Source organism: Dromiciops gliroides, chromosome 1 (assembly GCF_019393635.1).
Source record: "Dromiciops gliroides isolate mDroGli1 chromosome 1, mDroGli1.pri, whole genome shotgun sequence".
Taxonomy (NCBI): Eukaryota; Metazoa; Chordata; class Mammalia; order Microbiotheria; family Microbiotheriidae; genus Dromiciops; species Dromiciops gliroides.
Genome location: NC_057861.1, coordinates 29,223,715 through 29,295,803, shown reverse-complemented (window position 1 = coordinate 29,295,803; position 72,089 = coordinate 29,223,715). Strand labels below are relative to the sequence as shown.

General features: G+C 42.8%; 2 protein-coding genes across 2 annotated transcripts in view; one reads left to right on the top strand and one right to left on the bottom strand.

The window, feature by feature from the left end:
* Nucleotides 1–15,706: 15,706 nt before the first annotated feature.
* CCDC63 (coiled-coil domain containing 63) lies at nt 15,707–56,550 on the top strand. The gene is made up of 10 exons (XM_043977818.1): nt 15,707–15,780; nt 19,682–19,871; nt 34,994–35,113; nt 38,040–38,221; nt 43,299–43,480; nt 44,944–45,164; nt 48,449–48,523; nt 51,212–51,404; nt 52,049–52,249; nt 56,300–56,550. The coding sequence occupies exons 1-10, from the start codon at nt 15,722–15,724 to the stop codon at nt 56,419–56,421; spliced, it is 1,545 nt and encodes a 514-aa protein (XP_043833753.1). The 5' UTR covers nt 15,707–15,721; the 3' UTR covers nt 56,422–56,550.
* Nucleotides 56,551–64,734: 8,184 nt separating this feature from the next.
* The window catches only part of MYL2 (myosin light chain 2), a 16,858-nt gene continuing 9,503 nt past the window's right edge, over nt 64,735–72,089 (bottom strand). Inside the window, exons 4-7 of the mRNA XM_043976058.1 lie at nt 71,306–71,410; nt 70,332–70,410; nt 67,928–67,976; nt 64,735–65,120 (exon numbers count right to left, since the gene is read on the bottom strand). Coding sequence (XP_043831993.1) covers nt 65,022–65,120; nt 67,928–67,976; nt 70,332–70,410; nt 71,306–71,410 — 332 coding nt within the window. The 3' untranslated portion in view covers nt 64,735–65,021. The remainder of the gene's footprint in view (nt 65,121–67,927; nt 67,977–70,331; nt 70,411–71,305; nt 71,411–72,089) is intronic.

The window sequence follows — 72,089 nt, the reverse complement described above, 5'->3', positions numbered from 1 at the left end:
TGGATAGATATAGTTTGTGTGAACCTTTAAAGAGGAGAGGTCATACAGTTATTTTTTTAAATTTGTTTTGTTTTTGCTTTGTTTTTTTGAGGGGCAATGAGGGTTAAGTGACTTGCCCAGGGTCACAAAGCTAGTAAGTGTCAAGTGTCTGAGGCTGGATTTGAACTCAGGTACTCCTGAATCCTGGGCTGGTACTTTATCCACTGCGCCACCTAGCTGCCCCCATGAGGCTGAATCTTAACTCACAAAGATGTGAGTGATTCCAAGCCAAGGGCTCTATCTACTTTGCCACCTAGCTGACCCTCTGGGGTCCTTTGGTCTCCCACAAAAAATGAAAGGGAAGGCTAAAGGATCAGAACAAAAAATACAGATGGAGCTTCAAGGCATCGTCCTCTCACTCAATCTCTTGCTTTAGATTTCAGACTTTATTATGGATGTGTGGTCAGCAATAAGTCCCTGAGGTTTGAAGTAGCCCCTTTGGGGGTTATACTTGTTCTTTCTGGTTCCAGAGGGCAGGAACAGTGGGTTGGTGAGTGGGTGATGGGGGTGGGGAGCAGGGTTGCAAAGAAGCCAGGAAAGAGATCAGGAAAAACTAACAATTGGAGCTATCAAAAAGTAGAACCACTAGTGGATCCCCTCCCCAGAATTCTTCAACCAAAGACTGGGTGACCCTTTGTCTGGTTTATTGTAGAGAGGTCATAGATTTGAAACTTGAAGGGACCTTAAGAGGTCACTGAGTCCAACCCCCTGATTATACAAATGAGGAAATAGAGACTGGAGACAGTGAAGAGACTTATCCAGGGTCACGTAGCTAATAAGTATCTGAGGCAGGATTCTAACATGAGTCTTTTTGACTGTGAATACAACACCCCAATGCACTCTTTCAGGCTGGGCCAGCTCTGTTATTTTGCTGTTCTCTGGATCTAAGATGTTCCTGCTAAACATGATTTGTGATGTCAGCGAGATATTTAAAGGGAAGATATATCAGTCGGTTCCATACTTAGCCCAATGACTCATAGGTTTCAAATGTCAATGTCTGAAAAATGATTAAGTACAATTATGCTCCAGACTCCTTATAAATAGGAATCCAATAGCAAGAATTTATTAACTTTGCATCAGAGGCGGCAGACCTCTGTGGCCTCTTAGCAGTGAGGGGCAGTCATTTTAATTAAACAACACAGCAATCCTTTTTGTTAAATGGTTCTTCAGTTATCTATCAGCTCTGGGCACATGGAGCCTTGTGAAGCATCAGTGTGCCAAGCCAGTGAGGAACCCTAAGACTCTGGGTAGCTGACGCTAGAGAAATATGGGCAGGAATCCTAAATGGGCCCCCAGGAAGATTGGACAAAGTTCTTAGGCATAACAGGGTCTCGGCTAATATTTTTTTTTCGGCTAATATTTTATAGCTAACATTCACATAGCACCTCCTATGTATGTGTCTGACACTGTGCTAAGCACTTTATTTTATTTTTCTTTACTTTTTTTTTTTTTTGCGGGGCAATGAAGGTCCCGCCCAGGGTCACACAGCTAGTAAGTGTCAAGTGTCTGAATCCAGATTTGAACTCAAGTCCTCCTAAATCCAGGGCAGTTGCTTTATCCACTGTGCCACCTAGCTGCCCCCGATAAGCACTTTATAAATATGATTTCTTTTTATCCTCACAACAACCACAGGGGTGGGGGGGGTAGGAGGTATTAGTATTCTTATTTTACAAAAATTGAAGTAGGTAGAGTTGAAGTGATTTGCTCAGGCAGAGTCACACAGTCAGTAAGTAATAGAGACAGTATGGCATTGTAGTTAGAGCACTGGATCTGGAATAGGGAAGGCCCAAATTACAATCTTGCCTTACAAGCTTAGTGGTTCGGCAACTCTAAGCAAATCACTTAAACTCAATGAGTTTCGGTTTCCTTATCTAAAAAGTGGGGATAATAACACCTTGTGGTTGTTCAGTTTCTACTCTTTGCCACACCATTTGGGGTTTTCTTGGCAGAGATACTGGAGTGGTTTTGCCATTTCCTTCTCCAGCTTGTTTGACAGATGAGGAAATTGGAGGCAATCATGGTGAAGTGACTTGCCCAGGGCCATACAGCTAGTAAGTGTCTGAGGCCAGATTTGAACTCTGGAAGATTTATAGATTTATCTTCCTGACTCCAGTCCTGGCACTCTCTGCCCTATGGTGCCACTTAGCTGGCCCCCCCCACCCCCCGAATTGTTGTAAGGATAAAGTGAGATAATATTTCGTAAGATGATTTGCTAAAGCTTGAAGAGCTATATGAATGCTAGCTATTATTATAGAGGTTTTTTTTTTTTTTTGGTGAGGCAATTGGGGTTAAGTGACTTGCCCAGGGTCACACAGCTAGTAAGTGTTAAGTGTCTGAGGCTGAATTTGAACTCACGTCCTCCTGAATCCAGGGCTGGTGCTCTATCCACTGTGCCACCTAACTGCCCCTATTACAGAGTTTTTTCAGGTTTGCAAAATTTTTTGCATACATTAACTCATTTGATCCTTATAACAACCCAGTGAGGTAGGTGTTATTATTCCAATTTAAGCAATGGGGAAACTGAAGCTTGGGAAGGACAGCTAGGTGACCCAGCAAAGGAGTCAGGAAGACCTGAGTTCAAATCTAGCCTCAGACACTTACTAACAGTGGTATTCTGGGAAAGTCATTTAACCTCTGCCTGTCTCAGTTTCCTCATCTCTAAAATGGGAATAATAATAGCACCTACATCCCAGGTTTGATTTGAGGATCAACTGAGAAAATAATTGTAAAGTGCTTGCCACAGTGTCTGACATGTAGTGGGTGCTATATGAATATTAACTATTTTTATTATCTACAAAATGGGGATAACAATAGAACCCACATCCCAGTTGTTGTGAGGATCGAATGAGATAATATTTGTAAAGCTCTTAGCACAGTGCCTGGCACATAGTAGGTGCTATATAAATGCTATCTATGATTAGTAAATGACTTGTTCAGCATCACAAAGCTGCCCTCCAGAAGCTTATATTCAAATCCAGAAGACAAGGTGCAAATAATGAGGTGCATGCAAAATTCATAAAGAGTGGGTGGAAGGGGGCAACTAGGTGGCACAGTGGAGAAAGCACCTGCCTTGTATTCAGGAGGACCTGAGTTCAAATCCAGACTCAGACACTTGACACTTACTAGCTGTGTGACCCTGGGCAAGTCACTTAACCCTCATTGCCCAGCCAAAAAAAAAAAAAGAGTAGATGAAAGGGAGCTCATGGGCTTCCAGGTTTAGAGCTGGGAAGGGACTTTGGAACCATCTGGTCCTATCCTCTCATCTTCCAAAGGTAGAAGCTGAGGCCTATGGAGGCTAATTGCCCTGAAGTTTCATAAGTAGCATTAGAGACAGGATTTGAACCCGGGTCCTCTGATGCTAGAACCTAGTGTGCCACTGGAATCTTTGGCTCCAAAATCCAGCATTATCATTTTTTTTTTTTACACTGCAACACACTACCTTCCTGACGCCCATTTTCCAGATGAGCAAACTGAGGCTCCCAAACATCTCATTTTATTTGCCCCATGTCACAGGACTAGGAAGTGTGAAAGCTGAGATTTGAGCCTCCCCGGTCCAATTTTATCTAGTGTCTCTTCTATCCCCTTCCTCCTCCTCTCTGGACTGGGTAGAAGGCTACCAAGTCTCCCATTGAAGTTAGCAGGGGACCTCTCAGGCTGAGGGTTGGAGGGGTCTCCCTCTTTTGCCCACGGCCCAGAGGCGGGGAATGTCCCGCGTAGGTCACAAAGGCAGCCCGTTCCAGCCCCACCCCAGAGAACGTCCCGGATTCCAGGAGAGATAGGGCTAGTGCCCACCATCGCAGCGAAGAAGGGGCTCCTCCCCCGAGCCGGTATCCCAGATCCAGACCGGCAGTCCAGCCACCCCCTCCCCACGTTCCCGAGTAAGCGCAGCCCCCAGCTTCCCCGCCCACCTGCTCCCCAGCGTCCAGAGGTGCCCCCTCTGGCGTCCAGAGGTGGTTGTCCCCATCGCCGCATGCTGATGCTCAGGACCGGACGGGTCGTCCCCAGTCAAATCTCCTTCCCAGATTCTAGGATCACATTGACCACTACTCTAGATTTGGAAAGGATTTTGGAGGGCGTTCGATCGACCTCGGAAATGGGAAACTGGTTCCAAGATGTAAACATTTGGGGCAGACGCTGCATCCTCTTTGGAACGGACAAGTGCCATTTTCCTGGCTTAGCTGCTTGCTTTCTCCTTCCCCCCGCCCCCCCTCCAAGAAGCAAAATGGTGTAATGGAAAGAGAGTTGGCTCTGTAGTCAGAGGAAGCCGGTTCAAATCCTACCTCAGATGCATAATTATTGGTCAAGTCATTTAATCGAATAGCTTGGCTTTACATAGGCGATGTTTTGCATGTTATATCATTTGATCCTCACAGCAATCTTCTGAACTAGGCACTAGTATTAGACCCATTTTAGGGATATAACTGAGGCAGACAGAAGTTAAGTGACTTATCCAGGACCCCACAGCTAGTAGGTGTCTGAGGCAGGATATGAACTCAGGACTCCCTGGTTCTTAAGTCCAGTACTCTAGCCAATGTGGTACTTAGCTGCCTACTGTTAACCTATCTGTGCTGCAGCTCCCTCAGTGGTAAAATGAGGGGCATCAACAAGATGGATTCTGAGGTCCTTTCCAGATGTTCTATGACTAAGATTCCAACTCTTGTCTCTGCCCCTGCCTAGGTGATCTTGGGGAAATGAATTAATTTCTCCAACCTCAGTTTCTTCTTCTGTAAAATCAGGATTAGATGACCTCTGAGGTCTCTTTCAGCCTAAATCTGTTACCTTGACTCTGCCTTCTGAAAGACCTGGGCTTATGGGGTCCAAATATATCTTAGGTTCCTCCTGTGTGGTGAGCACTGGTGGGTAGACAGGATATATATAAGATATGGTCTTGTTTAGTTCACTGTGTGTTAGGGGGAGAAAGACCCTGTGCAGACAAGAAAAAACATGGGGAAGCAGGGCTAGTGCCATATAAGGATGGATTAAAGAAAATGGGAAAGTTTAACTTGGAGGAAAAAATAACTTGGTATTTGGGTAGTGTGGAGGAGGTGAGGAGGGGGCAAGATATCTGTCTTCAAGTACTTAAAAGATTTTCCTATAGAACACAAATTAGACATCTTCAGCTTGGCCTTCCGGGGCAGAACTAGGAGCAGTGGGTGGAAGGTGTACGAAGGAAGATTTAAGCTTGATGGATTTAAGTTCTCCCGAACTTCCTATCAATGAGGGCTATCAATGTGGAATGAGAGGTCTACACCATCAGAGGTTGCACGATCCCTCATGAGCAGAGCTTTTGGGGGGTTCAGGTTGGACTAGATGACCTCTGTGGACCCTCCTAATTTGGGGCTTCTTGCAATCTGTGATGATCTATGTGAGATCTGAGGGGATCAGTAAAGGCTTCAGGTAGGATGGGGCATTTGGGCTAAGCATCAAAAGAATTCCACTGGTGAAGAGAGGAAAAGAGAGTGCTTATAAGCTCAAAGGCCTTAGAGATGGAAGGGACTTAGATGCCATCCAGCCCAACTCCCTAATTTTACAGATGAGGAAACTGAGGCAGGAGAGGTCAAGTCATTCTCCCCAGGTCACATACATTGCAGGCATAGGAAAGATTGTAAACAGAGACACAAAGGTGGGAAAACACAGGATATACTTGGGAGGATAGTCCAATTGGACTCTATAGTAGCTTGTGTGGAGAGGAGACATATGACATAACTAGAAGGTGGGGTGATGGCAGATGGCAGAAGGCCTTGAATGCCAGCTCAAGGAGTTGAAATGTCACTAATCTTTAATTTTACTTTACTTAATATAATCAAATTCTCTTGCTGACTGCATGCATTTGTCAACTGCTTGGTCTTTTCTTGTACATGAAATAGCTGTTAAAATTAGCAGACAAGGGATAAGACACAACCAACATCTTCAAACATCTGAAGGGTTGTCACATAGATGAGGAATTCTACATAGCTGTAGAGAACAAAAGTAACACAGATAGGCTAGATATTACAAAGAAGCTATGGGTTTCTACTTGCTTTGAAGTTTTCTGACTCTTGTCCAACAATAGAACAACCTGAGCTGTCCTGTTATGTGGTGAGCTCTCTGTCATTGGGGAGTATCCTTGAAGAGGCTAGATGATTCACATATAAAGGAGACTACTGCTTGGGGTCCCTGTCCAGTTCTAATATTGGGTAGGAGATTGAATTAGGTATTGTCAGAGGCAGTATGGTGCAATGGATGGGCCACTTGACTCAGTGCTGGGAAGACCTAGGTTCCAAGCCTGTCTCTGACACTGGACTTAAAACACTTCACCATTTGGCCCAACTACAAAATGAGAGGGTTGGACTAGATGGCTCCTAAGATCCCTTCCAGCTCTAGAGCCGGGATCTCATCACTTAGAATTCTAGAATGTCTCCCTAAGGCTTCTTCTATGACTCCCTAGAACGTCTCCCTAAGGCTACGTTCTATAACTCTGTGACATCACTAAGAACTCTACTCTTGACTGAAAACATTCTTTCCACAGGTGAGTAGACTCTTCCCCCATAGCAAGTTAGATATTCTAGGTTTTCCTTTTTCCTTTGGTCCCCAACCTGGTGGAGGATTGGCCTGTGGCAACGATAGAGGGCTGGAGAAGTAGGGTGTTTTCTGCCAGTGAAAAACTTGGTGACTTTGGGTTCCTGGGTCCTCATCCTCAAGAGAAACAGTGGAACTTAGAAAGTTTCAGAAGAGCCTAGACAAAAGGGAAAGTCATGAGTTTGCTTGAGAATGCTAGAATATGCAATATGGTACCTGCATGGATTGGATTAACAAAAGGACAACTCCTTCTGGCTTGCTTTGGGGGAATCTGTGATCTCATTGAAGTGGGCAAGCGCCCACTTCCAATAGTGAAGATGGCAGCCTATGAGGCCTTGTTACCCTGTGTGACTTTTAACCATGCCCTTTCATAAGTCCTCCAGAAAGGATCTACTCAACATGCTGAACACCTTCCTTTAGGGCTTTTAAAGGGCAGCTAGTTGGCACAGTGAATAGAGCATAGGGCTTGGAATCAGGAAGACTCATCTTCATGAGTTCAAATCTGGCCTCAGACACTTACTAGCTATGTTAGCCTGGGCAAGTCACTTTACCCCATCTGCCTCAGTTTCTTCATCTGTCAAATGAGCTGGAGAAAGAAATAGCAGATCACTCCAGCATCTTTGCCAAGAAGACCCTAAATGGGGTAACAAAGAGTTGGACATGACTGAAAAACGACTGAGCAACAGGTCTGTTAATATTCCATGAATTAGCAGAGTAGCACTGATAGATAACACTGTGATCTTTCAATGTCTCTAGCCCATCTCCTTTTCTGGTCTCCAGTGTCTTTCATAATAGCTGTCTCACCACTTCTTGGATCCAAGTAATACACTATTCATCCCTGGTAATATACTGAGGTCAACTTACATCCACAAGATATTTTTCCATTTCCTTTTGGATGCATCTGACATTGTGATACTCTGGTGTCCCACAGTTTGTCATCCCATAACATCACTAGAAAAGCAGGTGCCCAAGAGCTGAGTTTTGATATCAATGAGTGGCTTGGGATCCCTTAAAATGCTACATGATCTCCCTCGTATCATTCAGAAGGCTCTCTTCTTCATAAGTAATTCTGGGCCCAGCTGCAGCTGCAGTGTTTGTCCAGTATGTCCAAAATGAAACTCATTATCTTCCTCCTCAGAGAGGCAGTGTGGTGGCTAGAGAGCTGGTATCAATGTCAGAGAGACCTAGGTTCAAGTCTTGCTTCTGATCTAAACCGACTGGGTCATCCAGGGCAAGTCACTTAACCTTGTAGTGCCCCAAGCCACCCCCTAAGACTTTAAGCAGCAGAACAGGGGCCTATCTGTCTTGATAGAGGGCATTTCCTCATCAGGGGTTCCCTACACAGATGTAATTCATTTATTTATTTTTTGGTGGGGTAATGAGGGTTAAGTGACTTGCCCAGGGTCACACAGCTAGTAAGTGTCAAATGTCTGAGGTCGGATTTGAACTCAGGCCCTCCTGAATCCAGGGCCGGTGCTTTGTCCACTGTGCCACCTAGCTGCCCCCCACGGTTGTAATTTAATGGTTTGATTAACTCTCCCAACCCAGATCTCTTCCTAACTTTCCTATTTCTTTTGAGGACACCACAATCCTCCTGGTTACCCAGGCTTGCAACCTTGGAATTATCCTTGACTTTTCCCTTAGCCCTCCCCATAGTCAGTCATTGCCAATCCATTCCACCTTCACAAATCTCTTGAATTCATCCCCTTCTCTTAACTAGCATGGAAGTCCACTCTAGTTCATACAGATTCAGAGGCCACAGTCTCCTAATTGATCTCCTTGCCTCAAGTCTTCTCCACTTCAACCCATCCTCCATCCAATCTTCCTTAATGCTGATGCCTTCCCTTTGTTAATTATCTTAAATTTATCATTTATCTATGCTCTCTCTCTCTCTCTCTCTCTCTCTCTCTCTCTCTCTCTCTCTCTTCTCTTCTCCCCTTCCCAATATGGGGAAGCTAGGTTGGAGTCACAGTGCATAGAGCAACTGAGCAACAAGCCTGTAGTAAGGAAGACTCATCTTCCAGTCTCAGACATTTACTAGCTGTGTGACCCTTGGCAAGTCACTTCACCCTGTTTACCTCAGTTTCCTCATCTGTCAAATGAGCTGGAGATGAAAATGGCAAACCACTTCAGGATCTCTGCCAAGAAAACCCCAAATGGGGTCATGAAGAGTCAGACACAACTGAAAACAACTGAACAAAAACTATACACACACACACACAAATTGTTTATACATAGTTGTGTCAATCCCTCTAAGCAAAGCCAAATTAGGATAATATAGATTTACATAATTTTTTTGGGGGGGTTTGATTATGTCTCAATTTCCAAAAGGAATTCTAATAGAATTTTTAAAAACTGTAAGCACTTAAAATGATTCCACTTATAAAAATTCTATTTACATATAACTCTTATCTCAAACAAAACTAGTCCATATAAAGTGGGGTCTGCTTATTTTGCTTAGCATTTCTCTGCTAAACCACACACAGCTGCCCCCTGTCTTTAGAATGATTTACAATTAATGATCTCTTCCCTGTAGGGAATGGACCAGACATCAGTTCCTGTGTAAAGGCAGCATTTGGCCTGATGCATCATCTATATTCCACCATCTGAGCAAAGGGAGAAAGAATCCTATATTCTGGGTGGGTGGTGTCAGGGGGACATCTGTCCTATTTTGAATTTCTCCACCTCTTCTTACCTTCACTTTTTGTTAAATTGGCTCAAGGTCTCAATTCAGAAGAGGTATGGCACCCAGTCCAATGGAAACTTGCCATCTGGAGTGTTCAGAGAAGGTAACCAGGATGGGGAAGAGTCTCAAGTTCATGCCATATAAATACTGGTTGGTGGGGAATATGTAACCTGGAGAAGACTTAGGAGACACATGATAGCCATCTTCAAGTATTCAAAGAACAATGAAATGACAGAGGAATTACACTTGCTCTATTTGACCCCACAACTTATGTGTGGGAGAAGGGAAGATTCAGCTTTAGCATCATGTAGGAGATAGAGCATTATACCTAGGGGCAGGAAGACCTGAATTCAAGTGTTACCTGCCTGTGTGGCCCTAGGCAAGTCATTTCATTTTTTTGTGTCTCAGTTTCCTAATCTATAAAATGAGAGGGTTGGACTCATTGGCCTTTAAAGTCACTTGCAGATCTAAATTTACAATCCTATGAAACAATCCTAATGATGAGAGCTGATCTAAAGTGGAATGGGGTACTTCAGGAGGAAGTAGAATGAAGGTCTTTCTGATGAGTCATGAGGACCACTTGTCTGGTATGTGAGATTTAAAATTGGATACTAGAGCATTAATCTCCCCTCTTTAACCTTTCCCTTAATTTATCTCCCAGACTAGTAAATGGAAGAAGCTTCTGGTCTCTAGTTAGAGCTTTTATTGTTTGGTAGTTACAAGGTGATGTTGATTAGAGGGTTAGGAAAGTAGAAATACAAAACAAATAGTCTTAAGTCTAAGCTTAGTCTATATTCCATATAAAACTCACCAAAAGCCCAAGGCCACCTTTGGGGGGAGAGAGCCGAGTCAAGCATGTGCTGCTAACGGCAAGCCGGGCCGAGTCGAACTCCAGTCAGCGTCTGTTTGTGCAGCGCCAGTCATCAGACCAGGAGAGCAGGAAAGACCTCCCACTTCCATTCTCTCCTTGCCTTTTAAGTTCGCACCCCGGAAGTTGAGTGCTTAGCAGCTGGGCTGGCGTGCGTAGCCCATGCACGACCGTCGGTCTCCTCCCCGAAAGGGTGGTCCTTCAAAAACTGGTGTCTCTCCATTATCGCCAACTGACTGTTAAAACTTTTTACCACAGGTATGTTGGAAAGGGGATTCTCCATCAGGTATGGGCTGGTGTAGATGATCACTGAGGCCCTTCTAGTTTTGACATTCTGTGATTCTGTAACTTGGGAGGATGAGATTTACATACATGGGACAACTGGAAGATGGAGCAGGATGGGATTAAGTGACAAATGAAGAGGGAACAGACAAGAACTAAGTCTTCTGTAGCTATTTCAGAAGATTTCTGAGCATGGCAAGAGTTGGCAATGCTTGTCACTGCTGGAGAAGTGGCTTCAGCAATGTAGAGACTGGGAAATGTTTCATCTTCCATGTGGGACTTGCCCAGAGAGAAGTGACTTACCCAAGGTCATGTAGGGAATAAATGGCAGATGTGGGATTTGAACCTCTCTCTTCTGACTCTGAATCCATTTTTATTTGTTTTGTTTTGTTTTTGGTGTATCACTGAACAGGGGGTAAAACCTCCAGACTTGACCTTACTAGGATAGAGTACAAGGTCAATTGGACTCGGGAGTCAGGATTGGCCATACAAGTTCATTGGGATTCATCTTTGGGAGCCTCAGTTCTCTCATCTTTAAAATGGGAATGGTTATATTTGTCCCACCTAATCCACAGGGTTGGTGTGAGATTCTTTTTCTTTGTCAGGCTGAGGAGTCTCCATTTCTGATTAGTAGGTAAGAACTGAAAATTTTTGATCTGAGGAATAATATAGTTAGGCCTATTTCTTTTTTGTTTTGTTACATATACATATATTTATTCCCCCCCAAAACTACATATTAAAACAATGTTTAACATTTTAAAAAAAGTTTCAAGTTCCAAATTCTATCCCTTCCTCCCTCCTTCCTTTCGCTCCTCCCTCCATGAGACAGTATGCAATCAGATATAGGCTATCCATGTGTAATCATGTAAAATATTTTCATATTAGTTGTTTTGTACAAGAAGACTCAAATAAAAGAAAAAAGAATGAAAAAAAAGAGTGAAAATTAGCATGCTTCAGTCTGTATTCAAACAATATCAGTTCTTTCTCTGGAGGCAGATAATATGCTTCATCATTAGTCCTTTGGCATTGTTTTGGATCATGGGATCTCTGAGAATAGCTAAGTCATTCACAGTTCTTCATCAAACAATATTGCTGTTCCTATGAAAAATGTTCTTCTGGTTCTGGTCATTTCACTATACATCAGTTCCTGTAAGTCTTTCCAGGTTTTTCTGAAATCATACTTCTTGTTATTTCTTATAGCACAATAATATTCCATCACCATCATATACTGCAGCTTGTTCAACCATTTCCCAATTGATGGGCATCCTTTCTATTTCCAATTCTTAGCCACCATAGAAAGAGCTGCTATAGATATTTTTTGTATAAATAGGTCCTTTGCCCTTTTCTGATGTCTTTGGGATACACACCTAGCAGTGGTATTGCTGGATCAAAAGGTATGTACAGTTTGATTGCCCTTCGGGCATAGTTCCAAATTGCTCTCCAGAATGGTTGGATCAGTTCACAACTGGTGTGAGGTTCTAATGAGATGTCATTTGTGACTTTGGAAAGTGAGGCATAGAAGAAACACAGGTATTATCAGAACCATGCTGGTAAGCAACTGAGCAGACCACCTTTACCTTTTGGAACCTTGGTTTCCTCATCTTTAAAATGAGAATAGTGATACTTATCCCACCTATTCCACAAGGTTGGTATGAAGTTCTAATGAGTTAGGTCTAGGACTTAGGGAAGTCTGAGGTGTAGTAGTACCAACTGGGCTGACCCTATACAAAGGGTCATCACCCTCACCTTTCAGGTACACAGGGAAGCAACAGTCACTAGAGATGCTCCTCTCATAGAAAATGCATTCCTGAAATTTCTATAGCATTTTAAAGTTTTTGAGATGCTTTGTATGCATCATCTTGTCCAAGCTGCATAACAGCCACATCAAATGTTATTATCTTCATTTCACAAGTGAGGAAATAGAAGCTGAGAGAAAGTTTTATGACTTGTCCATTGGGGTCACCCAGCTGGTAAGAATCAGAGGTGGGGGTCTGAACACAGAAATTCCAAACTCCAAGTCATCTTTTGACCATGTCTCTCTAAGGGTCATTGAGTCTAACTCCCTTGTTTTACAGATGAGGAAACTGAGGCCCCAGAGAACTGAAGCAACTTGCCTGATGTCACACAGCCAAGAAGAATTTGAGACAGTCTTTCTGAGTCCAAGCCAAGGACTCAGTACATGCTTGACTCTATACTGTCCTCCTTTCCATAGAATCATAGGATGCCATATTGGAAGGAACCACAGAAGGGGGGCAGTGGGAAGTTTAGTGGAAAGGATGCTCATCTAGGTTTGAGTTCCAGCTCTCTTACTAACTTGTGGCATGAGCTCAGATATAACCTTAATCTTCTCATCTGTAAAATGAAAAGGTGAGACCAGGTTATCTCAAAGGTCTCTTCTAACTCCTCCCCCCCCATCCTCTGATATTAGGGTGACTAGTTGACTAGTGTCTCTAGGACAAAAACAAGGTCTCTTCTTCTCTCATTTTCTCAAGTTCTACCACAAGGCTAGACACAAGGGAGGTATCCAGTAGTATAGGGAGAGGGGACCAGACCTGTGATTGGTAATGGGGAACTCCTGGGTGAGAAAATTACATCTACCAATGTAAATTAGCACCTTCTCTATAATTTATTAACTTAGAGCATCTAGAGGAGAAGTGACTCACCCAGGGTCATGTAGCCAGTATATGTTGGAGATAGGACTTGAAACATGATCCTCTTGGCTCTGAAGCTCTATTCAAGCCACATAGGTGGTACTATAGTACATAGAGTGTAGGGCCTATAGTCAGGAAGATCCGAGTTCAAATTTGACCTCAGGTTAAGTGACTTGCTCAGGGTCACACAGTTAGCAAATATCTGAAGCTGGATCTGAACCAAGGTCTTCCTGATTTCCCCATCCAGCACTCTAGGTCCTACTTCTTGTTGCTTTTTGGATATGTTGTAGAAGAATGAGTTTCCTTGGAGATGGGAGACTTTCCATCCCTAGATGGCTTCAAGAAAAAGTGGAATTACCTCTTATTATAAATGCTATTGCCTGAAGGGATCCTTGGCCAGGTACAAATTGGGCCCCTTGGCCTCTGATGTGCCTTTCAAACTCTGAGATTCTGAGAGCTTTTTGCTATTCTGTCAAAGTCAGAATTTGAAGGTCAGAGTTTCACAGAATCATGAGAAATGAATGCATTAATACTGCTTTGAGCAGTATTAGATTATATAAGGGCAAAATGTGACCCAAATGCAGATTTTTGTAACAATGATGATCTGGGTTTGTCGGCAGCAGATTTAAATAAAGGAAAAATTAACACCCACGGAAGAACATTCGGCTGGCAGCAGAGAAGAGTTTCACGTTAACCCCTTCAGTGTTTGGCCTGCCTGGGATGTGTCTCATGGGTCTTGTCCCAGTGACATATGAACATTCCTTTTTTTGTGGGATCCTTGGTACTAGGAGGGTTAGAAGCAGGCCAGAACCATCTGCCTTCTCTCTAATAATAAGCTTGGTAAGATGAGCAGATCTCATCCTAACATTGATAAAAATGTGCCTCTTCTATATGCCCAGGGAATCATGGAGGATGCCATGAGCCAATCAGCACCAGGAGGAGAGAGAGTGGGCAAGGGCTAAACCCTAGGCAAGGACCTCAACAGGTTTCTAACCGCTGACTGCTCTCCCATTCTGGACAGGACATTGCTGAGAGGAATTTGCTGGACTTTGTCTGGTCACGTTCTCTGTGCAGAAGGAAAGTGAAATATCTTCAAAATGTCACAGGTAAACAGGAGGAGGAAAGCCCCAGTAATAAGGATAATTATGTAGGAAAATACAGTTGGTGCCATCTTTGTTTTTGGAACCAAAGAGGGAGGAGCTATTTGGGAATTAAAGAGGGAGTTTAGGAGGGGCAGCTAGATGGTGCAGTAGATAAAGCACCAGCCCTGGATTCAGGAGTACCTGAGTTCAAATCCGGCCTCAGACACTTGGCACTTACTAGCTGTGTGACCCAGGGCAAGTCACTTAACCCCCATTGCCCTACAAAAAAAAAAAAAGAGGGAGTTTAGGTTTCAATTAATGAACAGAGACATAATTGAGTAAGTAAATAACTATGCTTTTTATCCCTTTACCCCCTTTCTATCTCAGTAACCACGGGTCCAGTCTCTAAGTCATGGGTTCATAATCTAGCTATCCATGTATAGATTTTAGAGGGGTTGTCAACTTAGATGGAGAAAAATGACATCTTTATTTTCCTAAACTTCTAACAGAAATTGAGTATTTCGTTCGATTATTTACTGAGAAAAAATTACATCTTTATTTTTTTCTAAACCTCTAACTGAAATTGGACATCCCTTCAGCTATTTACAAATATGATTCTGACAAGAGGTCCATGGACAGTCCAGATTGTCAAGGGGTCCACAGCACCAAAAATGTTAAGAACAAATCGCTGCTCTAAGTGTCTGGTAGCCATGGGTTAAAGGTGGCAGAGTTGTAACCTTAGCATGGCCTTCAAGGCTCTCAGCGAGGGCCTGAGATGGAGCAGGATGAGGGAGAGTCTTCCTTAGACTTTCTTTCCTTTTTTTGGGGGGGGGGGAATAAGAGTTAAGTGACTTGCCCAGGGTCACACAGCTAGTAAGTGTCAAGTGTCTGAGGCCAGATTTAAACTCAGGTCCTCCTGAATCCAGGTCTGGTGCTTTATCCACTGTGCTACCTAGCTGTCCCTTCCTTAGACTTTCTATGGATAGTCAATATCAGTTATCTTATTTATCTACTCAAATATGTGTGTGATGTCTTCCCTTGTAGAGTATAGGTTCCTTGAGGCCAGGGATGGCTGCATTTTTGTCTCTTTATCCCTAGTCCCTAGCACAGTGCCTGGCACATAATAATCCCTTAACAAATGTTTGTTGATTGGTTGCTTCTACCAAACACCCAACTTGGCCCCTTTGTTTGGTTTCCTTCTCAGCTTTGTCTGTTCTCCTCTTCCCCACCCTCTGACCTCTCCACCCCCACTTTCCCCTGTTCCTCCCTTTATTAGAGGTAATAAGTGGAGGGAGAAAAGAGGAAGGGATAAGATAAAAGGAAATTATCTTCTCACCTCAACCTCTTTGAGTCCCATTAAAAGTGAAAATTCTGGTGGGGATTTTTTTTCTCATTCCCATCATTGGGGAAGGGTCATTCATTAGTTTCTTTTGCCTTTCAGAAGTCAAAACAACGCAGGAGAAAGCACTCCCATGAAAACCTAGACCTTTCAGAGAAAGAAAAGCAGCAGACAGCTGAAGCAGAGTTACGGAAACTCCGGCAGCAGTTCAGGAAGATGGTGGAACAGCGCAAATCTTTTAATTCCAAGTCTCAGCAGCAGATAATGAATCAGTAGTAAGTTAGTTTGGGGGTTTTTGGCCAATGGGCCAATGGGTGCTCAGATGTGGCCTTAAGATGATGATCTAATGAAGAGCAAGTGGTGGAATCAGGGATGTTTTGTTTGGAGAATATTTGGAGTGGGAATGATAGCTTGAGCTGGAACTAGGGTGAGGTAACTGGAACTTAGCTCCAGGGCACCAAAATGAAGGAGGCACTGAAAATATTCACATTTCTTCAGCAAACATAAACAACTGAACTTAGTACCCAAAATGTGTTCCCTTCTGGTAGAGCTCCAGCCTTCTCCCAAGCAAAGACCTTACTCAAATCTCTGTTTTTCCCTCATGGGGTGTTTCTTCCATCGCTCTCACAATTGAATTTGTCTTAGAAATTGATTCTGATATATATCTATATCTATATCTATATAACCTATATCAGATTACCTGCTGTCTAGGGGAGGGAGGAGGGAGGGGAGAGAGGGAGAAAAATCTGAAATTGTAAAGCTTGTATAAACAAAAGTTGAGAACTATCTTTACATGTAACAGAAAAAAAATAAAATACTTTATTAATTTGAAAAAAAAGAAATTGATTCTGTTTGTATTCTGAACATGGAATTATAGAACAATGGGGGAAACACCCTTTTCAATTTAAAGAACATTTCTCCAGCATCCTTTCCTTCCTTAATTCCTTATAAAGGAATGCAAGAATTGCTTTTTATAGTTTTGATGGGAGCTGTCTTCAAGCATTTGAAGGACTGACATAGGGAAGAGGGATTAGCATTATTATTCTTGTCTATAAAGAGCAGAACTGGGGAAGGAGGGGTGGGGGGAGTCACAGAGGCCAGTTGAACTGAGGTCAGAAAACGTACCCTAACCTAAGGATGGGAGCTGTCCAAGGTGGAATAGGCTTCTTTGGGGAAGAAGCAGGTTTCCTTTTCACTGGGGGTCTTTAAGTAAAGGTAGATAAGTAATTATCAGAGAATGGATTCTTGTTCAGGTCTGGATTGGACTAGACAGCTGCTGACACCCCTTCCCAATCTGAAACTGTGATAATCACCAGAGTTTGATTTCAGCCCAGAGGGACCTACTCACTCTTAGAGTCTTGGACAGACCCCACATGGTCAGACTCCCTTGGGGTGGAAAGGGAACTATTCCATGGAATGTCCTTTTTGCTTTTTCTTTTAGCCTTGTTTTGTTTTGGTGAGGCAATTGGGGTTAAGTGACTTGCCCAGGGTCACGCAGCTAGTAAGTGTCAAGTGTCTGAGACTGGATTTGAATTCAGGTCCTCCTGAATCCAGGGCCGGTGCTCTATCCACTGCACCACCTAGCTGCCCCCAGAATGTCCTTTTTGTTATGAAAAATCCAGCAAGTGGAATTTGTAGGCAAAGGGTTTAAGAGCTGGAAGGGAACTTAGAGATCATTTGACCCAACTCCATTTTATAGTTGAGGAAACAGTTTTCCTAGAAAGGTGAAGGCACCCAGGTAGTAATAAGCAGCAATCCAATGATGTTTGAAAGTGGGACGTTAATAATTGAGTTGGGACTCGAATCCGGAATTTCTGCCCCTAAGATTCAGGTACCTTCTCCCATATGTCAAGCTAGACAGTCTATATACATTTAAATTAGAAGAGAGAAGACTGTTCAAGATTGGTGCCTGAGGTACTGGGTGGTCTAGGTGTTCTGAGAAATTCTCAGAATGTGAAAAATGAATGACATGGATATAAATATATAAATACACACACACATGTACACATGTGTGTGTGCATGTGCATGTGTGTGTGTCCAACTCTCAATTACCCAATGGGGAGGGATTACTCAGCCTTGAAGTCTTTCCCCACCCCCTCCTTTCATTTCAATCCAATAAGCATTTATTGAGCTACTATAGTAGGCCAAACACTTCACTTTTGTTGTTGTTCAGTCATGTTCAACTCTTCCTGACCCCATCTGGGGTTTTCTCGACAAAGATACCCAAGTGGTTTTGCCATTTCCTTCTCCAGCTCTTTTTACAGATGAGGAAACTGAGGCAAACAAGATTAAGTGATTTGCCCAGGGTCAACACAACTAGTAAGTGTCTGTGACTGGACTTGAACTCAGATCTTTCTGATTTCAGGGCTGGCACTCTACCCAATGCACCACCTATCTGCCCTAGTTTTCATTGTATTGGATTCTTTCTGAATCCTCTTTTATTTATTTGCTATTCCTCAAAGAAGACACTCCATCTCTGAGTCTATGCATTTTCACTGGCTGTCCTCCATGCCTGGAATTCTCTCCCTCCTCTTCACCTCTTGGTTACTCTGGCTTCCTTTCAAGTCCTGACAAAAATCATACCTTCTATAGGAAGTCTTTCCTCCTCCCCCCACACCCCCTAAATGCTAATGCCTTCCCTCTGGGATTCTTTCCAATTCTCCCTGGTTAAATCTTGTTTGTTATACAGTTGTTGGCATGTTGTCTCCCCCATTAAACTGTGAATTCCTTGAAGAGTAAGGGATATATTTTGCCTTTCTTTGTATCCCAGCATTTAGTACTGTGCTTGGCACATAATAGGTGCTTAATAAATGCTTGTTGACCTGACTTTACTACTACCCATGTGCATCTCCCAACACAGTGCATGTGGGTGAGGAAAAGAAGGGGAGAGGGATTAGATAGGGAAGAAAATAAAGTGAAATAGAGACAATTTGGTAAGTGGTTAGTAGCCGAAGTAGATGATGGGTGGTGGTTTACATGTAATTTTTGTCTATATGTTTATAAATTTACTCCGAAACCTAAATTGAAGCATTTGTGAGGAAGAGGGAGAGGTTAAGCTGTGTAACATCATTAGAACAATGCTTGGCATATAATAGGTGGCATAGTGCATAGAGATCTGAACCTGGAGTCAGGAAGACTCATCTTCATGAATTCAAGTCTGGCCTTAGACACTTACAGGCTGTGTGACCCTGGCAAGTTACTTACCCCTGTTTGCCTCAGTTTCCTCATCTGTGAAAGGAGCTAGAGAAGGAAATAGCAAACCACTCTGGGGTCTTCACCACGAAAACCCCAAATGGGGTCGCGAAGAGTCGGACATGACTGAAAATGACCAAACAACAGCAACAAGTAGCACACAGTAGGCACTTAAATGCTTGTTGACATGACACAGAGGAAGAATTTGGGATCAATGGACCCAATCCTGGGTCACTTACTTGCTACCTGTGTGATACTGAGCAAGTCCCTTAGTCTCTGGTCCTCCTGTAACTCCCTTAGTTGCTAAGTCATGGATGGGTAACCAGGTGGTGTTGGTGGAGGGAATTCCTACTGGCACAAATCACAGATCCTTGATGTTTTCACAATCTGTTCCATGTTTGGAATCAAATAACCTGGGTTTGGATTCAGGTTCTGTGGTTCATTGCCAGTGTGATCCCCCTTCTTTGGGGAAGTGATAGTCTATTAAATGAGGAGGCTGGAGTAGAAGATCTTTATAGTCCCTTCCAGCTCAGACCGGGGATAGACACGAACCTATGAATTCCTGGATGAGAATCTCCCTCTACCAAAGCAGGTCAGCCCCTTCCCTGAAACTTGTATCTCTAGAGTTTGTTTGTTTGTTTTTGTGGGGCAATGAGGGTTAAGTGACTTGCCCAGGGTCTCACAGCTAGTGTCAAGTGTCTGAGGCTGGATTTGAACTCAGGTCCTCACGAATCCAGGGCCAGTGCTTTATCCACTGTGCCACCTAGCTGCCCCCCCCCCCCCCGCTAGAGTTTTACCTAAGCAGTAAGAGGTGAGGTGCCTCTCAAACAGTCCATATGGTATCAGAGGCAGCATAGGAACCTATGTCTTTCCCAGTTCTGAGGCCAGCTCTCTAATCATTCTGTCACACTGCTACTGAGATCTATGATAAAGAAAAACCAATGTACCTAAGATTGGTCACATGTTTTTTTTTTTTTTAAACAGTAAAGAGATAAATGTCTTACAAGAGGAGCAAGATGAGATTGCACTGCTTTTGAGTCTTGTGAGATCACCTAAGAACTTGGAGCTGGATGATAAAAATTACACCGAACTCAAATTTTTGCTACAAACCAAGGATGAATATGATGCTTTAATTAAGGCAATGAAATCCCTATTAACAGAACTGGATGAGAAGGTGCAGTCTTTTTCTTAACAGCTAATCAGGATCTGTTGGTAGGGATGGGGGAGCAGGGGAGGTGCGGGGTGGGGGGAGAAAGAAACTGGGGATGATTTGGGAAAGACCTGTTTCCAGAAATATAACCAGGGCAGGGTCACAGGTGCTTTGTCCCTGGGTAAAAAATTTGAAATGCTTCACATGTAGTTAGCAAGAATAATTAGTTAAAATAAGAAACTATAAGATTAATAAAGGGCAAAGTTCTTCTCATTCCAACTTCCCATTCCTTCCCCTTAACCAAGGGCATACTTTGTGGTGGTTACCCTGGACACAAAAATTCCTAGTTTCCGATACCCACTTTGTATGATATGTTCACCCCCTCTCCCATTTCTTTCACTGAATCTTCTCAATCAACTCTCATGTGTCTGCAATTGACCATAGTTTCCACCATTATCACATGTCAACCAGGGAGATAAGAAGCAAGAGAGATGACTAAGAGAAGATGGAAAAGAATGCCATCACAGGATGCCATAGACCAGTTAGCATGTGACAGGAGGCATTAGGACTTCCTGAAAATGAAAAGCAGTGGAGTCAGTGGAGTTTTTGAGATCAGAGACTGTTTGATTTTTGTCTTTGCAGGCCCAGTAACTAGCACAGTGCCTGGCACACAGTAGGACTTCAATTCTGGTTTGTTGATTGATTGCAGAGGAAAGAGCACTGTCAGAGCACCTCAGCCACACTTAACCTTTCTAGACCCCAGTTTCCTTCCCTGTCAAATGAAAGGGTTGAGCAGGCTTGCATAGTGGAAACAGCCCTAGATTTAGAGTTGGCAAACCTGGGTTCAAATTCTGACTGGGCCACTTACTGGATCCAGCATATTACAGTAGAGAGAGCTTTGGCTCAGGAGCCCAAAGAGCTGGGATCAAATTCCTCCTTTGGTATTTACTTTCTGGCGTAAGACACTTCATTTCCCTGAGTCTCAGTTTCCTCATCTGTAAACCTGGCAAAGTTACAGGAGTGATTTGCCATTTCCTCCTCCAGCTCATTTGACTGATGAGAAAACTGAGGCAAGCAGAGTTAAGTGACTTGACCAGGGTCACACAGATAGTAAGTATCTGAGCCAGGATTTGAACTCATGATGATTTAAGTCAGAAAGATCTGAGTTCAAATCTGAACTCAGAAAAATAATAGCTATAAGGGCAAGTCATGTAACCTCTGTCTGCCTCAGTTTCCTCACCTGCAAAACAGGGATAATAATAGCCCCTGCCTCTCAGGCTTATTGTGAAGGATCCAGTGAGATTATAATTGTAAAGCACTTAGCACAGTGCCTGACACATAGTAAGTGTTATATAGATGTTAGCTATGGTTATCATCTTACAGAAGAAATAATAAGCTGGTTGGGGAACCACAGCTGGCTCAGGGTGGAAAAAAACCTCAACGCTCTCCTTTTGCTGCAGTCTTTGCCAGCATCTCTCATTGGCTGACACTGTAATTACTCAGAGGATCCCAGGAGCAGTGCAAAAACCTTGAGCTGCCCCAGGGGATAAACTTCAGAATTTCATCGCAGGCGTCTTCAGAAAAATTGCTGACTGCAGTTTTCCTGGGTGAGGAACCTGGGCTTGGCCAGTCTGAGGATACACAGTATGAGATGCTGCCATTGCCTTCTTATTCAAAAGTACGGCAGGCTGAAGACCTCTCCTTAGGGATGGACGGGGCAAGGGCAGAGCAGAGGAGACTACAGAACATCTGTCTCCTGGCTACAAAATAAAGTGGAGACTCTGTTTTACATAATGATATAATCTGGAGACAACTTGGAGACCATCTAGGCTGCCCCCTGCCCCTAGTTTTACAGCTGGGGAAACTGGGTTGGGGAGTTGAGTGACTTGCCTGAGGTTCCATAGCTAGTAAGGTTAAAGGTGAAATTTAAACTCAGATCTCTCATTCCAAATACTGGATTCTTTCTCCTGTACCATACTGCATCTGGTTCAGTGGTTCTTTTTTTTTTTTAATTTATTAAATTTTTTTTTTTTGGTGAGGCAATTAGGGTTAAGTGACTTTCCCAGGGTCCCACAGCTAGTAAGTGTTAAGTGTCTGAGTCTGGATTTGAACTCAGGTCCTCCTGACTCCAGGGCCGGTGCTCTATCCACTGCACCACCTAGCTGCCCCTGGTTCAGTGGTTCTTAACCTGGGATCTGTAAACTTTGCTTTAAAAAGGTTTTGTTTTGTTTTTGTTTTTGTTTTGCAGGGCAATGAGGGTTGTGACTTGCCCAGGGTCACACAGCTAGTAAGTGTCAAGTGTCTGAGGCCAGATTTGAACTCAGATCCTCCTGAATCCAGGGCCGGCACTTTATCCACTGCACCACCTGGCTGCCCAAAAAGTTTTTTTTTAAACTATATTTCAATATAATTTTTTTCTTCTTTATATTAAATATTTTATTTTAAACATTTAAAAACATGATTCTGAAAAGGATTCACCAGACCTCCAATAAAATAAAGACAACTAGGGGGTGCCATACTGCACAGAGCACTGGGCCTAGAGTCAGGAAGAACTGAGTGCAAATCCAGCCTCAAACATGTTCTGGCTGTGTGACCTTGGACAATTCACTTAACTGCTGTTTGCCTCATTTTCCTCATCTATAAAATGAGGATAATAATAGCACCTATCTCACAGAGTTGTTGTGAGGATCAGATGAGATAATATTTATTAAGTGCTTAGCACAGTGACTGGTACATATTAGGCCTTATAGAAATGCTAGTATTTTTTTCCTTCAGGGCAATGAGGGTTAAGTGACTTGCCCAGGGTCACACAGCTATTTAGTGTCAAGTGTCTGAGACCACATTTGAACTCAGGTCCTCTTGAATCCAGGGCCAGTGCTTTATTCACTGAGCCACCCAGCTGCTCTCCAGTAATTCTTCTTTTTTTTTTCTTTTGTTTTCTTTCTTTCCTTTCTTTCTTTCTTTCTTTCTTTCTTTCTTTCTTTCTTTCTTTCTTTCTTTCTTTCTTTCTTTCTTTCTTTCTTTCTTTTTGGTGAGGCAATTGGGGTTAAGTGACTTGCCCAGGGTCACACAGCTATTAAGTGTCAAGTGTCTGAGGCAGGATTTGAACTCATGTCCTCCTGAATCCAGTGCTGGTGCTCTATCCACTGCGCCACCTAGCTGCCCCATTCCCAGTAATTCTTATTAAGAACCTCTGATTTAGTCCAACACTCTCATTTCCCATATGAGGAAAATGAGACTGAGGGAGTCTTAGTCACTGACTTCCCTGAAGTCACACAGACAATAAACATAAGTGGTAGGATTTGAATGCAGGCTGTCTGACTCCAAAGCCAGTGAGTACTCTTTCCCATCCTAAATTGTATCTAGTCTAATCCATTCATTTTGCAGATAATGAAATTTAGGCCCAAAGAGTAGAATATCAGTAGGAAGTTTTGAACCCAAAGCCAATTCACCTTCCCCTGTATCACATGGCATCTAATCCAACCCCTTCCTTTTACAAATGAGACCGAGGAGAAAACACAGAAGGGAAACAACATGTCCAAGGTCACACAGATTGTAAATAAGAGATAGAATTTGAACCCGGGACCTCAGAGTCCAAAGCATCAATGGTCTTTCTACTGCTCCCCCACCCACCACCTTCAGCTAATTTGGAAGATTTCATGTTAAATATGTCATGATAGCAGATACAAAAAGAAAAAGCAGAAACACATAGGATTATAAAATTATAATTTTGGAGTTAGAGTTGTGTGAATCAACAGCCTGTTAAGAATTTTGAAGACTCTTCAAATTCATCATAGATATCACCTAAGTATATGGTCCTGATTTAATGACAACCAAGGGCACCATTTAATGACAACCAAGGGTAATGTAGAATAGTGGGGTCAAACACAAATAGAAACTGGGGCCACTCAATCATACATAAAGATCCCTATAGCCTAGAGAGTGACTTAGAAAACCACATATTAATATTATCTATGTCCTATGGCATTTTCATTTTGTTAAATACTTCCCAGCCACATTACAATCTGGTTCAGAGTGTTATGAGCCAAAGGAGCCCATGGCTGCCATCTTGGACACTTGTGTTGGAGTGGAAAGAATACTGGACTGGGAGCCAAGAACTCTGGGTTGGAATCCTAGCTCTAAGGTTTGCTAACTGTGTGTCTGTGAGCAAGTCATGATATTTTTCTATAGACTCTGTGAAATGGAACCAATGATACTTTCCCCATTTGCTTTTCCAGTGTGGAGAGGGAAATACTTCATAAATTTCAGTCGTTCTGTGGGATCCTATCATGGCCGTGAGCAAGTTTCATTGCTGGAAAAAGTTTAAATGAGGAAGGATTTCATCCGTAGTACTTACCATCAGGAGAATTAATTCTTCCTCCAGAGTGTTGGACCCTGAATCTAAGATTCAGCTCATGGCCTCCCTCCCTTTAGAGAGGGTCAGGGTCACAGGTTAATGGAGCGTTCATATTCTTATAGCATTTTACAGTTTAAAAGTGATTTTAATAACTAACATTTATACAGCCTTTTAAAGCTCGCTAAGTATTTTTATACACATTAATTCACTTGATCCTTAAAACAGCCTGGTAGGTAGGTAGGCAGGCAGGCAGGCAGGCAGGCAGGCACTATTATTATTCCTATTTCACAGATGAGGAAATTGAGGCTGCGAGTTTCAGTGACTTGCCCAGGGCCACACAGTGATGAAACAGTTGAGGCAGGATTTAAACTCAGCTCTTCCTGATTCCAAGGTCTGTGCTCTATCAGCTGTGCCATCTCACTGCCTGGTTAAGATAACCTTGAAAGATGGGTAGGATTCTAGATTGAGAGCTGGAAGGATCTGGAAAGATATCATTGAGTCTTACCTCTTTACAGATGAGGAAACTGAGGCCCCTAGAGGTGAGGCAACATAGCGTCTGGAAGGACAATCAGAACCTGAGTTTTCCTGATTCTGAGTCCAATGCCCTAGCTATGATACTATGATGCCTTGAATGGAGATGGACCTTTCCCAGGATGCTTGGAAGCATTGTTCTATTTTATATTAATTAATTAATTAGTTTGTTTGTTTGCTTATTTATTTACAGTTTTGAATCCCAAATTCTATCCCTCTCTCATTCCCTCCCTTCCTAACCTCCCCCTTCCCCAAGGTTATAAGCAGTCAGTATAGGTTTTACAATGTGCAATTATGTAAAACATTACCCTATTAGTAATTTTGCATAAAAAGATTCAAGTAAAAAAAAAGAGAAAGCACAAAATAGCATGCTTCAGTCTGTGTTTAATATCAGTTCTTTCTTTGGAGTTGGAGAGTATGCTACATCATTAGTCCTTTGGGATTATCTTGGATCATCGTATTGCTGAGAATAGTTGTCATTCACAGTTCTTCATCAAACAATATTGCTTCTCTGTGCACAATGCTCTCTTGGTTCTGTTCCCTTCACTATACATCAGTTCATACAAGTCTTTCCAGGCCTTTTTGAAGTCATCCTGCTTGTCATTTCCTATAGCACAATGATATTCCATCACCATCATACACCACAGTTTGTTTAGCCATTCCCCAATGGATGGGCATTCCTTTGATTTCCAATTCTTAGCCACCACAAAAAGAAATGCTAGAAATATTTTTTGTACAAATAGGTCTTTTTCTCTTTTTGGAGATGTCACATAGGAAGATTTAGAATGAATCAGGCACTTCTGACCCACATGAATTTTATCCAGATAATGTCAACATTAGGCGGTGTGGGAATGCTTTTGGGGACTCTTGTTCAGATACCAGTCAGACAAGATGGCCCAGAGGGCCCTTTCAACAATGTGATTCCATGACTCACACAGGACCCTCCATCTCTAGGCTCCTGGGCACTTTCTCTGACCACCTGCCATGCCTGGAATGTTCTCTCCCTTCATTCTTGCCTCCTGGTTTCCCTGACTTCAAGTTCCAGCTAAAATCCTACCTTCTACAGAAAAGCCTTTCCTGATCACTTTTATTTATTTTTTTTGGAGGCAAACAAGGTTAAGTGACTTACCCAGGACTTGCTTAGGATCACACAGCTAGTACCTGAAGTCAGATTTGAACTTAGGTTCTTCTGACTCCAGGGCCAGTGCACCACCTAGCTGCCCTTCCTGATCACTCTAAATGCAAGTGCCTCCCTTCTGAAATTACTTCCCATGTACCTTGTGTGTGTATATGTATGTATTTATGTATGTATATGTGCACACATGGGTATATTTGTGTGTATGTACACATATATCCAAACACACACACACACACACACACACACACACACACACACACACACACACACACACACACACGGGACTAATAAGGGTTGCTTCCAAATCTAGATTTATCAAGCAGGCTTTACCAGAAGATTATTAAGAATGCACATGTCAAGTATCTGCATTTGTGATTCACACAATAGACAAAACAAGCAAAGCAATTAAGAGGTATTTGCGAGGAGGTGTCCGGAAAAAGCTTTGATGACTCAGGAATGTTGAGAGAAGCACTAGAATTATTTACTACAGGCAGGTCTTTGTTTCCCCTAATTGTTTTGAGTGGCTACCCTTTGTCTGTAGGATTGATTCAAATGTGCAGCCCACTTCCAGGGCCATTTTTGGCACTGCCTGCAAATGAGCTAGTTTGGACCTATGAGCCATCAGATACATAACACAAAAATAAATCCCAAGTTGCATAGATTCCTTCCATTTTAACAATCCATCTGGAGAATTCAGAACCCAATTCTTTCCACTGATAAAAGCATTGGGGGTTCTGGCTTGAATCCTACTTCTGCTATGTTTCTTTTATCTTATTTCTTGTGGGTCATAGAGACTAAATCAAAAGAGCAAAAATGATTTAAAATTTCTATAACTTATGTCCCCTCATTGCTGGTAGATGAAGGGCTAGACTTGGAAGACCTAGGTTCCAGTCCTTTCTCTGACATTTGCTCTATGCTCTTGAACAAAATGACTTCTCTTAGCCTTGGTTTCTTCACCTACATTAAAGGAGGTGATACCACAGCACCTAGCTTCTGGGTTTGTTGTGAGCTCCAATGATGCATAAGGGACTTTTGCCAACTTTAAAATACTAAAGAAATTTGAGTTTAGAGGAATCAGTGAATATAAAAGGCATTTATTAGAGGTCACCATGTGCCAAAACTGTTCCTTGCTGGGGATAGGAATTCAAAATGGCGACAAATCCTGCCCTCAAGTAATTTGCCTTCAAATAGGGGAAACACATAAAAGAATGTACAGCTCTCTCCTACGGAGGTGGTGGGTTCCTGTAATCCCTGTTACCAGGGAGGTTGAGGCTGGTCAGCTTCTCGATCTTGTATACACATTAAGTCTAAGGCCAATATGGCAAACCCCCTTCCCCAGGAGGGTGGGGGAGGAGGACATCGTGCCTCTTAAAGATAAGCCCCACAGATGGAGTCAGTCAAAGCTCAATTGTCAATCAGCAGCAGGGTCTGGCTTATAAGTGCACTTCCAGCCTGGATCATTTGAGGATATCTAGCCTCAAAAAAAGATATGGGGTGGAAATAGTAATGGTAAGTGGAGCCATTAGGGAGTAGACTCACATGTCCTTTCCAGGAACAAAGATGGAGTTGATTTGATTACGGTTCCAGAATGGGAAGGGGAAGGGGGCAGCATAAAGGCATTGCAAATGGTTGTCAGGTGGCATGCCCTGATATGGTGGATGGCTCAGGAATACCCTCCCCCTCCCCCTCCTCCCAATCAGGATGTCAGGGCAGGAGGTCCAGGGATGCAAAGGCTAACCCTTTCAGGTCTAGTGGATGGAGCTGGCTCCAGAGTTAGGAATCCAGGGACACCATGGACAAAGATTCTTAACCTTTAGCAGTGACCCCAGCTAATTCTCTGAGACTATAAATTGCAGAGAAGGTGCCTATCTAAATTAAGAAAAGGAACTTCATTTAGAAGTTACCTGGAGCAGCAAAATCATAGGTCTGGAGCTCGTTGCCCCCCCCCCAACCCCCAACAACCCAGTTATTATTAATATTTGTGATGCCTTGAAAAGAAATCTTGTCAGAATTAAGTAGCAAATTTAAGTTAAAATGGGTCAACTATTTCTGTCCATAGATATTGATACAATGGTCAGTGTCTGCCTATGGATAGCGAAGGATAAAGGGAAAAAGGGAGGGGTTTGGATTTTGGAGTTTTAGTGTGATTTCCTCCTCTGCCTTGTCACCTAAAAACTTTCCCACAGTTCCATTCATCTCCCCTCCTTTCCTCCTATTTTGGAGGAATGTTAGGGGCAGTGGAGGAGTAATGGAAAGAGTACAGAACTGATACAGTCAAAAGGTCTGGGTTCTTGGTCTGATCCTCTCACTAACTAACTGTGTGACCTTGTGCAAGTCATGTTAAACAGTGACTTTCCCAGCCACTGCTTCCTCAATTGCAAGATGAGATTGGACTAGATCAGGGCTTCTTAACCTTGGGTCCAGGAACTTGGTTTTAAATATACTTTGATGACTATATTTCTTCTTCTTCTTCTTCTTCTTCTTCTTCTTCTTCTTCTTCTTCTTCTTCTTCTTCTCCTTCTCCTTCTCCTCCTCTTTCTCCTCCTCCTTCTTCTTCTCTTTTTCCTTCTCCTCCTCCTTCTCCTTCTCCTCCTCTTCCTCCTCCTCCTCTCCCTCCTTCTCTTTCTTCTATCCAGAGATCTGAGGGGTCATTTTTTCCATGTTTCTCTAATTTGTTTATGATGTGACCATTTGGTCACATGTCTATTTGGAGCTTATCTTGGTATATGTAGGGAGGTATTTGTTTAAATCTATTTTTTTTTTAATATCACTTCAATTTTCCCAGCAGGTTTTTGTCTTGTTTTATTTTGTTTTTATCAGATAGTGAATCCTGGTCCCGTTTTATAGTTGAGGACAGGAAGGAATTAGCTAATTGACAGAGATGGAGGAGCACTAACTCTGGTGTCCAAGGGCTTGGGTTTAAATCCTTCCTCTGACGTGTACTACTGATACTTATGTAACCATGGGCAAGTCACTTAACCTCCTTAGGCCTAAGTTTTCTCATCTGTAAAATGAGGGGGTTGGACTAGAAGATTTCTGAGGTTCTTTGCAGCTCTAGATCTATGATTCTATGATGAGACAGAGAGAGACAGAGACAGAGAGACAGAAGGGAGAGAGAGACACACAGAGAGACAGAGAAGGGAGAGAGAGAGAGAAGGGAGAGAGAGACACAGAGAGACACACAGAGGGAGACACAGAGAGAGACAGAGAATGGAGAGAGACAGAAGGGAAGGAGAGAGAGAGAGAACAAGAAAGAAGGAGAAGAGGTGGAAGTAAGGTGATAGGCTCTCATTCTGGTGGAGGAATGCACATTTTGAAGTTTGCATTGTTTTCATCCTTTAAGGTTCCACTCAGGGGCCATCTCTCTAATACATTTCCTCATCATCTCTAAAGCCATCTATCCTCAAACATCCCCAAAGCACTCTGGGTGTCTTCACCCCTCCCCCATATTTTTTTTTGCCGGGCAATGGGGGTTAAGTGACTTGCCCAGGCTCACACAGCTAGTAAGTGTCAAGTGTCTGAGGCCGGATTTGAACTCAGGTACTCCCGACTCCAGGGCCGGTGCTTTATCCACTGTGCCACCCAGCTGCCCCATAGAATTCTTACTATAGTATTTTATATTGCCTATCACACCTTCCCCAAACCCAACCCTGGGTGACTGCTGCCATCTGCCTCCTTTGCCTTTGTTTGCTGTTGAATAAAGTGGTAAGAACTGTGCTTACTGGGTCCATCCAAAAGTATGTTACACATTATCAGCTCAGGCTTCACTGTTACTCCTTCCAAGGCAATTCACTCTTCCAGTCACCACAGAGTCTATTCCAAACCTTTTTGTCTCTCCTCAAGTATTCCACCCACCCTCCACCCTCTAGGCTGAAGACTTCACCTTATATTTCACTGAGGAAAGTGCCGTCTTTCACTGAGCTAGCTCGCTCTCTCCTCCTACTCACCTCTAATCTCTCAGACATCTGTCACCATCTCTTTCAGTCCTGGCTACCCCAAAGACGTGACTTTTCTCCTTGCCAAGGAAAACTCCTTCACATGTGACATGATCCCACTCCTTCCCATTTTCTTCAACAAATCACTCCCTCAATCATTCCCACTCTCTCTCTGTTCTTCAGTCTCTCCCTATCTACTGTCTTCTTTCCCTCTAGCTATAGGCAAGTCTAGGGCACCTAGGCAGCACAGTGGTTAGAGCACTGGCCCTAGAGTCAAGAGGACCTGAGTTCAAATCTCACCTCAGACACTTGGTAGCTGTGTGACCTTTGGCAAGTCATTTAACTCCAATTGCCTTAAGCATCTGGTTTCATCTCCAATTGTCCTGATATCTTGCCACTGAACCCAGATGACTCTGGAGGATAGAGTGAAGTTGGTGACTTTGCACAGTCCTCCCTCACTTAAATTCAATTCACTGAGAGTTATGACATAACCTCTTCATGTCATAGTCCTCTTCAAGAATGAAGGAAAAATAACAACAAGGCAAGTCTATATCTCCACCAGCTTTTAAAAACTCTCTTGAAGGGGCAGCTAGATGGCGCAGTAGATAGAGCACTGGCCTTGGAGTCAGGAGTACCTGAGTTCAAATCTGACCTCAGACACTTAACACTTACTAGCTGTGTGACCCTGGGCAAGTCACTTAACCCCAATTGCCTCACAAAAAACAAAAAACAAAACAAAACAAAACTCTCTTGATCTGTTCAGTCCCCCAGGGCTATTGTCTTATATACATTCTCCCCTTTGAGGCTAAACTCTTTTTTAAATTGTAATTTAATTTAATTTTTTATTTAAAAGTTTATTTTTTCCCAAGTTACATGTAAAAACAAATTTTAACATAGATTTTTAAAATTTGTGTTCCAAATTCTCTTTCTCCCTCCCTGTCCACCCCCCACTTAAGAACTCAAGCAATTCAATATATATTCAATATATTCAATAGTAGTTATATACGTGTGGTCATGAGAAACATTTCCACATTAGTCAGGCTGTGAAAGAAAACAGACAAAAATGCTTTAGAAAAAGGAACTAAAAAATTATGCTTCAATCTGTATTCAGACAGCATTAGTTCTTTCTCTGGAGATGGATTGCATTTTTCATAAGTCCTTCAGAGTTGTCTTGGATCATTGTATTGCTGAAAATAACTAAGCCTATCATCTTACAATACTGCTGTTATTTTGTATACAGTACATTTCACTTTGCATCAGCTTATGTAGGTCTTAACAGGTTTTTCGGATAGCATCCTGCTCATTATTTTTTGTTTTTTTTGTTTTTTTGTTTTTTGCAAGGCAACGAGGGGTTAAGTGACTTGCCCAGGGTCACACAGCTAGTAAGTGTCAAGTGTCTGAGGCTGGATTTGAACTCAGGTACTCCTGAATTCAGGGCTGGTGCTTTATCCGCTGTACCACCTAGCTGCCCCTTTCATTATTTCTTATAGCAGAATAGTGTTCCATCATAATCTCATCCCACAATTTGTTCAGCAATTCCCCAATTGATGGGCATCTCCTCAATTTCGAATTCAACTTTTAAAAATTTCTTTTTGGATATCACCAGCCTAGTAGTGGCATTAGTAGTTCAAGGAATATGCATGGTTTTATAGCCCTTTTTATAGCCATAGTTTCAAATTTCTCTACAGAATGTTTGAATCAGTTTACAAATTTACCAAGAGTGTATTAATGTCTCATTTTCCCCATATCCCATACAACATTTGTCATTTTCCTCTGCTGTCCTATTATCCAATCCAATAGGTATGAGGTAGTACCCCAGAATTGTTTTGAGGCTGAACTCTTTTTTTTTCTTTTTCTTTTTTGCAGGGCAATGAGGGTTAAGTGACTTGCCCAGGGTCACACAGCTAGTAAGTGTCAAGTGTCTGAGGCCGCATTTGAACTCATGTCCTCCTGAATCCAGGGCCTGTATTTTATCCACTGTGCCACCTAGCTGCCCCAAGGCTAGCCTCTTTAAGAAGGTTGTTTATAATCAATGCTTCCACTTCCTTTCTTCTCACCCTCTTCCAAACCCTCTGTAATCTGGCTTCCACCTTCAATGGTCTTTTCATTGCCAAATCTATTGGCCTTCTTCTCAATCTTCTGGATTTTTTGGTAGCTTTTGACACTATTCATAGTGATTTCTTTCTAGATCTTTCTCCTCTCTCAGTTTTCACAGTTCCTCTCCTGATTCTCCTACCTGTCTAACCACTTCTCATTCTCCTTTGTTGGATCTTCATTCAGATTTGTCCTGCTAACTGTAGATGTTGCACAAGGTGCTGTCCTGGACCCTTTCTCTCTTTTCTCTCTATTATCTTGCTTGGTGATCTCTTCACCCCCCGCCCCCTTATTGCCTGCATTTAGTTATCATCTCTAGGCAGATGATTCCCCAATCTATATATCCAGCCTTAGTCTCTCTCCTGAGCTCTAATCCCTCATCACCAACTGCCTTTTTGACATCTTGAACTGGATGCCGCACAGGCATCTCATAATCTAAAACAGAACTCATTATCTAGCCCCTAATAATTTCCTGCTTCCCAGCCCCCAACTTTCCATCTCCCTAACTTTTCTATGACTGTCAAGGTACAGCCATCCTCTTAGTTGCTCAGGCTTGCAATCTTGGTGTTATTTTTGCCTCCTCACTCACATGCACACCACATTTCTAATTTGTTGCTAAATTTTATCATTTCTATCTTGAACACATCTCTCATAAATACTCCTTTCTCTCCCCTGGCAGTGTCAAAGGTGGTAACAATTTTACTATCCTGCTGCAGGCTCTCATCACCACATTCTTTGACTATTGCAATAGCCTGCTGACTCATCTCCTTGCCTCAACTCCTTTCTTACTCTAATCCATCTTTCACTTCAACATAATTTTCCCAAACCAAGGTCTGACCATGTCACTGCCCTACTCAGCTCCAGAGGCTTCTATTACCTATAGGACTAAATATAATCCTTTTTTTTTTTTTTTGCATTTTTTTCATTACCTGGTCCCTTCCTATCTTTCCCATTTTTTTGAGGTAATCTGGGTTAAGTGACTTGCCCAGGGTCACACAGCTAGTAAGTGTCTGAGGCCAAATTTGAACTCAGGTTCACCTGTCTCTATTCACTATGGTACCACCTGGCTGCCCCATTTCCCATCTGTTTACATGTTACTCCCATGTACACACTCTGTGATCAGTTATTCTGGACTTCTTGATATTCCTCCAGTAGGACCTTCCATCTTCTGACTCCATGTTTTTCCACTGACTGTGCCCCCTTCCTGGAATAATCTCTTCCCTTCCCTCCCCTCCCCTCCCTGGCTTTCTTTAATACTCAGCTCAAACCCCACCTTGTGCAGGAAGCCTTTCCCCCCTCCCCTGCTACTGCCGCTGTCTTCCCTCTGAAATTACCTTCTATCTACTTCACACATATCTTGTATATATCTAATGATTCACATTTTGTCTGCCCACTGGAATTATAAGCTCCTTGAGGGCAGGGATTATCTTTTGCCTTTCATTGAATTCAAATTTGGAGGTGGCTAGGTGGCACAGAGGACAGAAAGCTGGGCCTGAGTTCAAATCCACTCTCAGACACTTACTAGCTGTATGACCCTGGGCAAGTCACATCACTCCTGCCTCAGTTTCCTCATCTGTAAAGTGGGCATGATGATAACACCCACCTCACATGGTTGTTATGAGAGTCGAAAGAGATATTTATTAAATGCTTAGCATAGTTCCTGATACATAGTAAGGCTATATAAATCCTAAATATTATTAATAATAATTATAATTGATTAGAGGAAATAAGATATAGGCAATAAGATTCATTAACTCCAATTGATCTGTAATTTCATCAATTTGGGAGTTTTCTCCAATGACCCATGAAGATCATGCCTCCCAGAAATTCTCCACAGGACGGGTCTGCCTGATGCTGGAGGCCTCCTGCTAGTTTCCTTGATATGGCATAGATGCCAATGGAGCCCACAGGCTGTCCATTGGTTTTCCTGAACTCTCAGTACATGAGCAACCCATCATTTTTCTCATCATTGTTTTCTCATTTGGCATCTTTTTGGTAAAATACTCATATGTAATTCCTTGTTTGCAATGTGATGTGGTCTATGCAATTTCCTCAATGAGAGGAATCCTTTCCTTTCCTTTCCTTCCCCTTCCCTTTCCTTTCTTCCTCCCTTTCCTCCCTCACTCCCTTCCTCCCCTCCCTCCCTCTATCCCTCCCTTCTTCCTTCCTTTCTTCTTTCCTTTTCTATTTTATTAGTTCAGGGAGCTCCCCAATTGAGACTCCTTCTACTATGGCAGATCAGCAACTGCTCTGGATGGGAGAGTCTTATACTAGAGTTTCCTGGAGGCCCTGAGGGGTTAACATGACTCACCAGGATGTGTCAGAGACCCAACTTGAATGTAGGTCTTCCTAACTCCCAGTCCAGCTCTCCATCTGCCAGTGCCATGTCTGGAACTAATCAAATGCTCAGAAGCAGCTCAGTGGCACCAGGGATAGTGTTGGACTCAGAGTCAAGAAGACCTGAGTTCAAATCCCACCTCAGACACCTACTAGCTATATAATCCTGGGCAAGTCAGTTTACTTGTTCACAGCCTCAGTTTCCTCATCTGTAAAATGTAGATCTATATGTAAATCTCAATCTTTAAAATCTCTGGGGGAAAAAATGTAAAATGACCCTCAGAGGTTTGAGGAATAACTTTCACAGAGTTGTTGTTAGGGTCCAATGAGATAACATATGAAAAGTACTTTATAAAAATATCAAAGCATTATGGAAATGTCAGATATTACTACTATTATTATTATTACTGTCCATGGCTTGATTGTTGATTGACTCTATGTGTATTAGTTGTCCAAGGACCAGGCCACCAAGGCTCATTGCAGAGGCTCATTGCCAGGTTTTCTGGGTGCTGGAGGGTGACATGGTATATTTTTTCTGCCATAGCAGCTCTTACAAGCCAACTCCTCGTCATAGAAGTTTGGGGATCTGCATTGGTGCAAGAGGAGTCCCTCCTTCATGCATCACTATCATGGGAAACAAATCATGGGTCGCTAAGTATCAAAGGAAAATGTGGGCAAAATTTGCGTGGGCATCAACACAGCTGAATTTCTTTTCTTCCTCTTCCCTCCCCCCCATCCTCAACCCCACTCCAAGATAATGGACATAGAAAACAAAATATTGAGACAAAAACGGATCTTGGTGAAAATACAAGAAACTCAAAACCCCCGGAAGTTACAAAAGCAAATTTCTATTTTGGAGACCCATTTGAATCTGGTAAGAGACCCTCATTGGCCTTGCTACCCAAACCACCCCTTTCCCTTGCAATGGGCATGAGGGGATGTAATAGGAAAAGAGATGCACTTGGGCAATGGGGGGATCTGAGTTCAAATCCAACCTCTGACAATTATTAACTCTGCTACCTTGGTCGAGTTCTTGTGTCTATGTGGGCCTTAGGTTCCTCTTCTATAAAAGTGAGGGGATTAGAATTTCTGGCTTTTGGAGTCCCAGCTCTAGGCCTGGGATCCTATGATCTTATGGCCTCATTTTCTTTTTTTTTTTCTCTTTTCTTTCTTTTTCTTTTTTTTAATTGTTTTTAGCGAGACAATTGGGGTTAAGTGACTTGCCCAGGGTCACACAGCTAGTAAGTGTTAAGTGTCTAAGGCTGGATTTGAACTCAGGTCCTCCTGACTCCAGGGCTGGTGCTCTATCCACTGCGCCACCTAGCTGCCCCTGGCCTCATTTTCTTAATTTGTAAAATGGGGGTGATCATACACTCCCCACTTACAGGGTTGTGAAGAGGGTAAAACATTGTGTACTTTACCTTGCTTAGGAAAGCCAAGTTATTGGCACCCAGAGGACTTCTGGGGAAGAGGGAGGGGCTCAGGGAAATATTCAATGGGCTATTAACTTTTGGGAGGCCTAGAGGTGAGGCCTACTTCTCTGGGGGGAAATGACCTTCTCTGTGGCCTTTTATTCCAAATTGGTTGTTTCCTGCCCAGGGAAGGATGATAAGTAAAGAGCATAATCTCAGGGTCCCTGGAATTGCCCTGAGTTTCCCCTAAATAATGCTCCCACCATCTCCATGAAACCTGAAATATAACCATCTCTCTCCTGGGGAATGATATCTTTTATCTCCCAGTGATCCATGAGGCTTAAAATGCAACTCCCCTTTGGAGAAGGAAGACACCGGAAAATGCCAACTGAGGATTAAGTGACTTGTATGGTGAAGCAAGGTGGTGCCATGGTGCATAAAGTGGCGTTCCTGGAGTCAGGAAGACTCATCTTGAGTTCTAATCTGACCTCATACACTTATTAGCTGTGTGACTCTGGGCAAGTCACTTAACCCTGTTTGCCTCAGTTTCCTCATCTGTAAAGTGAGCTGGGCAAGGAAATGGCAAAACCACTCCAGTATCTTTGCCAAGAAAATCCCATACAGGGTCACATAGAGTTAGATGTGACCAAACAACAAAAACCCTGTCTTTTCCTGAGACCCCAGTTTAGCAGAGGGAAAAGAGAGTGAGTTGGGGTTCCTTATGTATCTAAAGAAGGTATACTATGATCCTTAGCGCATTTTTGGGGGGTGGGGCAATGAGGGTTAAGTGACTTGCCCAGGGTCACACAGCTAGTAAGTGTCAAGTGTCTGAGGCCAGATTTGAACTCAGATCCTCCTGAATCCAGGGCTGGTGCTTTATCCACTGCACCACCTAGCTGCCCCTAAGTGCATTTTAAAGTGCACCTCAGGTGGGACCTTCCATTTTCCAGTTATCATTTTCCCCACCTCACCCCTTGACATCACATGGCACCTATTTTGTATAGATATTGTTGTTTCCTCTCCTCCCCATAGAATGTACGTTGTTAGTGAGGAGAACCCAGATCTGGTCTCTCACTCTTCCATGCAGTACTGTCTTTAACCTATCTCCTAGATGTGTGTTGTGAGGAACAAATGAATTGTTCTCTGGGAAAACCTTTTGAAAAGTATCAAGTATCAGTCATAGGCTATCTTTAGTGATGGAGCGTCTTTTGAAGCCAAGCAAAAATTGGTTTTTAAAGCTGTTATCCACTGTCTAGAGACACATAGTAGAGAGAAAGTTCTGGCTGAGCAATGCAGGGCAAATAATTTAAATACTCAATGCCTCAGGCAACTCTCTAAGCCTTTGAGCTTCTGAATAGGGGCCAGTCTGCAGTGGTTGAAGGAACTTTCTTCCTGAGGATGACCTATACTGATTTAATCATGGTTCTGGTCCCTAAAAATAAAGCCACAGGCTTATCTGAGCTGGACCCCTTCCACTGGTACAGGGATTGAGCTAACTGGCACCACACTGGAGGAAAGCACATTGATAAACTCTGGAGCTCTGGAGATGTCCAGAGGAGAGCAGTGAGGATGGGGAGTAGACTCATGATCACTCCACCATGAGGGCATGTACAAAGAAGTAGTGTTGTTTAGCTTAGAAAATAGAAGTCTGGGGGTTGGTGGATGGGGGCATGAGAGCTCTCTTTAAGGACTTGAAGAGTCCTAAAGGTTAGCATGTAAAAGAAGGGAATAAACTAATTCTGCTTCCTCCCTTCCACCAAGTTAAAACTAGCAGTGATGGGTGAAAGTTACCATGAGGCCAGCTTAAGAGTGAGAATAAGAAACACTTCCCAGCCATGAGAGCTGTCACAAAGTGGACTGGCCTGCCTGGATGGGTGGGTAGGGTAATCGGCTACCCCCTCACTGTAATCTCTAAGCAAATGCCGGGTGACCACATGCTGGGTGGGATAGAAAGGAGATTCTTTTTAGTTCAGGGGTGGACAGCCACTGGGAGATTCTGGGCTTCTAAGAATAGAGCTATGGGTATGATCGAAAAGACTGGCACACTTCTCAGGACACAGTGATTAATCACAGCTTCCAAAGGGGAAGAAAGGGAGTCTCTTTAAACTTCTTGCATGAGAAGCAGCCTGATATAGGGGAAAGAGCCCTAGGCTGGGAGCCAGAGACAAGCTATGCTGCTTACTTCCAGCTGACTTTGGGAAAGTCACTTTCTTTCTTTGATCTTCAATTTCTCCCTCTGTAAAATGAATGAGTTGGACCAAATGGGCTTTGAGATCTCTTCCAGCTCTAAATTCTTTTTCTTGGTACTTGAGAGCCACACACCACATTTCCATGCAGAGCTGTTTCTCCCTTTTCCCACTAAACCCTGACAAGTGGTCTCTTGGGTAGGTGACTGTCCACTTTGACACGATGCTAACCACCAATTCCAAACTCCGGCATGACATAGAGGATCTGCGGTTTGAGAAGGCAGCATATGACCATGTCTACCAGCAGCTCCATCGTCGGCTTGTGATGCAGAAGAGAACAATGCATGTGGCCATTGAGCAGTCTACGCAAGCTTACAACCAGCGGTAGGCAGGATAAGAAAAAAGGCGGGTTGGGAGAGGACCTTTGTGGGTCTTGGATGAGAATCTGGCATCCCCCTTTGGACTTAGAGGGAAAAAAAATCCACTTCCGTTTTGATTATACAGAGGTTTTGTCTCTTCGCTGTGGAAAGATATGTGTCACTTATAAATCAAGGTTTAATTTTTGAGAGGCAAAGCTGGCTTTACGACAAAGTATTTCTGTAAAGTAAACCCTGTAGAGTTCCATGGAAAAATTAGAGATGTGTTTGCATAGGGGAAAAAATTCCCCCATATACTTCCAGTGCCCAAAATGATAATTTATGATCCTATCTACCTATCCATTTGTTCACTCACTCACCCACCCACTCATCCATCCATCTGTCCATCTTTCTGTGTATCTATCCATCTATCTATGCTAGAAACATTCAGTGCAGAAGAGGGTGAATGTGGTGGCCAAGTCAGTGGGGTCCTGGCTTTTATAGTTCTGGGAATACTTTATTTAGGAACCTCAGAATACTCTCTTCTACAGTTCTAGGCTCCAATTCATGTTCTGCTGCTACCTGTGTAACCTTGGGCAGACCAGCTAACCATTCTAGGTCTCAGTTTTTTCATCTGTAAAATGAGGACGGTGGATTAGATTTCCTCTGAGATTCCTTCTAGCTCTAAGTAATGATATTATGAACCTATTTTTAGTACTTTGGAGACTCTTGGGCTCCGGGCATCCATAGCACCTAGCACAATGACTTGCTGCTATTCCTATATGGAGAAGGGCTGTGATTATGTCGGCCTGAAGCACTGAGGGATTAGTGACTTGGCTAGGGTCATACAACTAGTTAGTGTCAGAGGAAGGATTTGAAATCAGATCTTCCTGATTTCAAGTTTCCTGCTGTACCATACTACCTTTTATGTATGTGATCTGTACATGATGGATACTTAATACATGTTTAATGTGTTCAATTGAATGTTTAGGGATCCTTTGACTCCTCTGGGTTCACAGTTTCTGGGGCTTGGTTCCCCCGACTTGAACCTTTTTTTTTTTTTGAGTTTAGGACTAGAGTGATTCAGTGGAAAAGGCACCTGTAATGTTCACATCCCACCTCTAAGGGTGACTGCCTGTGTGACCTTGAACAAGTCACTTGAAATCCTCATTTAGTCCAACTCCCTCATTTTACTGATAAGGAAACTGAGGGCCAAGGAGGTCAAGTGATTTACTCAAGGTCACATGGGTAGTTAGAGGCTAACTAATGGAAGATTATATCTATTACCTCAAAATTCAGACCTCAAGTTTAATGAATAAGGGATTCGGGGGCAGCTAGGTGGTGCAGTGGATAGAGCACTGGCCCTGGATTCAGGAGGACCTGAGTTCAAATCCGGTCTCAGACACTTAACACTTACTAGCTCTGTGACCCCGGGCAAGTCACTTAATCCCAGTTGCCTCACCAGAAAAAAAATGAATAAGGGATTCATAAGTTTATTAACTTATTATAAATATATTAGGTCCAAATTCTGTCCAATGGACCTTACTTAAAATGAAGAAATACTTAATAACCACTGTTCCCTGTCTACTTCTCCAGCTGGAAGTGAGGTCAAATTCAGAAAATTGTTGCAGCCACCTTGAATGAGAGACACTGTCCTCATCAATAGCTATCTCATCTATGTCAAAACTCCTGTCTTTGTTTTCTCATAAAAAGAGGCAGGCTATAATCTTGGGAGGTTAGGAACACTCCATTTTTCTGCCAAGTCCGGATAATTTGAAGTATTTTGGATTTAGGATAGAGAAACTATGTAGAAGAGCCTTGTCTTGTAAGTGGTTTGGTGTTATGACAGACATAATCTGACTGAATTCTCCCTTAGGAGGGGCAGATGCTACCTTGTTACCAGAGTAACAAAGAGCCTTGTTACTCTTAGATCTGAAGCCTCACTGAGAAACTATTCTGGATACTGGAAGAAGAGATAGCGTCCTCCATTTCAGACATGAGGTCTAGAAAGTAGCATCTTCTTCCACAAAAGAAAAGTTTGTAGGCTACTGGGAAGGGACATTTCATAAGGTCCGAGTCTGCAACTGATTGATCTTAATTGGTTTGGCCTGAAGACAAATAGAATTAATTCTATCTCCTTATTTTCACTGTGTGTCTATGTTTTAAATGTCTTTTTTTGTCTGCTGTACATGGTTAGGGTTTTTTTTTTTATCCATTCCATCACTTTTCTTTAAATTGGGGGATTTAATCCATTTACATTTAGATTCATAGTTGTTAAGTCTATATTTTTCCCCATTAAACATTTTAGGTTGTTTTTCCTTCCCTCTTTTCTGCTAGCACTTTGCTCCTGTGTTTTAGTTTGATTACACATATCTGATCCAGGTTTTCTCCCAATAACCATGGGAAGAGACCCAATTGCCTTCCCATTATCTTGCCAACCTCAAGTTCTTTGAGTTACTTTTATTATTCTCTCATTTTATCCTTTCTCTTTCCTAGTTAAAAGAAGTGTGACATCTTCCCATTTCCCATCCACCACCCTCCTGCCTCTCCTGCTTCTGTCTTCTCTTCATTTCAGTGATATTAATTTGTAACATCCCTTTCTAAACAATAGTTTTTATTCCACCTACCTTTCTCAAGTCCTTTCCCCTTCTAGGATATGATCAACTGATTTCGGATACTTGACATAGTCAGAGAGATGGAAAGGCTTATTGATCTGTGTATGTGTTTTTCCCTCCTCCTTAAGGGAAGAGACTATATCACTTTGTATTGCCAAAACCTAGAAGAGAGTGCCTAGCCCATAGTACTTACTTAATAAATGCTTATTGAATTAAATCAGCTACCACCTAATAGTCTGCTGAGCAGGAATTATTCATGTTTTCAAATTCTGAGCAAATCTCTGTTTTCAGGGAGTAGCTTTGGGAGTAACCAATTCTATTACTTATCTGTTAAGATCTAATAATATCAAGATTTATTTGGAAAGGTCTAGCTCAAATGAGAGACAGTTAAGTTCTAGGGGCCCTTGGTTCTAAGTTAACTCTGTCGCCTTAGGGAAGGTCTCTGCAACTCCCCAGGTCCCAGTTTCCTCATGTATAAAGCAGGATGGTGAGGATTAATCAGAGATTCTACTCTAATATTTTTTTATTCTATTCTTGGACCCTCTAAGACTGATGGGGCATTGAAGGAAATGTTTTTCTGGTGGGAATAAGAGCTCATTGTCTTCTCATGTACCTTTGTCAACCACACCATGTTTGTTTTTGTTTTTTGCGGGGCAATGGGGGTTAAGTGACTTACCCAGGGTCACAGAGCTAGTAAGCTCAACCACACCATGAGTAGCTAAGAAACAACAGATTCCAGAGAACTACAATTCAAAACAAAACAATTCAATCTAATTCAATTTAACCATTTTTGAGGCCTCCTATGTGACATGCACTATACCTGGGCACTGAGGATACAAAGACAAAAATGGAGTTCTTGCCTTCAAGAAGCTTACATTCCACTAGGAAGATCCAACATAATGATAGTGAAAATATAGCCCTTTATGGTTTGCAAAGTACTTTACACAGATTATCTTTATTTGATCCTCACAACAATTCTTCGAAGTAGGTGCTATTATCTCCATTTTGCAGATGAGGAAACTGAGCATGAAAGTGATTAAGGAAGTGACTTGTCAATGGTCATATAGCTAGTAAAAGTCTGGGGCAGAATCCCAACCCAGGTTTTTCCTAACTTTATCCTTTACACCATCTATCTAGAAAGTTAAGTTAATATGGAATTTATGATAAGATAGGGACTGGTGGGGCAGCTAAGTGGTGCAGCAGATAGAGTACCAGCCCTGGAGTCAGGAGGACCTGAGTTCAAATTCGGCCTCAGGCACTTAACACTTACTAGCTATGTGACCCTGGGCAAGTCACTTAACCCCAATTGCCTCACTAAAAAAAAAAAAAAGATAGGGACTGGATCTGTAATTTCATTGGCAAAAGGAATTGTTTTTAAGGAAATCCCCTCTATCAAAATTGGTTCTTTCTCTGTAGTTAGGGTCATATATGATGCCCTAGATATAAAAGGTAATTTTCCTGGGTAGATATAGATAGGACTAACAATTTAGCAGGGGTTTGAAGAGAGAAATCAGCAATGGTTTCATGTATAAGCTGGTGGCACCTGAATTTGAACCTTTATGGAGACCTAGGCGGTACAATGGATAGAGTGCAAGATTTGGGAGTTATTAAAACTTGTGTTGAGGGGCAGCTAGGTGGTGCAGTGGATAAAGCACCGGCCCTGGATTCAGGAGGACCTGAATTCAAATCTGGCCACAGACACTTGCCACTTCCTAGCTGTGTGACCCTGGGCAAGTCACTTAACCCCAATTGCCTCACCAAAAAACCCCAAAACAAAACAAAACAAAAAAACAAACAAAAACTTGTGTTGGAATCCTGTGTCAGATATTTGCTAGCTATGTGATCCCCAGGAAGCCATTTCATGAAGCACTTTCAGCTTAGGTTTCCTTATCTACAAAATGAAAGTATCTCACTGGGTTGTTATGTAAGGATCAAATGAGTTAACATATACAAACCACTTTGAAAACCCTTTTAAAGGGCCATATAAATGCTGGCTATTATTAACTATAAACACAGAATTTAAAGAGGTACATTGTGGGGAGAGGTCCAAATAAGAGACAAGCAGATCAATTCATCATGGATTCCAGGCAGGAGGCTTAGTCTGGACAAAGGCATGGAACTGAGAGATGGAACATCACATATGGGGAATAGCAAGTAAGTCTGTTTGGCTGAAACCCAGAGTATATGAGATGGAGATAAAATCAGTCTGCAAAGATAGCTTGGAGCCAGACTGTGAAGGGCTTTTAAGTGGTCAAACAAAGGAGTTGGCATTTTATCTAAGAGGCAGTAGGGAGTTTCTGAAGCTTCTTGACTTTCTGGGTTAGAAGGGCCAGCATTCACCTGGGACAAAGTTGAGTCTCTCTGATCAGTGGGAAGGACAGCTTGTTCTTCCAGGGTAAGAGGGATGAGGAGAACTGTTCTAGTCGCCAATGGAGATAGGGGTGGAGGAAAGCTGCTGAGGTCCTCAGATTTGTGTCTCTCCCTGCCTAGGCTGGAAGCCATGGCCCGAATGGCTGCAATGAGGGATCGACGGCAAAAAGACATCTCCCAGTACAACATGGAGATCAGGGAGCTGGAACGCATTTATGATCATGAGACAAAGCTGAAGTCCTTCTTACTCATCAAACTTATGGATCGGGTTGAATTTGAGGAACAGGCCAAAAAGGAAGAAGGTACAGTTACCCCTCAGTGAGTGAGTCCCCTGTAGATTACTGCCAGTCTCTTGTCTCATGCTAATGTAGTGTGGCATAATGGAACATCAGCCCTGGGTGGATGAAGGGAAGAGTTGGGAGGCTTGGGTTCTCCCATCCCAGCTCTGCCGTTGCTATTGCTAAGAGGCAGCGGTGACTAGAGAGCTGCTCTTGAGTTCAAATCCAGCGTCAGACACTTACTAGCTGTATGAACCTGGGCAAGTCACTTAACTTCTCTCTGCCTCGGTTTCCTCACCTATAAAATGAATATGATAACAACACCAATCTTCCAGCATTGTTGTGAGGAGAAAAATGAGACAATATTCATAAAGTGCCTTGTAACCTTAAAGTATTATATAAACGCTAGTCATCATCATAATTATCACTGGCAATAACAGTAATGGTGCTGGCCCTAGAGGAGGTCTGAGCAACTTATCATTCTTACCTGGGTCATATTAGTGGCGGTGATGACAGAATGATAAAGAAATAAGAACTCTACTCCAGCCCTTTGTACCAGGTTCTAGGCTTTATATGCCTCTCCTCAAGAATCCTTCTCCCCAGCCCTCCTACTGTTTTTTAGCCAATCTCTGCCCAAATAATCTAATTCACTCTACAAACAAATTTAAGTGCCTGCTGATGCCCTGGAAGCAGGAGGGAGATATAAAGTTGAGAGAAGATGTGGTCCCTGCCTTTATGGAGTAAAGGGGTGGTGATGGATGGTGATCAGAGACTACTGTGTGGTATGAGTGGATACATGGGTGGATAGAGAGTTGGCCTCCAATCCTGGAAGACCTGGGTTCAAGTCCCACTTAGGACACACCCCAGCTCTGGGACCCTGGGCAAGACACCTAACCTCTCGATGCTCTAGGCAACTCTCTAAGACTATTGAAGTTGCTGAGGAAAGAGCTGACCTGCATTGGTGGAGGGAGTTCCTCATCCGGGAGTTCCCTATATTTATGAAATCACAGGAGCAGTCCCTATCTCTGTGTATAATATATAACATTACATGGTAAGTGCATAGATTTCACTTAAGCTAGTTTCCTCCACTGTCCAGGTTCTCCCTGGGTAGAGAAGGGAAGAGAGCCCTCTAAGTCTAGGGATTCTAAACTTTGGGTTCTGGGGATTTTATATATGTATGTATGTATGTATGTATGTATGTATGTATGTATGTATGTATGTATGTATGTATGTATATACGTATGCATGCATGCATGTATGCATGTATGTACGTATGCGTGCATGCATGTATGTATGTATGTATGCATGTTCTCAGGGGAGAATGAAGACACTCTTCTCCCCAAGGTGGAGGGTTCGCGCTCAGGGCAAGTGTTCCCTTAAGACCATAGATTCTCCCTTGGGAGAATGGAAGACATTTCCCCACGCCGTGAGCTGGCTCTCCTTCAGGAGAAAATGTCAGCAAGGGGTGGGCTCACTGTCTTGTCCAGTCCTCAAGGCCAGCAAGCCCCACAAGAAGCTCAAGGGAGAGAGCTTCCAGAGCTACGAGGTAGCCCACATGCGCCTGCTCAAGCTGTCCGAGCATGGGGACCTGGAAAAACTGGTGACTGACTTCCTGTCGGAGGAGGAGAAGAATTTTGCTCGGTTCAACTACGTCACAGAGCTAAACAATGACATGGAGATGCTGAACAAGAAAATCCAGAGTATCCAGGTCTCTATTTCCTCTCAGATCCCTTTCCCACCCCCAGGGGGCTTCCGAGGTTCAGAGCTAAGCAGTCCATGCTAGGGGATGGAGGTGGAGGGGATCCATCCAGGCAAGACCTGTGGTGGTTGGTAAAGGGAAGCAATTCTCTCTAGCCACTCGCCTATATCAAGTCCCCAGAGAGGCAGGTTGCATCTTGGCTAGCATTGTATTTTGAGTCAGGAAGACCTGAATTCAAATTCTATCTTTGATACCTGGCTTAGATAAAATCTCATCACCTCTCTGATCCTCAGCCTCCCTATCTAAAAAAGGGGGTTGGACTCTAAGGTCCCTTTCAGCTCTGCGATCCTGGCAGTGCCATCTGCTGGCCAACACAGGAGAGGTTTCTCCACTTGAAAGAAGCTTCGGCTATTACCGACTCGTTGGGCTGGAAGGGATCCCAGAGGGGTCAGAATATTTTCCCATCATACAAATGGGCTGGGTACATTTTTGCCCATGTTAAAGGGAAATGGTAGCCCTTGGTCCCAAATTTTTACTTGGCCACATTGAGCAGAGAAATGTTCTTGGAGGTCTGTGACAGAGCTTTGATTGTGGACTTAGGAAGTTAGGAAGACCTGGGTGTGAACTTTGCCCCTTATACTGGGTGATGCTGACCAAGTAGTGTTCTCTCTCTCTCTGAACCTTAGGCAATCTCTCTGAGATCATAAGGGACAGATGGATTGGTACAGCAAGGAAATCACAGGTCCTTCTGGGATGACACATCTTCCTTGATGAGGCTACCTAATCCAACCCCTTCATTTTACAGAGAGGGGAAACTGAGGCCCAGTGAGTTGAAGTGCCTTGTGCTCAATATCACATCGTTAGTGACAGTATTTGAACCCAAGTTCTGTGAGTCTAGAGTTAATACTCTTTCAAAGTAAGCTATCACCTGCTTGAGATATTGACATAATGTTGGGCAAGAGATGTAATCATTCCGTTGGTCCCTAAATACCCCAGCTGGGTAGCTAGGTAGCTCAGTGGATAGAGCTCTGGACCTAGGGTAAAGAAGAGGACCTGAATTCAAATCTGACCTCAGACACTTACTAGCTGTATTATCCTGGTCAAGTCACTTCACCTTGTGTCAGTTTCCTCATCTGTAAAACGAGCTGAAGAAAATGGCAAACCACTCCAGTATCTTTGCAAAGAAAACCCCAAATGGGGTCATGAAGAGTCAGGCATGATTGATCAACAACAAGAACATATAAGTAGAATCTCAGAACAGTGGGGATTAGAGGGGAACTGTTGGTCTTTTTGTACTCAAGGTCAGGAATTCCACTGATGAAAAAAAATTATTTTAAAATTTTACTTATGACTTCTGTTTTTATATCACTGTCATTTCCGAATGTATTCCTCCTTCAGCCCTACCCCTACCCCCAGCCTTCATGGGGTAGTACCAAAAACAACCAAGCAAAACAAAACAAATAGCAATCACACCTGATACCAAATGCCACATTCTCTTCCCATAGGCCCCCCCCACTCTCTAGCAAAAGGAAGTAGTTAAAGGGAAGATTAGAATGATTTAAAAACTATCTATCTATCTATCTATCTATCTATCTATCTATCTATCTATCTATCTATCTATCTATCTATCTATCTATCTATCTATCTCCATTCATCCATCCATCATTTATATCTATATCCATCCATCCATTCATCCATCTATCCATCCATCCATTTATCTATCTACCATATATCATTAATATCTATCTATATCCATCCATTCATCCAACCATCTATCCATCATCTATATCTATCTATACCCATCCATCATCTATATCTATATCCATTTATTCATCTATCCATCCATCCACTCATCCATCTATTCATTCATCCATCTATCCATCCATCCACCCACCCACCTATATCTATCTATCTATCTATCTATCTATCTATCTATCTATCTATCTATCTATCTATCTATCTATCTACCTATCATCTATCTATCTATCTATCTATCTATCTATCTATCTATCTATCTATCTATCTATCTATCATCTATCACAAAAAACCAGTCTCATTTGGGAAGGTCAGCTCCTTCTTATGAAAGTGGAAACTGGATTCAGAGTAAGAGAGATCTGGATCCAAACCCTACCTTTGACTCTTATTCCCTTTGTGACCTTAGGTAAATCACTTTTATTTCCCTGGACCTCTGTTGCTCATCTATAAAATGAAGGGGCTATACTAGATGACCTCTGCGGTCCCTTTCAACTCTGCTCTGGGCTGACTCAGTTTCCTCTTCAATGATATCTACTATTTATCGTTGTCATCATCATAGCTATCATTTAAATAATGGTTTTAGGTTTGCAAAGCACTTTTCAAATATTATCTCATTTGATCTTTACAATAACCCTGCTATTATTACCCCTTTTTTATATTTGGGGAAGATGAGGCAGACAGAAGTGAAATGACTGCCCCAGTATCACATAACTAGTAAAGTGTCTGAGGCTACATTTGAATTCAGTCCTGCTGACTCCAGGCTTAGCACTATGCCCCCCTCGCTGCCTCTATCTAGTGGCTTCTGGGTTTTGCACAAATCATTTCCTTCACTTAAACCTGGGGAGGGATGTTCTTGTAGGGCAAGTTTATTATATATAGTAGAGACAGTTGGTGGTGAATTGGATAGCATATTAGGCTTGACATCAGCAAGTTCTCAGTTCAAATCTATCCCCAGATATTTACTAGCTGTGTGATATTGAGAAAGTCACTTCACCTCTGTCTGTCTCGGTTTTCTCATCTCCAAAATGAAGATAATAATAGCCCTTACCTCCCCAAGTGGTAAGGATCAAGCAGGAATCACATATGTACAATGCTTTGCAAACCTTCAAGTGCTATATAAAACCCAGCTCAGAAACAACTTGCGTGAGGTCACAAGAGCTAGTAAGTGTCAGAGGTGGAATCCAAATCTAAGTATACAAAATTAAGGACCACAACTCTTTCTCTAGGGTGGGTTTCCCCTCTAGAAAATGAGGGCATTGGACTCGATGCTTCCTCAAGTCTCAACTTCAGAGCCCATGAAAAGAAGAGTAGGTGTCCCTCTCCACCAGTGACAAAGGAAGCTGCCTCAATGTAAACAAACTGTTTCAGGAGGCATCACTATCTCCTGGTTTTGCTTCCGTGCCTAGAGAAACTAATAATTATATGGTATAAAATCCACAATCATACTTGAGTTTATTTTTAGGAGGAAGTTGAGGTGCTGGTGTGGGGAGAGGGAATGTGCTATAATTACCCTTCCTCGATGGTTCTCTTTGGTGTAGGATGAAATCTACCTGTTGAAATCTCAGCAGCAAGCTTGTGATGATGAAGGTCAACAGACTGTGAGGGAATTGGAGGTAAGAACAGTTGTGGGTAACCTGAGCGGTCAAGCAGTCAGTCCCTTGGCCAGTAGACATTAAACTCTCACTCTGCTGTTGGCCAATTCTGTGACCTTGGGCAATTTATGTCATTTCCTTGGGTCTCAGTTTCCTCATCTGTAAAATTAAGGTGGAGTTTGGATTAGCTGGTCTCTGAGCTATTGTCCTATGTCCTTTGGGAGCTGAGATTATTTTATTCTATGGTGAGACTGGGGCAGCTAGATGGTCCAGTAGACAGAGTGCGGGACCTGGAGTCAGGAAGACACTTACTAACTGCATGACCTTGGACAAGTCACTTAACCCTGTTTGCCTCAATTTCTCCATCTGTGAAATGAGCTGGAAAAGGAAATGGCAAACCACTCTAGTTTGCCAAGGAAACCCCAAATGGTGTCACAAAAGAGTCAGACACAACTGAAAAAAAACCCAAACCTAACAACAATATGGCAACTGTCTTGTTAATCTGGGACATGACACTAGGGGGCACCAAAGTACCAGTTTCCTCCATCTCCTACCCACTATATCTATGGCAGCGTAGAAAGATTGACAGACCCTTCAGCCATCAAAGAAGCACGAACTTTGGAAGTTGGAATGTCAGCCCAATATTCCAAGGAGAATTTGTCTCTGGGCGAAACACCCGGAAATCCGTGAACCCACGCTTGGCCGACCCAAACTTTCAATTAGCAATAGTCAGAACTCATGCCCCGCTAATGAGTCTTTGGAGGTTGAGAGGGCCCCTCTTCCCTGACAAAAAACGCTGAGGTTCCCTGAAACCCCAGATGGGGCTTCTCTGGCCATCCAGTCTACTTTGTACTGCTTGGTTGGATAAGTCACTCAACGAGCATTTATCATGTGCTTGCTTTGTAGAAATACTACATAGGCTCTCAGTAGTACACAGTTAGTGCTTAATGAATGTTTATTCATTATTATTATTCAGGCACTGAGCTAGGCACTGGAGATTAAAAAAAAAAAGACAAAAACAGCCCCTGCCCTCAAAGAGCTTACATTGTAATTGAGGAGACAACATGCAAACAACAAGGTATCAGTGAGATACAGACAGGATAATAAATTGAAGGTAATTTCAGAGGGAAGGTGCTTTGCAGTTTCCACCTGACCTAGGCTTCTACATTTTCAGTAATAGCATTTTTCTGCTCAAGAAGCTTTGATGGCTCCCAATGACCCTGAGGAATAAAATACATACACTTCTAATCAATCATTTAAAGCTTATCAAACTCTGGCTCCAATGTTTTCCTTTCCAGACTCATTATACTTTACTCCTCTTCATCTACTCTCTCTCTCTCTCTCTCTCTCTCTCTCTCTCTCTCTCTCTCTTTGCAGGGCAGTGAGGGTTAAGTGACTTGCCCAAGGTCAAACAGCTAGTAAATGTCTGAGTCAGGATTTGAACTCAGGCCCTCCTGAATCCAGGGCCAGTGCTTTTTCCACTGCACCACTTAGCTGCCCCCCTCTTCAAGTACTCTTCACAGGCTTGCTAGCAGTTTCCACATTTCCCATCTCTACTCCTTTTGCATGGGCTGTCTGCCAAAACTGGAATGCCCTATTTTCTTTACCTCACTGCCCTTAGAATACCTATCCTAGAATTCACTTGACAACAGACAGGGCATCCAGTCTATGCTTGAAGATTTCCCCAAAGGGGCAGGGCTGGGGGGGGAGTGGGGAAATGGGGGCTCCATTATCTGGTATAGGGATAGAGCTATTATTGCTTGCTCTAGAGTTAAAGCAGCTGCTTTCCTTTCCCACCTTTGGTTATAAACAGTGTGACTTTAGGCAAGTCATTTGACTTGTCTAAGTCTCAGTTTCTTCATGTGTAAAATGAGCCTGAAAATCCCTGCTATTAGTGCCTTAGTACTAACTTGAATGCCTCCCCTCTGTTAATTCTTTCCCATTTGTTCTGTCAATGGTTTGTTCTTGTTTTGCTTGTTTTCTTCCTCATTAGACTGTGAGCTCCTTGAGGACAGGGATTATCTTTTGCCTTCCTTTGCATCTCTGGTGCATAGCATAGTGACTGCCTCATAGTAGGGGCTTAATGACTGTTTATTAACTGACTATCATAGGATAGTGAGAGATCTGGAGTGATAGTCATATGTCTCAACCACCTAGGGAGATATTATCCCCATTTTTCAGATGAAGAAACGAAGTCAAGTGGGATGGCAGCATGTGGGTGGGGTGACAGCCTTTGAGCATCTGCTGACTAAGCTGAATGACCTTGGATAAGCCCCTTAAGTTCTTGGGGCCTCCGTTTCCCTTTTTGTCAAATATTTTGTCTCTATCTGCTGTATCTATGATTGATCCTTATATATTAGGCTGGGTTCCTTCCCAGCATCAGCCTTCTGGCATCCCAGGATGCAAAGCTGATTTCAAGGCACATTTCTTGCCTTGGGACATGTTTGTGCCAGCCCAGGGGCAACAATGGCCAATTACAGGCTCCAAAGGATAGGGCCGCTTTTGGCTGTTGCAGGAGGCCTTTGGTGCCAGTAGGGAGCCTTTTCTAATCAACAGTCATTGATTGCCTCCTATTCCTGAGGCCCCCTAGCAGACTCTCTCTTACTGGAAAGGGGTCCTCAGCCTAGTTTTCTTCCTCTGTTCTCTGGGAGCTAGGACCCAAGAGTGGAGGGAAGAGTGTTCTTATTGGGAATTATTGTGTCCTGACAGGAAAAACTAAAAAAAACCACGGAAGATGCCAACCGGATTGAGAACAACAACAAAGAGATAAACAAGACTCTTGACCAGCTCAAATCTTCTGTGGAGTTTCTGTTTAAGAAGATCAACTGTGATGCCACCAAGATTTTGGAACACTTGGGAGAGACAGGGTCCATTACGGACATCAATTTGACACAGTACTTTGGTAGATGGAGATCCCAGGCTCTGCTTGCTTTAAAAAATATATTTTTTATCTATGATCTTTTGTTTTTACACAATGCTGGCTAACATTTGGGGCAGGTGGGTGGTGCATTCAATAGAGTGTGGTCTTGGAGTCAAGAGGACCTGAATTCAAATCATAAAAAGAAAAGAATGCAAATCTAAATAAAGATTATGTTCTGAATGATTTTGGGGGGATGGGGCAATGAGGGTTAAGTGACTTGCCCAGGGTCACACAGCTAGTAAGTGTCAAGTGTCTGAGGCTGGATTTGAACTCAGGCCCTCCTGACTCCAAGGCCAGTGCTTTATCCACTGCATCACCTAGCTGCCCCTTGCCCAATGATTTTTTAAAATTATGATAACCAATAGTTCTGCTGTCTCAGTGGAGTAAGAAAGAACTGGGTTCAAATCCCAACACTTAGCATTTCCTAGCTGTGTGACTGTGGGCAAGTCACTTCAGCCTCAGTTTCTGTAAAATGAAAGGGGGTGAATGGATCACATGTCCTTCGAGGTCCCTTCCAATTCTAGATCTATGGCCCCATCCCTCTCAGACAGCTTGTTGGGAATTTCTCAGAATTCAATGTGTCTTGGTAGGCACATCTTAGTGCCTGTCGTTTTGTCCCTCCCCAGCGATCATCGAGCAGAAGACGAATGACCTCCTGTTGTTGGAGTCCTGCATACGCTTCATGGAAGCAGAAGGTGACATGGAATCCCCTGGGCCTTTGACAAACCCTTTCTGGGGTGGGACATCGCTCCTGAGGTCAGCAGAACACGCCAAAATCTTTGCTCCAGCCATCAGTGCGGAGACCATAAGTGAGAAGTTGGAGGAATGTGAGTTGGGCTCCCCTCAACCCCCACCCCTTCCCTTAATTGGGATGATGCTCTGGGCTTCAAAGATGGGCAGGGCATGGGGGCCTGGAAGCCTGGGTGGGAAGGCACAGCCTGGTCAAGCATGGGGACTCATTTCTAGGGTGAGTACCAGGGGATGAAGCATTTGCCCATTATGGTAGGCAAGAAAAAAATGTATTTCAAAAGGATTATTTTTCCTGTTTGTTTTTCTCAGTGGAAACACCAATACTTGGTCCTTACCTTGTGTGGCAACTTCATTGTATCCCACAGGCAATTTTGTTGCTGTTATTTCGATTCAATTCAGTTCAGTTCATCTCAATTCAGAAAGCATTTATTTATTCAGAGTTAACTCCTACAAGTCCTGAGCTATAGTGGGTGAATTTCAAAGAGGAAACAGAGGCAGCAGGGCCCACAGGAAAGAATATTGGCTTTAGAGTCAGAGGTCCTGGGTTAAAATCCTACCATTGTTACTATTTCTGTGACCTTGGACAAGTCACTTCCTTCCCTCAGCCTCGGTTTCCCCATCTCTAAAATAAAAGGGTTGCCCTAGATGGCTTCTAAGATCCCTTCCAGCCCTACATCTATGACTTCTTTACAACAAATCACTTCCCCTCCCTGGGTCTCAGCTTCCTCATTTGTAAAATGGGCAGGTTGCCTGAGTTGGCTTTCAAGGTGCCTTCTCAGTTTTAGATCATTGATCCCTTAATCTTATGCAGAACCAATAGTCTCTGCCCTCAAGATATTTGTAATCTAACATGGATGACGGGGGACCTAGGGTGGGGGGCTGGGGTGGCGGGGGATGTGTAACTGTTCAGCTTTACAGTCACATAGTTCTGGAAAGTCAACGTGATTTAGCTGGGAGACAGAAGAGGCCTGGGTTAGTGGTCTGTCTCCTGTAGAAGTTTGGGTTCAGGCCATGCCCTTCTCTAGAAGGGAATCCAAGATGCCGTTAGCTCCTTTAACTTCTGTTATCACTGGCCTTTTCTTGACATAAAGGGGTTCCTTTTGATACACACACACACACACACACACACACACACACACACCCCTTTACCACCCCCCCCATTCCCTTCTGGTCCTAACCTGGAAGTGCTATGACAGAAATGTAAACACTTGTGTCCTGCATAGAAGATTTTTTTAAAATATCACCATCAACAACAAAACCAAAGGCTGGTAGCCCTCCTGGGTTCTGTCCTCTGCTCCTGATGTTGTGTTTACACTGACAATCAGAACAAAGCTTCGGAAGAATAGTTGGGGAAAGATTTGGGGGGGAGGCAGGCAATGAGGGTTAAGTGACTTGTCCAAGGTCACACAGCTAGTAAGTGTCTAGTGTCTGAGGCCAGATTTGAACTCAGGTCTTTCTGAATTCAGGGCCTGTGCTTTATCCTCTGCGCCCCCAAGAATTTAAAAAATATAATCACACTTCCAGAATCCTGCCTCAGACACTGACTGGCTCTGTGACCCTGGGCAAGTCACTTAACTTCTGTGCGCCTTCATTTCCTCAGTGGTCAAATGTAGGGCTGGGCCAGTGGGCCTCCGGGATCCTTTCTTTCTCTGAATCTGGAATCCCTTAACACCCAGAACTCTTCCAATAAGTGCATGAAGGGACTTCCTTTCCCACACAAGGTAGTTTAATAGATTTGGTATAACCACATGAGTTCAGATCCCTGCTCACTGATTGCTTAACGGTCTTGGGCAGGCAGGCTGACCTCCCTGGCCTCAGTTTCATGATTTGTAAAAGGAAGGAGCTGTGTTTGATGGCCTCTAAGTTTCCTTCTGGCTCCAGAAAGATGAGCCAATGATCTCCATATGAAAATGCAGAGCAGCAGTGTGGAGCGGCTAGATGGCCCAGGAAACTGAAATGCAAACCTACTGGAAATGTCTGATGGTCATTTGGAGCAAGACATTCCAGAGCAGTTGGGTCTCATTTAATCAGACATAGTAGTGTGTGTGACATGTGAGTGTGAATGTATGTGTGTGTATATATATATATGAATGTGAGCATGTATGTGGTCATATGGATGTGAATGTGTGCATGTGTATGGGAGTGTTTGAGTAAGAGTGTGTGAGATGTGACTATGTATGAGTGTGAATATGAGTGTGTGAGATTTGAGCAAGTGTGATTGTGTGTGTAAATGTGTGAATGGAAGTGTGTTTTGTGAGATGTGTGCAAATGTGAATATATATGAGATATGGGTGTGGGTGTATATTTTTGTGTGTGAATATGAGTGTGTATGAGATGTGACTGTATATGTGTGAATGTGAGCATGTGTGAGATTTGAGCAGGTGTTATTGTGTGTAAATGTGTGTGAACATGAGTGTGTGTTTGTGTGAGATGCCTGTGAATGTAAGTATATGTGAGGTGTAAATGTGAGCGTGTATGTGTGTAAATATGAGTGTGGGGGAGATGTGAGCGTGAATGTGTGAGGGTGTATATATATGAGTCTGTGGGGGCAGCTAGATGGCGCAGTAGATAGAGCACCGGCCCTGGAGTCAGGAGGACCTGAGTTCAAATCTGGCCTCAGACACTTAACACTTACTAGCTGTGTGACCCTGGGCAAGTCACTTAACCCCAATTGCCTCACTAAAAAAATTTAAAAAAAATATATGAGTCTATGAATCTGGTTGTATGTGAGGTATGTGTGAATGTGTGAGCATGAATCTGTGTATGTATGATTTGTCCATATTCTTTCTCATCATCTCATCACCAATCTGAATTACACTTCCAATTTCCCTGCCTACCCTCCTCCAACTCCATCCCACTGAATTTTTTGTTTGTTTGTTTGTTTGTTTTTTGTTTTTTGCAGGGCAATGAGGGTTAAGTGACTTGCCCAGGGTCACACAGCTAGTAAGTGTCAAGTGTCTGAGGCCGGATTTGAACTCAGGTACTCCTGAATCCAGGGCCAGTGCTTTACCACTGCGCCATCTAGCTGCCCCTCATCCCACTGAATTTTATGGCATGTGCATTTGGAAATTGTTTTAAATGTTAGAATTATTATTTTTTTTACAACAGTGTGATTTTATTGATGGAGGAAACTTTCCCTGCTCATTCAGATGGGGAATGCCCATGATGCTTCAGGTCATCAGTCAATATGTCTGAGATGGTACTTGAACCCAGAGCCTCTTGACTCAAGGCGGGCTTTCTACTGCATTTCCTCTCTGTCTCTCATTCTATCCTTAAATGAATGAAAGTCCCCATAGGATGTAAGAACCTGGAGGGCAGGTGTTGCTTTTCATTTTGTCTTTTTTTCTTTCCAATCCCTGGCATAGTAGTAACAACAGCAGCAACAAACTTAAGTTCTACAAATCATTTTATAAATATCTCATTTTATCCTTACAAGGACCTTACAAGGAGAGCTGTTATGATTAACCCCACTTTACTGATGATGAAATTGAAGCCTGGGAGTTAAATGATTAGAGTAGGGTCACACAACTAGTGTCTGAGGCTGGATTTGAACTTTCTGAATCCAGGTTCAGCACTCTAGGGGAAAGGGAAAGGAAGGGATATAAGTGTTTATACAGCACTGATTGTGTGCCAGGGGTTTTACAAATATTACCTCATTTGATCCTTACAACAACCTGGGAGGTGGGATCTATTATTATCCCCATTCTACAGTTGAGGAAACTGAGGCAAACACTAACTTGGCCGAACATAGTTAGTGTCTGAGGGAAGATTTGAACTCAGACTTTCCTGATTCCAAGCCCAGCACATAATGCTTGCCAAATTGAACTGAAATTTGTGACACCCCCAGCATACCCTGGGATGTCCAAGTTTTGGGACTCTTGTCCATTAGCAAGGGATGATTAGAAAAGAAAATCCTGGGGCAGCTAGGTGGCACTGGCCCTGGATTCAGGAGGACCTGAGTTCAAATCCAGCCTCAGACACTTGACATTAGCTGTGTGACCCTTTGCAAGTCACTTAACCCTCATTGCCCGCAAAACAAACAAACAAACAAACAGAAAAGAAAATCTCTTTCTTAGGGAAAAGACCTTTATTTGAGCCATGGCTAATTTTCACTCTCTTCAAAACAGCTGATCAACCTCTAGACCACAGTAATCTCCGTAATCTGGTGGCAGAAAATCACAATTCCAGGGATATGTCAGATAATATATATGACGACATCAGAGGCAAGAGGAAGCCATTGACAGCATAGGCTGTGTGGTGCGGTGCTGGGCATGTGTGTACCATAGCTATGTAGAATAAACATTTTGTTCTGTAAGTCTGCTCATGCTTTCATTCACTGTCCCCACCCCCAACCTGAAAACACTTGGATCAGCAAAGTCAAAGTGCAAAAAGGAAAAACTCATCTTGATGCCAGGAAAAATCTCCTACCAAGGACAGCTCTCCCAAAGTGGACCGAACTGCCTCTGGAGATAGTGGGTTCCTTCTCTCTCAATATTTTAAGGTTGCAAAAGACTAGATGACCATTTGTGGGGGATATTAGCACAGTGCTTGGTACGTAGTAAGTCCTGAATAAATGATTTCATTCATTCATTCACTTACATGGTAAACCCTAAATTTGTTCATTCATAAAAATCTAGCCATTTATTTACATAGTAAACCCTAAATAAGTAATTTTTCAATTCTTTCATTCATTTACTGGATCCACGATAAGCCCTGAATAAATGATTTTCATTTATTTATTCATTTGTTTATTCATTAATTCATCCATTCATGTTGTAGAGAGGATTCTTATTCAGCTATGCATTGGACTAGATGTCTTTGAGGTCTCTTCCCACTCTGAAGTTCTGGGATTTTGAGATTAGCATCCTCATTTTCTCACAGGTTCTATACAGTTGAATGGACACTAGATATTATCTGGAACAGCCCTTCATTTTGCAGATTGCGAAAATGAGGGCCAGAGTGACTTGGCTTTGCAAAGTGGGCTGCTTTCTGTGAGCAAGCAGTTTTCCAGCAGAAACTGGTTGGTCACTTGTCAGGGATTTAGCAGAGGGAATTCTTCTTTGGGATCGTTTTTTTGGCCTCTGAGGTCCCTTTCAGCTCAGAGACTCTGAAAAGTCACATCTGTCCTACTGAAAGGTCATGTATGGAAGGGGTGTGGAAAAATTGGGACACTAATATACTGTTGGTGGAATTGTTAATTGAGCCAACCTTTTTGGAGAGCAATTTGGAACTATGTCTCAAAGGCTATAAAACCATTCATACCCTTTGCAATAGCACCACTAGGTCTGTATCCCAAAGAGATAAAAAGGGAAAAAGACCTATATGTACACAGATATTTATTGAATCTCTTTTTTGTCATAGCAAAAAATTAGAAATTGGAGGGGACACCCATCAGTTATGGAATGGTTGAATGAGTTGTGGTGTAAGATGGTGATAGAATACTATTGTGTAATAAGAAATGATGAACAGAATGGTTTCAGAAAAACCTGGCAAGTCTTACATGAACTGATGAATGAAGTGAGCAGAATCAGGAGAACATTGTATACAGTAAAAGCAACATTGTGTGATGACCAACTGTGAATGACTCAGCTATTCTCAGCAACAATGATCCAGGACAATTCTGCTATCCACCTCCAGAGAAAGAATTGCTATTATATGAATGCAGATTGAAGTATACTTTTTAAACTTTCTTTGTTCTTCTTCTTTTTTTTTTTTTAGTGAGGCAATTGGGGTTAAGTGACTTGCCCAGGGTCACACAGCTAGTAAGTGTTAAGTGTCTGAGGCTGGATTTGAACTCAGGTCCTCCTGACTCCAGGGCCAGTGCTCTATCCACTGCGCCACCTAGCTGCCCCTTTCTTTATTATACTTAATTTTTGGTCTTTTTTGTTGCAACATGGCTAATATGGATATTTTTACGTGATTTCACATGTATAATCTATATTGAATTGCTTGCCTTCTCAAGGGTGGGAGGAAAGAATTGGGAATTCAAAATTTTTTAAAATGTGTGCTCAGCATACTACCAGTCACAGTGCTGCAGGCATGATTCAATAGCATTTCAAGTTTCATGTGTATTGCTGTACTGTGACATCCTTTTTATTACCAGCATATACCCAATAAATCAAAGCAAAAAAGAGAAAGTATATATAATTGTGATTTTTTTGAGCTCAGGGCTGAGTTTGAAGTTTTGCTGAATGAGAAGAACCTCCCTCAACCATTCTATTATCAAACGCTGAATGGCTTCGGAAATTAGCTTTTGCTGCAGACTTGAAATATTTCTTAATGAATTCAAGCTAAAAATCACAAGGTAAAATAGTACTTACATGCAAAATTTATATTGTAGTAAAGTCAATTTGAGAATAGCTAAGGTTGCTTGACTCACAAGTAATGGTAAGTTGTTTTATATACTTCCAGTGTTATCAAAAGTTAAAACAAGTGAGATTTCCATTCTTACACACATTTGTAGTAGATCTATTTTCTGAGCTCAAACTACAGTTCCATCAGCATTTTTCAGACCTGGATTCAAGCACAAAAGAAATTTCCATATTTTAAAATCCATTTCATTCAGAAGCTTCCACCTAACTTTCACTGGAAAGGATTGATTAGCAATGTAATGACATGCTAAAAAGCAAATATCAAGAGAAGACTCTAATGGAATTTTATAAAATGTTAGGTGCATTCTAAGTGATGAATATGCTCAACTAAAATCATGTTGGTTGTTTGATATCAATATTTATCAGTACCCATGTGGAAAGACATGTGAAATCTCATTACTGATCAGAGTTAACAGATGAACATTTGCAATCAGTTTTGATAAGAAACATAAATTTGAACTCTAATTAAGTGAAGTATTATTCCCTAAAAATAATTCCATTTATCTCATTAGCAGATCTATATTATAAAAATTGCACTCAATTATTGTTATTGTATTCTGAATTTCATCAATTACAAAATTGTGGAAATTTTCCCTCATTATATAAGTTCCTGTATAACATCCTTAATTTTACCTCTTATCTCAAAGTCTAAAATATTTATTATCTGACCCTCTATAGAGAGAGTTTGCCTACCTCTGATGTAGGTAAGTGGGGAATATAGCATCCCTCCTAAGGAGATGGCTGGTGATGAATGGAGCTGGTGCTCAGGAAAGACTAAATATAAATATAGGGTATGCTCACAGTGTCATACACTCTCACAACCAGAAGAGACCTCAGTGCCCATCCAATCCAAGCCAGGCCTAACCAAGAATCATCCTCCAACCTTTGCTTGAAGACTTCCTCCCAGTGTAGGAGAAGCTGCCTAGCCCAAAACACTCTTCCCCAGTTCTGGATAGCCTAAATTGTTTAAAACTTTCCCCTTGTATCATTTCAACCATTGCTTCTCCCTCCTCCAGTAGACAGCCCTTCAAAGACTGAAGACAGCCTCTGTGCCCTCCCTAAGTCTTCTCTTCTCCAGGCTAAATATTGGTTCCTTCAGTTATTCCTCATTTGGCATGAACTGGAGGCTCTTTACCCTCCTGGACTCCTTCCTATGGGTGTTTCCTGGCTTTAATGTCCTTCCTAAAACATGGCACCCAGAATGGAATTCCATACCCCAGATGTGGTCCTACCACGGCAGTACAGCAGTACTATTTCCTCTCCAGTACTAGACACTTAGCTTCTCTTAATATAGTGTAAGGCATTTGCTTTTATTTAATTTATTTTTTTGTTTAGTGAGGCAATTGGGGTTAAGTGACTTGCCCAGGGTCACACAGCTAGTAAGTGTTAAGTGTCAGAGGCTAGATTTGAACTCAGGTACTCTTGACTCCAGGGCCGGTGCTTTATCCACTGTACCATCTAGCTGCCCCAGGCATTTGCTTTTGTGGATACTATATCACATTGTTGACTCATGTTGAGCTTTTGGTCCACTAAAAATCCCAGATCTTTTTCAGATGAACAACTACCTCACCCAACTTGTCCTTGTGATGAAAAAAGACCTGGGGAAGAGAAAGCAGTGGCTTCCCGAAGAGACAAGGTTTTTATCCTCATCTTGTACTAGGGAGATGGGAAAGATTGGGAAGTCCTTACCCAAGAAACTGGTGGCTAGTGTCTTACTGGAAGATTGGCAGGCAGTTGGGAGATAGAGAGACAGAAAGACAGAGACAGAGAGAAAGAAAAGGGGAGATGGTGAGGGAAGGAAAAGAGAAGGGAAGAGGGGACAGAGAAAAAGTAGGAGAGACAGAGACAAGTAGAGACAGAGATTGACAAAGGAATAGAAAGAGATGCAGAGCCAACATCCCTTTTAAGTAGCCAGAGTGATCAGCTCATTTAAGACCTATGGAACTCTCATACGTAGTAAGTACTGTGACTTAGAACTTATAAACATTGGGGAAGCTAGGTGGTGCAGTGGATAAAGTGCCAGCCCTGGATTCAGGAGGACCTGAGTTCAAATTCAGCCTCAGATACTTGACACATACCAGGTGTGTGACCCTGAGCAAGTCACTTAACCTTCATTGCCCCACAAAAGAAAAAAGAAAAAAAAGAATTTACATACATCTTTGGGACTAAGTTCCTCTCTCATTGCAAACAGTAAAGTGCTATACATGCATATAATCATTATTGTAATTGCTCAATAGGGAAAGGAAACAAGCGTTTGTATCTACTATGTGCCAGGTACTGTGCTAAGTGCTTTACAAATATTATCTCATCTCACCCTCACTACAGCCCTGGGAGGTAGGTGCTATTGTTATCCCTGTTTTACAGATAAGGAAAGTGAGGCAGAGAGAGTTTAAGTGACTTGCCTAGATTCCCACAGCTAGGAATTGACAGAGGATGGATTTGAACTCAGGTCTTCCTGACTCCAGGTTCAGCAACTGTTCCAACTAGCTGCTGTTGAGATCTTTTAGCATCCTGCTTGATCTCTAATGGGTTGATTTCCCTCTCAACTTCTTGTCAACTGCAAATCTGATAGACATGCTAACTACCATTACCTAAGTCTTTAAGAAAAGAATTCAACAGGGGCGGATAGGTGGCACAGTGGAAAAAGCACCGGCCCTGGATTCAGGAGTACCTGAGTTCAATCCAGCCTCAGACACTTAACACGTACTAGCTGTGTGACCCTGGGCAAGTCACTTAACCCCAACTGCCTCACTTAAAAAAAAAAGCCAGGCAGAGTAGCCCAGGCTGAGAAGAAAAGAATTCAACAGCACGGATCCCTGGGGCTGGTCACTAGAGACCTTCCAAGTCATAACAATGATGCTAGCTACCATTTGGTACTTTAAGATTTATGAAACACTTTCGATCATCCTAGTTGACCCTCGCAATGACTCTAGAAAGGAGATACTGTACGTTGTCATCCTCAGAGTTGTCATCTCTATAGGCTCAGAGACTTTAATTGACTTGCCCATGGTTGCACAGTGAGGTGGGCTAAGCAGCCAGGTTTCTCCTGACTTCAAGCCAAGTGCTTTCCCCTACTATGTCATTTCTAGCTGATGTTGACTCATTAATTCTATTCTTTGGGTCTAGTAACTCAACAGATGACAAATCCTCCTGTCTTGCATCCCTCATCTTTTCATTTTGTCTAGAGGCTCAGTATGGGATGCTTGATCAAATTTTTTGCTGAAATACAGGTGGTTTTTGTTCAGTCATGTCCAACTCTTCATGACCACATTTAGGATTTTTCTTGGCAGAGACACTGGAGTAGTTTGCCATTTCCTTCTCCAGCTCATTTTACAGATGAGGAAACTGAGGCAAATAGGTGAAGTGACTTGCCCAGGGTCACACAGCTAATAAATGTCAGAAGCCAGATTTGAACTCAAGAAATCTAGGTAAGCTCTAGCTATAATAATACTTGCCTTAGCCAGCTCAACTCTATTTTGGACTGGACCTAGGATTTCATCATTATGCCCCATTCCCTCTAGCCATCTGCTCCTTTTTTGTCTCAGAGAGCTGCCTGTGGCACAGAGACACCAAGTCACTGGTTCAGGTTTATATAGCCAATGTGTGTCATTGGTAGGTCTTGAACCCAGGTCTTCCTGACTGGAAGCTCTTTAACTACTCTGCTACTCTCTGTCCAATGAAGTTATCCTGCCTTGAACCTATCTGGATGAAGCCATTCAGGCTCCCAGGGGTCACTGTTTCCTTTTCGAAATACCTCTATCTTTCCTTTTAACAATGCATTCAAGAATTTTGCCAGACATTGAGCTAAGTCTCCTTGATCTAGAGTTTATGGACTCCAATTTCTTTCGAGTTTCTACCAATCACTCCTAGTTATGCCCTTTGAGACCAAGAAAAACAAACCTAAACCCCCTCTCATGTGACAGATCCTCTAATATGTGAAGACAGCTTCAAAGGGTTGTAGACCGAGCTGGAAGAGATAGCCCCTTAAAGGTCACCTCATCCAAATCCCTCATTTTACCAATGAGGAAACACTTTGAGGGCATTTCAAGTGATCTTGGGGATAAAGAAGTGAACTTTAGAGGGGGAGAATGCAGTGGAAAGAGGACAATGAAGGAGACGTGAACTTGTAAGTCTGGTTCTGCAACCTAAACTTCGTGACCTTGAACAAGTAATTTCCTCTCTCCGTGTCTCAGTTTCCCCATTTATAAAATGAGAGGGTTGGACTAGATGGCCTCTGAGGTGCCTTCCAGATCTAGAGCCAGGATCCTATTAACTGGGAGATGAGCTTAGTAGTCAGTGGGCAGGGGCTGAAAGGATACAGGGAGAATATATTCCTTGTCTCCTGGCAGCAGGAGATGCGCATATTCCTTCTCAGACCCTGGTTTAAATAAAAGATGAGGGCAGAGATGAAGATTCTGCATGCAGTGCACAAAGTCCTCATTCTCCTTTAAACCTCAATATCTTCAAAAATTCAGAGAACAAGAAAAGACTGTGAAGAAAAGCAGAAGAACTTGGAGCTCTCAGAATCCTAACCTATCGCAGCTTGGGCTCCAGGGCTGACCTATGGGGTGGGGTTTCATTGTTTTTAGGGAAGAGTGGTATAGGTTGCTCAGAACTTTGGTCTTAGAGTCTGGAGAGCTTGGGTTCATAGCCTCCCTCAGATACTTTCTAGCTGTGTGACCCTGAGCAAGTCACTTAAACTCTCTCTGCCTCAGTTTTCTCAACTGCAAAATGGATATAATAATAGCACCTACCTCCCAGGGTTGTTGTGAGGATCAAATGAGATGATATATGTAAAGCACTTAGCACAGTGCCTGGCACATAGTAGGTACTATATAAAAGCTAGCTGCTATTATTATTACTAAGATGAAATGAGGGGCAGCTAGGTGGCGCAGTGAATAAAGCACTGGCCTTGGATTCAGGAGGACCTGAGTTCAAATCCGATCTCAGACACTTGACATTTACTAGTTGTATGACCTTGGGCAAGTCACTTAACCCTCATTGCCCTGCAAAACAAACAAACAAAAATAACCATGGAAAATAAAAATACCTGGGAGTATACCTGCCAAGAGAAAGATGAAATGAGATGTATGTAAAGTGCTTTACAAACCTAACAAGTGCTATATAAATATGATTTCTCCTCCTCCTCCTCTGTCTCTTCCTCCTCCTCTGATTTCATTAGTACAGGGAAACTAAGGAAACTCCCCTGAACCACAGCGCTCATCCCCTCCTCAGGGATTTATAGCTTTGGGGAATTGCCTGAGGCACTGAGAAATTAAATTATCTTCCCAGGATCACCAGCTATTATATGTCAGAGTGAACTTGTACTCAGTCTTCTCAACTATGAAGTTGGCTGTCTAGTCACTTTACCACTGTTATTAATAAATATTAATTATTTAAAATCTATCATTAATAATGTAAGCAAAGTGCTTTGCAACCTTAAGTCACTATCTAAATGTGAACTATTAATAATAATATGGTAAATCCTTTGCAAACTTTAATGCATTGGGGCAGCTGGGTGGCGAAGTGGATAGAGCATCAGCCCTGGAGTCAGGAGTACCTGAGTTCAAATCCGACCTCAGACACTTAACACTTACTAGCTGTGTGACCCTGGGCGAGTCACTTAACCCCAATTGCCTCACTGAAAAAAAAGGCATCTCATTCATAGACTTCAAGGATGTCAATAATAGAAAGGCCCCGTGTATGACAAGATGGTTTTGTAGCAGTCCTTTTTTTTTTTCTTTTGCGGGGCAATGAGGGTTAAATGACTTGCCCAGGGTCACACAGCTAGTAAGTGTCAAGTGTCTGAGGCCAGATTTGAACTCAGGTTCTCCTGATTCCAGGGCCGGTGCTCTATCCACTGTGCCACCTAGCTGCGCCACCCCCCCCCCCCGCCATTTGATATAGAACTGGAGACAATATAGGTGCCCTCCAGTGAGAGAGTGGCTGAACAAGTGTTGGTACCCAAACATCAGCGATCTCAAAGAAACGTTGACTCTGATGAATACAGAGAATCATGGGACGACTTATAAGAAAAGATGCTGAGCAAAGTAAGCAGGACCAGAAGAAAGTGACGATGATGGCAGCAGTAAGAGTGGAAAGAACAATGAGACAAAAACCAAATAGCCCATTTCCACATCTTATTGAGACAAGCTTTGAGGATGTTCTCTAGCAGAAAGAAGTCATAGCAATCAAAGACATAACTGCACTTTATTGAGACATGTTCATATCTCATTTTGCAAAAGGAAACCTAGAGGCAGGATCCAAAAGCAGGGGTGGTGGGATGCGGAGGGGCAGGGGTAGGGGAAAGGGGGGGCACCAGAGAACGAACAGGTGGAAGCAAGGTATGGACACAGCTAATAAATGGGAGTAAGTAAGTTAGGGATTCAGGATGCAGGGACCAGGGCAAGTGGATGGGTCAGGACACTTACTAGCCATGGAAGGGTTGAAGGAACAGGAGAAAAGCCCCCCCACGCCCCTAATCTTTTTCTTCCCCGTGTGTGATGATATGCACAAGATTCTTGTAATCAAGGTTTCCAGTCACATCTGGAGGGAAGGCTGCAAACATCTGGTCAATCTGTAACCAAACAGAGTAAAGCACAAGGATGAGAGGGCTTATTCTGAAGGGATTGGTGCCATAACTGAGGCAGGCCAGTTAGATCAGACCTCTACAGACAGGGAAAGCAACTGATGACTGCCCAGGAAAATCAATATCATCCCTATTACCTCCAGAATGAAGTGCAAATTTCTTTGACTTTTAAAGATTTTTTGGGGGGTGGCACAATTCGGGTTAAGTGACTTGCCCAGGGTCATACAGCTAGTAAGTGTCAAGTGCCTGAGTCCGAATTTGAACTCAGGTCCTCCTGAATCCAGGGCTGGTGCTTTATCCACTGCATCACCTACCTGCCCCCTAAAGCTCTTCTTAATATGGCTCCAGCTTACTTTCCCAGGATTCTTGAACATTACTCTCCTTCACTCACTCTATATTCCAGACAAACTAGCTTCTCATTTATAACGTTCTGTCTCCTGTCTCCAAACTTTTGTACACACTAGGAGAACTTGCTCACCTCCACCTATTAGGATTTCTAGCTTATCAATGCTTAGATCACATGCAAACTCCTGCATGAAACATTCCATGATCTCTCACCCTTGCTAAAGTATCCCTACTCCTTATCCCCAAAATACCTTGTATTTTATTTATATTTGGTGTTTTGCTTGTATGTGTACCTGTAGTTTCTCCTCATAGAATGTAAGCACCTTGAGGGAAGAAGTGGTTTAATTTTTGACTTTGTACCTTCAGCCTAGAACAGAGCCTAGTGCAAAAGGCTGATTGATTGATTGAATATTATCATTGACTCTATGTTTAGCCTTCTCTGACCTACTCATGATTAGTCTACCCAAAGGTATCCAAAGTCTGCTTACCCAAGGAGAAGGACACTAGTGAGAGCTCCCTATCTCTATGAGAGTATAAAACTGCACAGCCCCTAACAGCTGCAGGTCCTCCAGAACTGCTCAGTTGTTTGGCTAGATACAGCTGCCCGAGTTTCAGCCAAAAAGATGCATAGATTCCTTTCTCTAAGTCAAGTCAAAGTGAGGCTTCAAGATGCTAATGGAGAACCTCCACAGGGTGGAGCTGGAGCCAGCTCCTACCAGTCTTGCAGAACCCATGATTAAATTTTTAGTCTGAGCATTTAAACCTTGAAAAATTGGCAAACACTACAACTCGGGGATTGATTTATTGGTTTGTTGATTGTCTAGACTTGAGAAAGTGATGGGAAAAATGTTAATAATGCATATTAAACTTAAAAGTGTGTTGTGCATACATTTCCCTACCCCACCCCCAAGAGTTGTTTGTTAAATATTTACTAGCATACCACAGGATGCTTCTTATATGAAGGAAGTGTGTCCATAAAATCAGTTTGTATGCTATCAATAAAACCATGACAGACTGAGAATTGACACACAGATATTAAAGGCGGAACTTGAGACTTTGTCTACAGTTCCTTGAGATTCCATCACTGACCAATGCAACGATCTAGCAACTACTTGATAAGGGACAGAGAGAGGGGGAAGAAAGGAGCTGGAGACTGCATGAGGAGATCTAGCTATGGGCCACCAGGAGTATGGGACTTCAGACTGAATCTCTATGCTCAAATCCCATTTGCTATTCCTTGAACTCATGGACTGCCCCCCACCCCATACCAGGAACGTATTTCTCCTTCACTGCCACCTCTTAGAATCCTTCCCTCCAGTTCAATTCAGTTTCTATGGTGTATGGGGAATTCTCCTTGATCGTGCCTGTGACATAGCAGATGCTGAATATACCTATGCTGGATTGAATTAAAATTACTGTGGACCAGTAGAAATATCACTGCCTTGAAAGTTGGGGATACTGGATTCAAATCTGATGCTTATGATCTCTGTGTCCTTGGTCAAGTGACTCCTCAGTTTCCCCATATATAAAAGGAGAGGGTTGGGCTACCTGACCCCAGGATTGTCTTCTAGCTTCGAATGACTATGAACTGTAGGAGGCTCGGAAAAATGTCAGTGGACTTCAGATAGCTATCAAAAGGAATCCTGTTTCAAAAAGTCTGGGAAATGGGGGATTATGTAACAAACGATAACGTAGTTTGTATTCAATCACAGTGAGCAAGGAGAAGAATGGAGCTCACGACTGTTCTTTATCATCGCTTGAGTTCTTAGGAAGAAAGGACAGCAGAATTCTAGCTAATCAATATGTAAAGTATAGTGCTTTCTAGACTCCATCCTGGGAGACCAAGTGTTGTTTTTTTTTAAAGGAAGATCATTGAGCATATCAATGTAACGTCAGTCCAACAAGAAAGTGACAGTCCCAGCAGGTCTCAGAAGGACATTCAAATCCATTTTTTTTTCCATCCCAGAAAGACAGACTAAAGATCTGAGGGCCACCTTTGTTATAGGTAGGGTTCTGATTGTAATTGAAATGTATATAGCTCTTTGTGTACATTATCTCACAACAGTGCTGTGAAGTGAGAGCTATAGTTTATCAGTATCCCCATTTTACAGATGAGAAAACTGAGGCAGGTAATATGATTTACCTCAGGTGGCACAGTTAATAAGTGTCTGAGGTGGGATTTGAACCCAGGTTTTCTGGGCTCCAACTCCAAAGATTTCACCACTATTCATTTCAGCCCCAACCAGAATTTATTAAGCACCTATCATGTGCCTGACTCAGTACTAGGTGCCAGAGATTTAATGTCAGAGTCAAATCTAGGGACTGCCTTCAAGGAGCTTACGTCAATGCCTGTCAGGTATGGTGAGGTGGTGGTTCTTGTTGTTCCCCTCAGTGAGGGAGCCAAGTCCAGGGACCTGGGAGTTTTGTGAGTACAAGGGGTGGATCCTTACCTCCTCTTTAGAAAACCTCTCTGCTTGGGTGGTGAGCATTTCTTGGATACTGTGAAGAAAGAAAAGCAACCATGTTATTACAGAGGCAAGAAGCTAGGAAGCACATACCAAAGAGTATTGGGGGATAACCAAAAAAATTGTAGAATATGGATTTTTAACTTCTTTTCCACTACTGAAGATCAGCAAATCATCTATAATCTACAGTCTTAGAGAATTGCCTATGGCGTTGAAAGGTTAAATAATGTGCTGAGGTCACTTGGCCATTCCACATCAGAAGCTAGATTTGAACCCAGGTCTTTCTGACTCAGAGGCTAACTCTGTATCTACTAGGTCAAGCTGCCGCCATGAATGAACTGGATGTTATTTCACCAAACAAATATGAAAACTATATGAAACAGAAAGAAAATCAAACCAAAATAGCAACATAATCAAATAATAATAATAATAACAAGGGGAAACAGGCATGTGATAGAGATCTGAGAACTGACTGGCATTCTGGGATTTGTAGTTCAGAGACTTTCTCCTGTCGGCCCTGAGAACCGTGTAGGGTTATCATGGTCTTTGAGGAAGAAGGTATATTTTAGTCATACCTGAAAATTCTTAAAGGAAAACAGAGTCGGTAAGACAAGGGAGGGACTGGGGACTTCAAAAACTGAGCAGGGGCAGTAGTTGGGGGAAATGCACATCTCTGCCTAGAACTTAACGAGCTAAGACAGAAAGAATTGGGAGGAAGGAGAAAGTGACAAGGAGGGCCAATAGTCCTTGAAAGAAATCCAAGAGCAGAAGATTTGGGTTGAAGTTACCAACTGTACTCACCTCTTCAAGGACTGAAGGAAATTTGAAAAAAAAAAATTCTTCCTTCAAGTTCCCCTCCCATAACAAACTCTAATATATTCTGCTTGTTTCTTTTATCTGTTTCCTTTTTCCTAATTTTCCTTTCAAGCATAAAGAGACCCACAAGGTTAGCTAGAGTTTTTGTTGTCATTCAGGCATGTCTGATTCTTCATGACCCCATTTAGGGTTTTCTTGGCAAAGATATGAGAGCAATTTGCCATTTCTTTCTCCAGCTCATTTTACAGAGGAGTAACCTGAGGCAAGCAGGGTTAAGTGACTTCCCCAGGGTGACACAGCTAACAAAAGTGTCTGAGGCCAGATTTGAACTCAGGAAGAGATGAATGTAAATTGAAATTAGAGTGATGAGCCAAACCTTGGCCTGAATGTTAGGAATCTTTCCTAACTAGGGGCTCTGAGCTATTATCATTATATTTCTTTTTGTTTACCATAAACTCCACAAAACAGCACATTGTTGATCCGAGGGGCCTTATGTTGCTCCTAGGATAAAAAAATGAGCTAATTGTAAGAAGGTGTGACAGAATAAAACTTCAGCAAGAAAGAAAGCAAGAGAGGGTAGTGACTAAAGATCATACCCTAAAACCCCACTCCACTCAGAGGAGATAGACAAACCTAGGAAGGACAGAGGACTGCTCCTCTCCCTTAGGGAGAAGCAGCAGAAAAAATGAAGTACCCGCTGGCCAACACTCATACAGTATAGCAACCCTAAGGGGCCATCCAGTCCAACTCCATTATATTACAAAGGAGGAAACTGAAGGAGATACTTTCCTAAGGTCATACAAGATATGAGCCACAGACAGATCTAGAGATGGAAGGACCCTTTCACCTCACGGCATTTTTATTCAGTAGGAAGTTTTTCATAACATCGACACTCATGCCCATTTTACAAACTTGAGAGACTGAATCTAATTCATGTAACTCAATTTGATCCTGTCGATCCAGATTCAGGTCCTATGATTCCAGATTCATCACTCTTTCTTCTGATATGACAACTCACCTATAACTGAGTTGAGATTGTAGCTAAAAAATACACTGGTGTAGGGGCAGCTAGGTGGCGCAGTGGATAAAGCACCGGCCCTGGAGTCAGGAGTACCTGAGTTCAAATCCGGCCTCAGACACTTGACACTTACTAGCTGTGTGACCCTGGGCAAGTCACTTAACTCCCATTACACTGGTGACAAAAACCTCCAATGTTAGTTTAGTTTAGTCTTTGGATAGCAGATCTATAATCCATCTTTTGGCCTATATTCTAAATCTTTCCAGATATGTAGGACATAACTGAATTTGGGCTCAGATAGCAAAATCTTTGCTAACTACGGTCATCTTCATGCCAAGATGAGTCAGCAAAGGAAAGCTTTAAGCATAGATTTTGATCATATGTACTTTTTTCCCTTGCACAAACTGTTTAAAAAAAAAAGGAAGTTTGCAGTTTTATATTTAAGCTTTGAAAAGACTCTTGTTGGTATGTTTGGATAATTGTGTTGGTGGATGGTTACTAACACTGGAATAATTTTTTCAAGTTGGGAAAAATCAGAACTTATCCCCCACTTACTAGTCAGACTTCAGCACCCCCTTGCCTTCTGGATCAAACACTTTGAATGCATTGAGAATAGTTTCTTCTGGGTCAGCACCTGAAATGGAAGGCAGAGGCCCCCATGGGTCATGGATAAATGTAAGTACATCTGAGCCAGTGGATATCCCTGAGGTGTTCCTCAGTATCCCCAAGAGCAGGAGGAGCTGGGCATGTGGAGGTTATCAGCTGTCTTATATGGAAGAGGGTCTACAAAAATAGAACTTTGATGAGGATGGGGTGACCAGGGCTTACAGGGGTTGGAAATTCGAGGGGCCTGGCATTATGTGTTACCCCTCTTATGGGTGGGAACAGCTGGGCTTAGCACCTAGTTAGCAAGAATTATTAGTTAAAATAGGAGTAAAGGGCTTCCTATAAGTCTTCCTCCTTCCTCCCCCATCCCCCAACCAGCTAGCACACCCTGAGTTTTTAAGGCGTGGCCTCATCTTCCAGAATCTCCGAAGTGGCTTCCTCAGAAATATCTGGTGTTCCATTCTCCCTTTCATGCCCGCTTCTGTCCCAAAGCTCTCCCCCAACTGAATTTGTTTTTCACAAAAGCTGATTTCGAGGCACCTTTTGAGTTCCTTAGTCTGAGCTCGTTCCTTCCCTGGGCACCAGATTCTACAGTGTCCGATTCGTGCAAAGATTTTGAAACAAAGCAGGCTGTCTGTACCCGAGGGCCTCCCCTGGGAATGCTTCACCTGCTGATTTTAAAGGGGAAACTATGCCTGGGGAAGTGAAGTAAAGCCAGAAATCAATTCTTGCTGAGAATATCAGAGTTTTTCCATGAAATCTCAGTGTCCTTATACCTCTCTTTGGTCGTCACGCAACCTGCCGTCTTCCCAGTGCCCGGGCAATCGCTCATGCCCATACTGTGAGCACAGGCCTCCTCTGTCACACACGACACACCCACGGATGATGCAGGCCTGGCTCAGCCTGATGCTGAGCCTACTCACCCTTGAGTTTTTCCCCAAACATGGTCAGGAAGACGGTGAAGTTGATTGGTCCTGGAGCTTCCTTTATCATTTCATCGATTTCTTCATTCTTCACATTCACACGACCTGGGACACAAACCAGACAATGGGAACTGGGATGGAGAAGAAGCATGAGGGTGAAGTGGCCCCAGGGGCCAAAGGGCTGGACTTGGAGGGTCAGAAAACCTGGGTGTCAAGTCTGTCTCTGTCAAAAGTGGGTGACCAGGGGCAAAGGGGGCCTTGACCCCTATAGATCTCAGGGTCATCCTGTCAAGAGTGGGTGACCAAAGGGGCAGCTAGGTGGTTCAGTGGATAGAGTACTGGCCCTGGAGTCAGGAGGACCTGAGTTCAAATCTGACCTCAGACACTTAACACTTACTAGCTGTGTGACCCTGGGCAAGTCACTTAACTCCAATTGCCTCACACACACACACACACACACACACACACACAAAGAGTGGGTGACCAGGGAAAAAGGGGGCCTTGACCCCTCTAGATCTCAGGGTCCTCCTTCATAAAATGGGGGACCTTATAAATGAGAGGTTCTCAGGTCCCCTCTCAGCTGTAGCATTACACTAAGGACATCCTAGCTCTGACTTCCTGTTCTAAGATTCCTCTCACATCTGATCTTTTGTCCTGACATCCCCTGTTCTAAGGCCCTTTTTAGCTCTGACATCCCCTATTCTAAGGCCCCTCCCAGCTCCCACATTCCTTGTTCTAAGCCCTCTCCCAGCCCTGACATCCTTTGTTCTAAGGCCTTCCCAGC

Excerpts from the sequence above, each read along its gene's own strand:
- CCDC63 (XM_043977818.1), top strand. The coding sequence starts at position 15,722 with ATGGTGGAACAGCGCAAATCTTTTAATTCCAAGTCTCAGCAGCAGATA. Across the intron at positions 43,481-44,943 it reads ACAGGCCAAAAAGGAAGAAG|TCCTCAAGGCCAGCAAGCCC; the intron begins GTACAGTTACCC and ends TGTCTTGTCCAG. Across the intron at positions 45,165-48,448 it reads AGAAAATCCAGAGTATCCAG|GATGAAATCTACCTGTTGAA; the intron begins GTCTCTATTTCC and ends TCTTTGGTGTAG.